The following is a 72,089-nucleotide window of genomic DNA, read 5'->3' on the forward strand; positions in this document are numbered from 1 at the left end:
TTAACTTCACTCTACTTGTTTTCTCATTTGGAAAATGGACATAGTAAGACCTACCTGACAAGGTCATTGGAGAATTAAATAATAATATAAAGGATTTAGCATAGTGCCTGGCCCTTGGTATGTAAAAAATAGTAGCTTTGTTTTTAGAATATTCCCTCCATCTTTTTCCTCAGCTATCTCTGGCATTTTTAACATTCCTAACTAATAATATGTTGTTTTCTAGACCTCCTCACCTTTATGGCTATCCTCTAAATTGCACAGTTTTCATTCTCCTGTACAATGTGCTACCTAGAACTTGACAACAAAACTTACCCCCAAAACAGAAAATCTACATTTGGGGTCTGACCAAAATTAAACCAAACCACTACCTCCCCTCTGACCTGTACTTTTCTTACTGCAGCCCCAAATTACTGCATTCGAGTTGTTTTGTTTTGTTTTGAAGTAATTCCACGCCTTTGTTGGTTCATGGCAAGCTTGTGGCCAACTATTTAGATAGTGAACAATCAGGCCTCTCCTGTCTTGTCCTTGTACAAATCGTGTTTTGAAGCTAAATGAAGATCTTTTCCTCTCGCTTGTGTAGGACTGTAGGACTGGATTCTTGGTTGCAAGTGACAGAAAGCTGGCTGGAACTAACTTAGGTAAGAGACGAATTGTCGGTATAACTGAAGAGCAAGGAAAGTGGAATGACTGGAATGCTGGCTCTCCCCTCTTCACGATGAGAATTGGCTTCATTTCTCACAGATTTCTTCTGGGACCCCGGTTGCTGGCAGCTCCTGGCTCATATGGTCCTAATTTGAGCCACAGAAGAAACGATTACCTTGTCCAATCCTCCTTTCCTCCAACAAAGGAAAGTATGATCTGAATCAAACATGTGCCAATCATTACAGAGCTGCCCCTGCCTGCAAGATAGGGTGAGAGGCTGTCGACTTAGACCAGTTACTGTGGCCTGGGAGGCCAGGGTTAAGATGACAGTTGCCAGCAAAACTCAGGGAATGGCAGGGGAGAAGTCCTTCCAAAGGAATAAGGAATATATTTTTAAAAAGAAATGGAGGTGACTTAGAATTAAGGGATTTAACCAGGTAGAGCCAAGACTAAATGAAGGCTTTTTTGGTGGGGGGGAATCAAACCATTTTATTGAGGGCTGTCGGGGGAGGGTCGAAGGGCTAGGAGGACTGTGAGATCAGATGTCTTTGCCCAGCTGGGATCTTTTCCAGCTTCACAACCACTGAAAAAGCTAAATGAAGGTTTTTAAATGACACAAAAGGATTATTTTTGTGAAAGCAAATAATTTATGTTTTCTCTCCCTATTTTGCTAAAGAAAGAACTAATCTTTTATTGTCTTTATTGCATGGACTTTTCTCCTTCCAGTTAAATTAGATAAAGCAAATTCAGATTGATACAAATGTTTATAAGAGAACTTGTATTTAAAAACTTCAAATTAAATGACAATGTTATTTAAAACTTCTCTTTAATGTTATTAAATAAAATGTAGCCTGCAGTTGCTGTTATTAATAATCACTTAGGTGCTCTTATGACAATAGGTTAGGTTATTTATTAAAGAAAATAGAACAAACTATAATTCAAACAGGACAAGATTAGATTTCAGAGATCCTATTTTCTACTCCCTTAACCAAAAGTTTAGTATTCCCGCCAGGCAAATGTTTTGAGAAAGAGAGATACAAATCTATCTTGCTATATATTACTCAATAAACAAAACACTTGTTATCAGATAATGCCTGGCAGCAAAGTGAAAATGAAATTAATTTTCTAAGTATTTCCTAACTTCCAAGGAGTAGATGAAGATGTAAAGTCATGTATTGTGTCCATTGATTATTTTAGTCATGTAAGTTACATTTAATTTGTAAAACTGGATTATTTCATTGACCTTTTATGTAAGTTTATAAAGCAGTCCTCTTAAATTAGCAGTAATTTGTTATTTCTTAAAGTAATAAAAGACGTCAATGCACTGCTTATGACTCGCTTATTATCACAGAAACTGTCCAAGTCACTCGGGAGAGGTGAAATGCTGACCTACATCTAATGACATACACAGACACTGAAATTTGAAAAACATCCTTTCTTTTCTCTCACACGTGGGTTTGTCTCTGGGCTCTGTCACCCTTTGCTTGCCAGGCATACCATTCTATAGGTTAAATTATCCTGTGGAAAAGCTATGGGTGATGGACATGATCAACTTCAAGTCAGTGCTGGGATGCAGGGCACCTGGATTGGAATTCTAACCCCACTTACCTGGCCCCTAAATTCTCTGAGGAAAAAATGTTAAAGATCACAATAAAAAGTCTTTCCAAATTCAGTGATTTCTCATCTGAGGTGAATATCAACCTTAGTAATTATAAATCTAAAGCATTTTTAACAACACATACTCAGCAAAAAAACATTTTGTATCTATTGCATTCAAAGAGAGAATGGTATAATCTGAACTTTGTACACAGCAAAGTAATTTGGAGACACTTTTACCTGATTTTACTAGTCTATAAAAGACATACCACCAAATTCTTGATAAGCAAATTAGCTTTTTAGAAGGTTATCAGTGCACAAAAATGTGGGGACAACTGAAATACCATGTTTTAAAATGTGAATGTTTTAATTATGTGAAACCCATACATTTTGGTTTTCTACATAATAAAGAGTACTCTAAGAATACACCTCAGCAACAAAAATTCTTACTGAGCTCTCTTTAAACATTCACATTCAGCTGGGATTTTTTACTGTTATTATTAGTCTTTACATTTGTCACATTTTTATATGCGACTATATTTCTATTATAGGCTCATGATTTTAGGTTTACCTCTTGTTTTTAGTGATTTGTCTTTATCAACAATCTCATTCAATCTTTTGTATCTATTGGCACAAAAGTAAATGAGTTTGAATCAATGGACCAGGATGATCTAAGTGTGAATGGTTATATCATTTTATCTTAGGGCTCTCTATTTAATGATAATACTTTCTCTGGCACTACCTGTGTATTTGTGTATGAGTAACCTGACTTGGCAAAAAAACCAAAACCTCAAACCCCAAACACAGTTAAATATGCTGTTCTCATTAGGACGCTATCGTTCTGTTAGTTACATACTATGCTGCCTATTTCACTGCAGTAGTTTTTAAGGTTCTATTTTATTCATTAAAAGCTAGCATTATCCCTTAAATTTGAATACAGAAATACTAATCATGAGGGCATATAGTTTGAATAATAAAAGTTGTTGAAGTGTTTCATGGTATAAATGATGTTGGATTAGGCTTTAGTCCAGTACCTTCCACTTGAAAGAATGGTCAACATTCACTGACTTCACTTCAGCTGCTCCTCACTCAAACCTCTGTTTGTGCTTCCCACTCCACTGAAATTGTTAGTTAAAGGTCACACATAACTTCTTTTCAGGCCCTGATCATTCTTTTCACTGGATCACTACAATAGCTTTCCAAGTTATTGTTCTCCCTGCCACACACTTACAGTCCTTTCTCTTCCCATCCCCACATTTCCCCCTTTTCTAAAATTCACATCATTCCCATGATTGAAACTTTTTCAGGATAAAAATCCAAATAATAACATGAGATTGGATTTACCAGTGATTTGCCATTTGCCAAAATCAGCACCCTCTTTTCATCCTGTTTGAAGGGTATGACATCCTGATCACTCACCCCATCTTGAATGGCTTGACATTGTACTACTCCCCTCCTACTTCTCCAGCTGGTCCTCTTGGTCTTCTCTGTCAGCCTCCCTTCTCTCTGGCATTTCTCTAGGTCCTGCGTTCATATCCCTTTTTTCTGTAGACCTCGACATTTGCTTAATTACTATGTCTGTAGGACAGGCTCCCAAATTCACAGCCAAACCGGCTCCAGATCTCCCTATTTCCAGGGGTCTTTGCATCATTTTTACATGGGTATTTCATCAACAGCTCAAACTATGCTCAAAGCAGGCTCATCTTCTTCCCTCCAAACTGGGTCCTTTCTATTTCTACCCATTATGATTCTAAAATTCTCAGTGTTGATTAGCTTAATATATCCAAATCATTTGACACCTTCTCATCTCCCTTGACACTCAAGATTACTTCTCACCTTTGTATACCTTTTTCTTCCCATCCATTCTGAATTTCTTAGTACTTATCTGCTGTAAGAGTCTCCTTCACTGTTTCTCTCTTCCAAACTTCCCATTTTCAATCCCACTGATGCCAATCTTTTAAAAACATGTTTGCTTATATCATATCCATTTAAATGGTTCCAGAATAAAGTCTAAGCTCTGATCCCTTCTTGATCTCATCCTAACCTACCTTTTCAATCTCATTTGCAACCATGCCTCTATGTTGGAGCCAGAGAGCCCACTCACAGTTCTCCGAACTGGTTCATTTCTGTGCCTTCTTTCACCTGTTTCGCTTGCATGGACTATCTGCTCTCAAAATCAGTTGTTTTCCCATGTCTGGAAAATGTGCTCTCAAAAATCTATCTTTTCCCAAAAGCCTTTCTCTCACTTACCTGCAACCATTTCCTCCTGCCACTAGGTTCCATGCAGCATTAAATCTATTCATCTATCAACAATTTAGTTATTTTGTGTAGTCATCTTATTTCCCGATAGACTGTAAGCATGATTTCAAGTGCATTCATTTCTTGCCTTCCTCCCTCCACCAGGGGGTCTAGTAAAGCGCTGTGCTTATAAATGTTCTGAATCAAAAGGAATTTTTTTAATGAAAGAGAAAGCCAAGATAGCAGAGTGAAATGTGGAAAATAGAGTTCATAGCTTCTAATTTCTACCCAATTTCATTCAAGAGCCCACATTTCAGGATCGCTACCTTTCCACTCAGGAAGGCTCTCTCTCTTGCTTTTCATTTGATAATTTATCAACTACCCACAATACTGCTCACAAAGTAAGTAGACGGTGGGGAAGAACGAAAGAAAAACAACTCAGGATCTTAATCTCAAAGATCTTAATTTTGGAGGGGTGTGTCAATACAGATTTCATTTGTGTCATTCAGTCTGAGTTGCAAGGCGTTAGCAGGCGAGGACTCAGGGTTTCTAACCACTAATGCGAAGACATTTTAAAAAGATGAGGCTAAATTAAAAGCTATGTAGGTCGTCCTAGGTCGCCAGGAAAAAAAAGTTTGTTATGGAGTAGTACCATTAAAATGACCGCAAAAACGAGACGTGGGGGGATTAAGGTAAAGTGCACTTGGAATATCAGTAATCCCTTCTACAACACTGGTACTTCACTAACAAGAGCTGAGTGTGATTGCACCAACACCTTTTTAAATAAAGACATTAAAGCCACATCCGTTAAAAAATATTCCTACTGCACCATATTGCACCGTACCAGCACTGGGGTCGGTTTTACGCGGTCACCAAGCTTCTGCAACCAACCCTACGTCGACCGGTCCTAGCCACTAGGAATTCGCTTCCATAAAGGAGCGCCGCAGCCTGCGGGGGCTGGAGCCTCACGCGGGGAGGGCGGTCACCTGGCGCAGGCTACAGAGTCCCCACAAAGCGGAGTGCTCTCAAAGAGGGAAGCTCGGGAGATGGCCCCCACAGGCCTCCCTTACGCCCCCTCCAGGCAGTGCACGTGTTGCGCCGCCCCAGGCCCAGAACAACGCTCCGCGCCGCGGGCGCCGGGAAGCCGGGCCCAGCTCCCAAGGCGCCGGGGCCAGCCGCGGGGTGCCACTGAAGGTACCCAAAGGGCGGAGGCTCAGTGCAAAGCGCGCTCCCGCCGAGCCACCTCCCTCAACCCCGCCCGCCTACATCTGCGCGGCTGGCCCTCTGACAGCGGGGAAGCCACGGACCGCCGTTCGACGGGAAACCGCCAGTGGGTCAGCACCTGCACCGCGGGGTCGCTCCGCCCCGCCCCCTTTAGCTCCTTCCACGCCATCCCCCTTTCTCTTCCGTCCCCTCCCTTCTCCCCGGGAAGTAGTTCGGCTCCGCCCCGCTCGCGCGGCCGCCGAGCCGGCTGTGACGCCACCAGGCCCCTCCCCCTTGCTATAAATATTGGCGTCGCCGGCGCCGCCTTCCCACACTCTCTGGGTCTTCGCTCGGCTGCAGTGTTTCCTTTTTTTCGCTTTCTCTGCTTCTTTTCAGTCTTTCTCGCTCTTCTGCTCTGCGGTGTGACGAGGCCGAATCCTCTCCCCACCCAGTCCTCGCCTTTCTTCTTATTTCCGCGCTGTTCTATTTCTCTCCTTCGGCTGCCGCCGCCACTGCTGCACAGCTGGTGTCGGTGCCGCGCTTTCCCCCCCACGTCGTCCCTGCAGCTTATGGCCCAGGCCGCCTTGGGTATTTCTGCTCAAGGTAACCACATCCCTCTTTAAAAATTCCGCCGAAAAAGAGAAGACGCTTTACCCGACTCTTTGGGCCGTTATCTCACGTGAGTACCGCCCCGAGGGGTGCGAGCGGGCCAGCGCGTGGGGAGGGCCTCGGGGGGCGGTCGGGTGTCTCCCAGTTGGGCCCCGCCGCCTGGCCGGCGTCCCCGCGGCGCCCCGCGGCCGGCCGCCTCGAACATGGCGGACAGCGGTGTGTGTTGCGGCTGTCGGTTCCTCGGCGGCGGTGGTGGTGGGCGTTTCGGGGCCCTCAGGCGCCCGCCGGAGGCTCTGCGGAGCCGGAGCCGCCGGGGTTGGGGCGAGGGGGCGTGTGCGTGTGGGGGCGCGCGTGGGGGTCTCGCGGCCGGCGGCCGCCGTCGCCTCCGGCGGCGTGCGGCCTCCACCCCTCTCCCGTGGTGCATTGCTGTTTCCGGGGAGGGGGCCGGGCTGCAGCCCTGAGGGGCCTTAGTCCCGCAGCCCAGGCCCTGAGCGGCGCCGCACATTCGCCTCCGGGAGCCCGGCGGGCGGGCGACGGACAGCAACGGCCGGGGCCGTTATGAATGGAGCAGGGCGGGCCCGGCGCAGGCCTGTGACAGCTGCGGGAGGAGACCGGGTTCTTAAGGGTGTGGGGAGTGTGCCCCCCACCCCCCCTCCACACACACACACGCACACACACTGGTGGAGGAAAGTTGACGCCGCTCGGGGCCAGCCGGAGGGGAAGCCCCGGTGTCAGGTAGCGAGCGAGAGGCCTTTAGCCCGTTCTGGAAGCCTCGGGGCTGCTGCTCCTCCCCCTGCGGCGCTCCTGATTGGGCCAGGTTGCTTTCACTCACCAGAGTCACCTCCTGGAGTCTGAAGATTAGTCACTATGGCTTCGTTTGCCCATCCGCGCCACGATTCCTGGGCACAGAGAGGGAGAACAGTAACTTGGGTGGCTTATCAAGTACTATTTTGACTGCCAACAAATAATGGTGGTGACGTGTTTTAACCCTTACCCAATATATATCCTGAGCGTATGTTTCGTAAACTAAACTGCTGGTTCAGAAACCTGAAACGGTCGGGGATACAGTTTACAGCCCCATAATGTTTTCAGCAGATTAAACTGCATTTTGTGGCATCTTGGATACATTAAGTTGTCTTGTCCCGTCGTGTTTCCACCCTTGAGCTTCTGGCTTGGGTGGGAACCAGAGGGCACTTAAGGCAGAGAATTGCTGTATGGTCAGGAAAGGCTGATGTGGACAAGCCTGGCAGAAAAACGGCTGATTGTCGGGCAAAACCCTAGTGATCCTTTAATTTCTTTCACAAATGTAGCAGTGCAGTTGCTGGTCATGAAGACACATGAGCCCTGAGGAGTTTACATTTTGTGGGAAAGATAATAAGCTTCTAATGATTTACAGGTGATACAGTGGGTGCACTAATCTCCCTTGCCACCCAGATTTAACTTAAAATTTTTCAAACGTACAGAGAAGGGGAAAGAACTGTATCCTCACCTAGATTCAATTAACATTTTGCATTATTTGCCATCTCATCATTCATTCATCAGTCCGTCTTAATTTTTCTATTAAACAGTGTTCAATACTGTTTTTAGTCTTTAAAAAAACTTTGGATAAAATTTACATAACAGTAAAATGCACAAATCTTAAGTATACTATTTGATGAGTTTTTTACAAAAATAACAGCTATGTAATTTAAATCTCTATCAAGATGTGGAACATTGCCATCACCTTAAAAGTTCTTTTAGCGGTTCAAACTTCATACCCCTCTCACTGCAGAGGCAACCATATTCTGATTTTTTATTTTAAACCATAGTTTTGCCTGTTCTAAAACTTCTATATAAATGGAATTATACTGGATGCATTGTTTTGTGTAAAAGGCTGTAACTCAGCATATTTTTGATGATGATCATATGAATGCTTTGCCTGATTTTTAAAAATAAACTTTTGGGATATTAGATTTATAGAAAAGTTTCAAAGATAGTACAGGAGGTACTGCATACTTCTCACCCAGCTTACCTGCTTATTAACATCTTACGTTACGTGGTACATTTGTCAAAATTAAGAAACTGACTTGGATACATTAGTGTTATCTAGACTCCAGACTATCTTTGGATTTCACCAGTTTTTAATGTCCTCTTTCTGTTCCAGGATCCAATCCAAAGTACCATGTTGCATTTACTTGTCATGTCTTCCCCAGACATCTCTGATCTGTGACAGTTTCTTAGGCTTTCTTTGTTTTTCACAGTCTAGAGAAATGTTGGCCAGATGTCCAGTAGAATGTCCCCCCATTTGGGTTTGTCTGATATTTTTCTCATGATTAGACTGCGGTTTGCAGTGCTTGGAAAGAATACCACAGAGCAACTTTAAAAGTCACTGGTACTAACAACTGCTGTAAACCTGAAGTTAATATAAAATAATATTGACTTTCAACTGTAATTGAAAAATTGAAAAGGGGCGGAAAAGGTGAAGGGGGGAGTAAGAAGTCCAAATTCCCAGGTATGAAACAAGTCATGTTGATGTAATATACAGCACAGGGAATATAGTCGATAGTATTGTTACAGCATGGTACAGTGTCAGATGGTAGCCGGATTTATCATGGTGATCACTTCTTTAGGTATATAGATGTTGAATAATTATGGTGTACCCCTGAAACTTATATAATATTGTGTGTTGGCTATATTTTTCATAAAAATCTTTTTTAAAAAGTCATTGGTAAAGGCAATGTGACTTGTTCAGAGAAATAATAACTTGAGGATACTAGGTTTTTGGGTAGTTACTGTCAAAGAGATAGAAGTTTCTTTGTATCTTACTGGCCTACTGAGTCAAGTTGAGTTCTCCCTCTGCTGTTCAGCCAAGATGAAGAGACAGTCTCTTTAAACAGTTGTTAAGGAACTTGAACGCAATGTTGTACATGATCCAACTGATTTACACACACACCATTCAAAATGAGAATAATTTATCTTCTTCTGTAACTCCATTTCTTCACGTTTTAACTCCATTTCTTCACGTTTTAATCTTAAAATGTGCCACTGAAATTTTGGGGCCTTCATTTCCTACTTGTATCTTTTAATTAGGTGGAAATGTTTGAGAGATGGGCTAAAGAACAATCTTAAATGTCTGAAGTTTAATGTCCTTAAGCTTCACATCACTGCTCTTGGGTTGCTTTAAGCAACAAAATAGCTGTGGATATATAGCAGGGGAAAGGTGAAAAGTGTCTTGCTCAAGATAATTATCCTATTCCTTAGGATAATTGAGAATAAACTTCTGTCTCTGTCTCCAGCATGAGTCTTAATTTATTTTTAAAATTATCTTGGTATGAGAAGAATCAGAACCTTTGTTTTGGGGAGTACATTATTTGGAGTCTACTGTAAGGTTATAATCACAGTTACATGCTGGTACGGGTTCTTGCCTCATCATCCATAAGTGTCATTGAGAGTGAGTAAATTCGTCTGGTAGATTGAAGGAGCATTTTACCTCCTGCATGTGTGACCTCCATCCTGGTTGAGATGAGATAGGCTTTAGATACACCTAGAATGCTCCTGAAATCTCTCAGATTCTTGTCCTTATAATTTCTAGTTTCATCATTTTTCTGGTTTCCTTCTTACCCTGTTTCCCCCAAAATAAGACCTAGCCAAACAGTCACCTCTAATGCGTCTTATATTAATAAGACTGGGTCTTAACATTAATTTTTGCTCCAAAAGATGCATTAGAGGTGATTGTTTGGCTAAGTCTTGTTTTCAGGGAAACACGGTATCACCCCTTTTCTATAATGGCAAATGCTGTTAGGTTATATTACTTTAAAATAGCAACCACTGAATTATGAATGGAAGTATGTATAGGTATAACAGTTTAGCTTAGGTTGTATGTCCAACCTATCAAACCATAATAAGTAATAACCATTGCTAAAACTTATTTAGCATTTTTTAGTGTGCCAAGCACTTTCACATTCATATGTTGTTTCTAGTGCAGTAGAGTAGCCGTAAGTCTAGAAAGGTTGAGTATGAGGAGGAGGTAAACCTTTAGAGGTCACTTGCCCAATGTATAAGGCAGTTCTCAAAAGTTATTTCACATATATAATGTATTAGCTAAGTCATAAAATCTTCTTATCTTTTTGGTATGTAGTGTGATTTTACACTTTAAGCAAGGAAGAACTTGGAATTTGGAGAGTAAGAAGTATTCTGGGTAGTTCCAGACTATAGATTATGTGAGAACATTATGCATATAAAGTCTTACCCATCAGGTGGGCAAGGGTACTGGAAATTTTAAAATTTTAGGCCACTTAGAAATTTGTGTTTTGGGGGACAAATAAAAGCAAAAATGAAACTAGACAAAGGCTGGATGGAAACTGAGTAGGTAGGTAAAGCAACTTGTAAGATGACCATGACATCAGGTTCTGTGAATTTTGTTACTGTAGCAGCTTGGAAATGCTTACTGTTTAAAAAGTACTTCTTGATAAACCCTTTGAAACCCAGTAAACATTTTGTGGATTTAATTAAACATTTTATTAAAACTTCATAAAATTTAAAAAGATGATTCCCACATTAATCTTAGATTCAATTTATCCTTCTTGAAGCACAACCTAACATTGTTTTTAACGTAGAACTGTATGCTACTACTTTTATTTCCTTTTTTAGGGCGTACTTTCTGACCAAGTATACAACTACCCAGAGGGCCTAGGAGAAGTGCTGTACAGAGAGCAGTTCGACTTCAACGCTGAGCCACCTTGGGAACCTAGCTGATGATAGGGGGGTTCCATCTCCTAACTTGTCCATGTAAGTATTTTCACATCTGTGTTGGGGGCCTTGTAAAATTGAAGTAGAGTTCTTGTTGCTCAGTCTTTTTCAAAACTTGAAATCATACTTACCTCTTAAAGTTCAGTGACCCTTAAAGCTCTTTAAAAGTTTTAAAATAGAGGAGTTACAGGTATGCTGATTCAGTTATATACATTGTTTACCAATGACTGGATTGATCAGTTAACATTTATTTTAAATACATAAGTATTAAATATATATTGTAGGCTAAGTTTTAGGAAATCGTATTAGTCTGAATTTTAACATAAGTTGTAGGGAGGTTTTTGTTTAGTTTTTCAATTTAAGGTGTGGGCAGTAGTTTATCATATTCAACCACTTCACTTGGTGGGTTCAATTATTTGGGCTTAATCAGGAAAAAAAATCAAAGACATTTTTGAATAAAACAAAAGATACTGCTCTCCATGCTACTCGCTGAAGCTAAGTCTCAGAGCATCCCATCTGAGAGGCGAATCTTCTTGTTTGTCTAATTATGAGTAACTTGCCAGACACAAAGTGGTTTCTAGAGTTTATGTTCTTTTTCATAAAATGACTTTATATAATGCCTAACTGGTAGTGGGAAATGGGTTGTTTTTAGAGTACTTAGTGAGAGATGAAATATGTATGTCTCCCAACACACTACCTTCCGAACAGATTTTCAAGGATCATTTTTTACTATATTTGATTTTCTATGTATGGATTTGACTTTTGCATTAAATCTCTGCAAAAGTAATTCCACAGTAAATTCTTTGAATTTGTGTTGTTAGGTTTGTGTGGTTCATTTTTTAAATTTATTTATAGATTTCTTGTTATTGAAATTTGGGTTTTGGTATTGAGGTTTGGATGTTTTTAAGTTGGTCAGAGACTTGGAGAGAGTAACAGTTGAAATTTTCAGGAAAGCTTAGGGTATCGATTTAGTGTTTCTTTAGTCTGATCTTGTTTAACAGATTTTATCAGAAGTGTTTGCTCTGTCAAATTAGGTAGCGTATGTTAAAGCAAACCGTTTCAACACATTTGATGTTACCCTGATATTACAATTTAAGACTCAGGTTTTTTCAAAGGCTAAAGAGAGAGGGCAAAAACAGTTTAAATAATATTAGGGTTTCTTGAAAGTTTCTGACTTAAAACCTATATTGGCTTTCTCCTAGCTATGTGAATTTGAGCAAATTGCTTATTTTTTAAAAATCACATTTGTAAAAGTTGAACTACAGCAGTTCCTTTAGTCCTAAACTGATAAAATGATTTATCTTTGAGTGTATTAACCACCCCTTGTTAATGTAATGTGGTCTTTGGAAAAGCAGCATTAGCATCACCCAGAACAAAAATACAGAATCTAGGCCCCACCCAAACCTGAATCAATCTGCATTTTAACTAAGAGGCATGTATGCATATTAAAGAGAAGTACTGTTGCCAGCATCTCAGTACCAAAGTCGGTTATCTTTTAAATTTTTTTTTTTTTATGATTTTATTGGAGAAGGGGAACAGGACTTTATTGGGGAACAGTTGTGTACTGCCAGGACTTTTTCCAAGTCAAGTTGTTGTCCTTTCAATCTTAGTTGTGGAGGGTGCCATTTAGCTCCAGGTCCAGTTGCCAATGTTAGTTGCCGGGTGCCCAGCCCACCATCCCTTGTGGGAGGAGAAGTCAAACCGGTAACCTTGTGGTTGAGAGCCCACTGGCCCATGTGAGAATCAAACCGACAGCCTTCGGCGTTAGGAGCACGGAGCTCCAACAGCCTGAGCCACTGGGCCGGCCCCATCTTTTAATTTTTGTTAGTCATCTGTTCTGCTTCCAACATATTTGATGTTTTCCCCTAAGTTGGCTGGAAATTTAAAGCTTTCCTGGAATGGGGTCTAGTTGACATTGTAGTCAAAAATAGATGGAAATTTCATGTTTTAAGGAAGACCATATTAAAAGATAGGCTTCTTTTCATTCAAGTCTCTTGCTTTAATGGAAATGTCACATTGCATTATTTAATATTTCTAGCGATGTTTCCTCTTAGACTTGAAAAACTCATATCAGAGCTGATTAATAAATGATTCTGCCAAATCAGGCGAAAGTAGTCTTTACTTAGAATATTTAATAGTATTGTAAAACTTGGGAAGTCTGTAGTTTCCTCCTCTTTGGCAGTGGGTGGGCACAGATAGAATGAATATGCAAAAGATTATTTATTCATGTTTTGTCAGCCAGAAGGACTGATTTTTTTTTTTTTTTTTTTTAATTTTTATTGGGGAACAGTGTCTTTTTCCAGGACCCATCAGCCCCAAGTCATGTCGTTGTTTTCAGTCTAGTTGTGAAGGGCACAGCTCACTGGCCCATGTGGGAATGAAACCAGTGACCTTGGTGTTACGAGCACTGCGCTCTAACCAACTGAGCCAACTGGCTGCCGCAGAGTGACTGATTCTTATTTATTATGCCCAAGTACAATATATATTTTGTTAAATGAAACTTTAGTACTTGATGCTGTGCTATAAAGCAACGGGTCCACATGTGCCTTATTCACATAATTCCAAAATCCAAAAAAATGAAGGAAAAAGTATTTTATAGCTTCCTTGATATGACCTAAACTGATTTGGGAACAAAAACTTGACCTGAATCTGAGCTGATTTTTTTTTTTTTAATCTTGATCCCATTTAGTGCTCATATTCCTAAACTTTGATGCAGAAATACTGTGATTACAGGGTGTTGTTGACTCATAGCCTGGAGAGTGATGCATAGTACATATGAAGTATATGTACTCTATACTACGGTTCTAAAATCTGAGCAATATTAAATCCAGAAAAATACCTAACTCCAAATGTCTCTTGACTAGAACAAGTAGAAATGGCAAGAGAAAATTCTACATTCAAGAAATGTCCTTAGATATCAATGGCAGTTATATTGGACATTGAAATCCTGAGATTAATTTTCTGTGGAACAACAATATTGTTTGGAAAACTTGAAGTCATTAATGGGACTTAACACACTGGCCTTCATGGAAAATACTTGGCACATAGCATTGCAGAGCGCATAACTATATGAACTGCTTAATACTCCAGTAGGATTTCTGTGCAAGTAGTCTAAGCTCTAGGACTTGGCTTCAGAGTTAGCTTTTTAAATCAGACCACCACCTAAATTTTGAGATAGTTTATTTCATTAACTATTTTGGAAACTGAAAGTTTCGTACATAATAAATTTTTTTCGTTCAAAACTTTTCCTCAGAATATGTGTATGATGTATGTAATATGTGACCACTATAAAAATATCTTGTCAAATACTTTAATGCCAATAATATCTCATTAACGAAGGACCTCTAATTGTGGAAAAGTTTTTTCCATGCCTTTTTAAAAATTCCTTAGGGCTCTATACTGGATTGATTTTGTCAGTGGGCTAGATTTTCAAGTTGTTTTAGTTATAGGTCTGATTGTAATTAATAAATTAGCCTAGTGGAAAATTTTAAAGACTAAATTCCAGAAAAGAATCTCTTTAAACCAACTGCTTCTATTAGCAGATCTGGTGATGAAGTCAGATTGAATTAATCATTAGCATATAACTTTTCATGTGGTGTGGTGTCAAAGTATAGAAAAGGGATTAAATTAATTGATTTGTTTAAATGGACTTCTAAAATTTGCTTGAAAATTTTAACTGGTTGTCATCAGTTGACTCTGTTGTTCATGTGGAAACTTCATAAGAGCATCAGCATTTTAAATATCCATGGTCTATCTCCTGGTGGTTAATATTTACATATGTTTTAATAGGACTTACTGGGCCTAAATGGTAGTGTTATTTTAACTAGGGAAACAATGTTCTTTATGAATTTACCGTTCCTCATGGTTTGCTGTTAATTGTTAGTAGGAAAGACAGGTTTTTAACTCCTGGAGAAAAGAAATTTTAGTTTTGGTGATTTAAGATTCTGTGATGTAAGCAAATTCAACAGTATATTCCTTAATGGTTGTTGGTGCTCTTTGAACAAAAAGCTGAACAAAACTATCATTGAAATAAATACACAGATTAGGGGCCAGTTTTTAAAGTATGGGTATCCCCTTGGCTTATATATGGTGGTAGTTGATAGTTCCTCATTGCTTAGAAGTAGCAAAAATGTATTCACATGTACAAGCACAATGTGAACAATAGCATGTTAATGGATAAAACGGTTTTGGGGGACATGGTATTCTTTCTTTGGGCAAATTTAGACTCTTATCTGGGAGGGCCAAAAAGATTGGACAGCAGGGTAGACCAATTTTTAAAGGGGATAAAATAGTTCTTGTGTTTATTATAGGAGACAGTTGAATCTAGAGAATTAATAGTGACTACCAATCTGTGTGTTCATTACACTCCATTTGCCTGGTCTTAGTTCAGAGTTTTTCAGTTTGTGGTTCCCTCCCCGCCAAAAAAGTAATTTTTGAGACACTTAATTCCAGTTAGGAGTAAATGACGTATTGTATAAAGTGTATCTTGTAAACCATAACATCTAGGTAAATGTTACTTGGCTGCTGCCATTCTAGGCTGACCATTGTTAAGGCTAAGGAGGCTGTTGCAAGTGAAGTACTTTCGTGTACTGATAAGGCCTGGGAAACATTTTTGTTTCTATCCCAGGGTCATACATACACACTTCAGCAATTTGTCACAAGCTAACTGGAGTAAAGATTTGGTAATTTTTTCTCAAATCCAGAGTTAGCCATCCTTTTCTTTAATCCAGTGAATAATGTGAAGAACACGGCATGAACAGAAAATACTGGACAGCACACTGAGTTGCAAGGATTAGGCCAATGAAGTTCAGCCTGCCCAGGCCAAACCAAGCCCACATGAGGTCTTCGATGCCTCTGACTGACTCGCAGCAGGAGTCAGTATAACAAACTATTGGAATGCTCTGATCTAAAATTTTTGCCTTTTCTTCATTATGTAAATACATTTCAAATCTCTCTTCAAGACTTCCTTGCTGTAGAGTTTTGTTACCTTTTGTTCCCTTAATATCTGGCTTTGTAGACTGGCATGGTGAATTGGTCTTTGTTGTCTTGAGCAAAGGTAATTGGGGTGGGGGGGTGGAATCTGTAACATGTGTGGCCCTGATCCTTGGTTTAAAAATTTGTTGTAAAAACAGGATCCTCTAGAACTACTCTGTTCAATACATACAGTAGCAACTAGCCAGATGGCTATTTAAATTTTAAAAATTAAACTAAATAAAATCTAAAATTCAGTTCCTCAGTTGCATGAGCCACATTTTGAGTTCTTGGGAGCGATATGTGGCTTATGGCTATTGTTTTGGACAGTGATAAAGAAAATTTCAGTCACCACAGAAAGTTCTGTTGAACAGCTCGCTCTAGGATAATTGTTTTTGTGAATGTGAGTAATATTGGCATAAAAATCTTAAAATACCTGTTAATAAGTATCATCAGAATTACACATTCTCTTTGTTCTTCGTAGATTTGTCTAATAAAACAAGTGTACCTTAACTGTAGGGACTTCCCGGTTTTATATTCTAATTGAATTCTTTAGTTGCCTAGCATGTTCTTAGGATACAATTCTATTAAGACTTTATGTGCTCATAAAAACTGAAATTAATATTAGGCTTATGTTGAATATATGACTAGTTTGGTTTGTCTTTTTTTTTTTTTTTTTTTTTAACTATTTCTTGGTTCTTACGGCAAGGATCCTCTGATGGCCAGTTTATAAAGAGCTTCTGAATAAGTATAGTATCTTCTTAGTTCATCATCTGGGTTCAACATGTTTGGCACGACCAAAAATAGGATTGGATATCCTAGTATGTTCAACATGGACACAAAACATGTTCAACAAAACTCCCCTAAATAAGCTGTCCTCAAAATGAGCAGTATTTACTACCTTATATTCATGAAGAGCACCTTAAAGGTGAAGAAGAAAAAGGAAAACAAGAAAAGACTTAAAAACCATTTTTCACTAACTTAGCAATTCTATTCTCAGGTATGCGGACCTAGACCCTGGTGCCTGGACCGATGCTACTTAAACTGCCAGTCAGCAGGATAGACTCTTGTACCAGAGTGTAAAGTAGCACACTGCCCTTTTTTACATAAATAATTGTAAGAAATTATATCATAAATACAGGAAAAAATGGGAAATAATTCCTAGGTCTAGTTTGGATAGATAAATGTGATATGTCTATACAGTGGAATACTAAACAACAATGGAAATTAATGGACTCCACTTACATCTGTCTGCGTGGAGGAATTAATGCTAATGTTGACCAAAAGTCAGTTATGGCAGAAAACAGTAGTGATTCTATTCATAGTTCAAAACCAGTAAAGCCAAGAATAGAACTTTTAAATGATAAGGGAATGATGATTAGAAAAGTATGAAAGAATATGGATAGAACTATTAAATAATAAGGGCACGGAAGAATAGAACTATTAAATAAGGGAATGATGATTAAAAAAGTATGAACATGCTTATTCTAGGGTAGATGCAACCACTGCCACCTGGGAAAATGTATGGGGGCTTCTAAGGTATTATTCAGTCTATTTCTTAACTTGGTATTTGCTGCAGTACTTGTATTGCACATGTGTTATGTATCATAAAAATAAGTTTTCCTCTTGGAGAGGTGACATCTACTCTAAGGTAATCAAAATAGTAATTAAGTGCATTTGTTTAAAGGGTTATTCGCTTTGCTGCACCAAGAAAATTAGAAATTAATATGGTGATATATTTCCTGTTCATGTTGTTTTACAATAGTCATTAATGTTACATCTTAATTATCAAAAGGGATTTTTCTCCTCCAGAAAAAAATTTAGTCTTCACATCAAATACTTATATTTTTATATTTACTGCCCAATCTGGTCAGTTCCACATGCAGAAGTATACTGCTATGAAAATCCCATAGTTCGTTTTCTCATTAAGGTGTATTTTAGAATTTATTGTGAGGTGTTTCATGGGGCAACTTTATACAGGCACTTCAAACTTAGCCTGTTGGGCTCATTACCTTTAGGGTCTTTTTTCCCTTTTATATTTATCCTGTTCATTCTTGTTCTCATCTGTCTTTTAAAATAATTCTTGAGCAGTCACTTTTAACATTCTTCCTCTAGGGTTTCTCAGGTTTTTTCCAACCTCATCACCTGAAAAATAAGTTTAGGGGTGTTTATTGCCACTAGTGACTTTCTTCTTACTGTCAATTGAAGCAAACCCCATCCTGATTATCCTCAATGTAGGTTATTACTATTATCCATCACTTATTTTGGGTCCAATATGGCAAGACTGGGACTTCTTACCTACCAGTTCCAGTATGTAGCTTCCTGAAACGACTTTTTTTTAGTGGTTTAAACCTGGCGTCACATCTGTAGTGCGAAAGTCATCTTTTAAAAGCCTCTCTTAATACTCTTTTGCCCAGTTATTTCTAAAGGTATTCTGTATGGTAAGTAACATTTTTCTGTTGGAGGTAGAGTGCAGAGGTGACTTGGATAGCATTGTGTCTATTTTTAAAACAGATGAGTGCTAAGTCATCAAATGCTGGTGTAAAACAAAAAGGTAGACATGCCCTTAGGCTTCTTCAGAGCAATAGTATAAATTTCCAAATATCTCAAGTTCTCCTTTTTAATAAGTAAAAGTCCTTTTAGAAAAGTGGTTGGTGTATTAAGGTTGGGTTTCCTGCTTAGATGTCTCTGAAACAGTACTCTCAACCTTTCAGCTCTCCCTGTTCTACTTCCAGGGAGGTCTTCACTTCAGAAATCCAAGACTCATATTCATCCAGCCTGGTGTCAAGTGGGCTGTTGCTGCCAGAATTATCTTGTGATTATTTGAGAGATGTGTCAGTTTCTTCTGAAGTACAATCAACTATAGAAGCCTTTGTAGCAGGTGTGTAACAAGGCAAGTGCCCAGCTGCTGCGGCCATTACTCTTGGAGCTACCTTCTCGATGAACATGAGGACTCAGCGGCCTCATGAAAGGCTCCGGGGAGAGCAATGTGCAGTTCTTTGGAGCCTTATATATCTTTGGCAGCTCTTCATAAAAAATGTATTATCAAAAATACCAGTATGGAGGTATATATTAGGAATGTTCAATATTTTTTTCTTCCTAGTTATAGTGTCCAAGAGGAAATTACTTACAAAAGTAGTATTATGATTATAGCAGTTGTACTAGTGTAAAATACGCTGAGCTTTCTTTCACCATATATTGATAAGGTGTTGGGATGTGAAAATAGCTGAAAGGCTCTTGTGAGTGGAGAGTGCTTCCTACTTCCTTTTTTTTTTTTTTTTTTTTTTTTTCAAATTATTGGGGAACAGTGTTTTTCCAGGACCCATCAGCTCCAAGTCAAGTCGTCTTCAATCTAGTTGTGGAGGGTGTAGCTCACTGGCCCACGTCGGAATTGAACCGGTGACCTTGGTATAATGAACACTGTTCTCTAACCACTGAGCAAGCCGGCCGCCCACTGGCAGCTCAGCTCCAAGTTCAAGCCACTATTTCTCACTGACCCATGTGGGAATTGAACTGGCGACCCCGGTGTTACGAGCACTGCATTCCAACCACCTAGGCAACCAGCTGCCCTCCTACTTCCTATTTTATCTTTTCATAAAAAAAACTTCAGAACTGCTATAAAAAATTTGCTTTTAAGTTTTAAAGCAATTTGGAGAGAATGTAACATTTACATAAGGTAGAGTTTCTGCAATTTAAAGTAAATAATTCAATGTCCACCAGCACCAGACTAGGGTATGTAATGGTCCATAATGTGTTGGAGCCAGTAAGTCAGTCCTGGTTCTGACTTAGCCATAAAAAGTGGTGCGGTGTCTTGATAATTTTACCCAGGATGGGAGCATTGGGCAGCTTGGCATTACCACCTGGGTCTGAGTCTGCGTTCGTGATGGAGAGGTTGCTGGAAATTCCTTGTGGTTAAAATTGAGATGGCTTAACTTGGCAGATCTGGCATACAGTATAAACTCTGCTCACCCCCAACATGTGCACACTTCATTCTGGCTTTCTAGAACTTGTGCTACAGGTTTTAACATATCATTGCCAAGTAACTTTAAATGCCTCTTGAAAATATTTTAGCAAAATATTTCTTTAGTGCTTTTAAGTAAGGCAGACATGTAGAACATAAATCTTCCTTTGTGTGACAGTGGAGCTTTAAGTATTTCAGCTAAGAAATACTTAAAGCATGTTAAGAAAATTGTAAGCAAATAGTCCTGGAGGTATGATTCTGACTGCTGCTTGGGACTTCTTGGCGGGGGGGGGGGGGGGGTGAGATACAACATTGGGGATAGGAAAGGCTCAGTAAAGATCAGCCCACCCTTAGCCACCTACTTAATACTTAAGCCTTTTCAATTATTGGAAATACTTGGTTTCCAAGTGATATTTCATTTGAACAAAAGGGATTGTTGTCTCAGTATATTAGAAAACCTCTCTCCTGAGGGTCTTTCTGTTTTGCAGATTGTTCTGAGGAATTAGTTTTTTCTGGGCATAGCTTTTAGTATTTAACAGTATCTGACAGTGAGCTTTGTATTTACATATGGGTCACTTATGTATCAAGGTTTTGGGCTCCCTTTAAGAATGGAAGATGAACGATGTTTTTCAACAGACTTCAATGGAGTTTATTGCTGTTACCAGTATCCCTAATTTTAAAGAGGTGTGAAGTCTTTGTCTGTTTCTGAGCATCTGCTCTAGGCTAGGAATTATAGGAATGTCAAAACCTTCAGGGAACATCTAAGAAGATAAGTTGAGATAGAACTCACTTATTTTTACATTCACCATCTGTTAAGTATAGGCTTTATTAGTATTGGTTTTAATCAGCTTATTGCAGTGCTCAGTATAAGGAAGTCAAGTAATACTATATTACTATGTCTGTTTTAGTGATTTAAATGTCAGTCCCTTAAACCTTTTTGCTCTTTTTCCATTAGAGTCCTTTTGTGAATCAGCTAGGGATGGGTAAACTAAACCTATGGTTACTTCCGAATTTAGAGTTCCATTTCAATGATGATAATATAGTCACTCCACAAGCACTGTATCTTTTAGAGCAGGGAATGCTTTCTAATATTTTTATTCATGTTGGTAGTACCATTATTTGTCAACTGTTTTAGCTTGGCCTTCAGTTAATGCTTAAAATTATTTCACTTCTACAAAAGTCAGATTAGACAGAAAGCAGATTAACAGTTAGCTGAGGTGGAGTTGGGGGTTTAGGGCAGAAGGGACGTGGGGGAACTTTATGGTGGTGGTGGTTACCCAGGTGTACACATTTGTCAAAATTGGATGCACATTATTGCATAGAAACTGTTGATAAGGTTGATTAAAAAAGGAAAAATAATTATTTTTCTTTAAAGTTTATTGGGGTGACAATTGGGAAAAAGAATTTCAATTTTGGGATTTACCTGAGAATTAGTCAAAAGATACGGAAGGAACAAGGTTAAACTAGAAAATAGTCATATGAGAAAAGGTTAAAAGGCTATGAATGAGTAGGTATGATAGGGTATTGTTATACCATATTTGAATAAACTTAGTTTACTAACAACTATGGGAATTTATGTCTGAGAAATGGTTAATAGATAATAGGAAAATTATAAAGCTCTATCAAAGAAACTGATAGTTGGGTTTCCAGAGAAGGAATCCTGTGTTTTCTAGGGATGGGATGCTGGGGACACAGGTGTTTCCTTTTATCTGAAACATTTCATCAGCATCTCTAAAGGCTAGCCTAATTAGTTCTGTGCCTCAGTGTATTCAACTGAAAAATGGGGCTACTACTTAACAGTGGTTTTTAAGGGTTAAGAGAATTAATATCATATAGATGATGTACTTAGAACACTGCTTGGCACACTGCTATAAAAAATATTGTCTGTGGATTTAAGCTCATTTAGCAGGCAGTGAGAGTTGAACCCTATAGATTATGTAGATTGAAAATAGTTAACGGGAAAGTCTTTATCCCTGTGACCATACTATAGAAAAAGCTCTCTGAAGAATGGGCATTCAGCAGGTATGATTGGATGGAATAGGCGTGGTGTTTTTCTAAGTATTGAGGAATCGGATGTTAGAGGACAATTACCCTTTCGTAAGCGCTGTAGCTATAGGAAATTGAGATTGATCTTGTCCTGACTTTAAAAGCTAGACTTCTTGAATTTAGCAGCAGTCAGTGGTCCATAATTGATAACCCAAGGTCCCCAAGTAAGTACTACATATATAGTAGAATATACTTAGGACTCTCACGAACTAAGAGACTAGATTAAAGATCTTGATTAAATTATTTTTTATCATCAATAGGGTAAATAAGTGAAAGCTGTTTTGCCAGAAAGTTGTGATGCAACTTAACAAAGTTCCTACCATACTCTTTTTACAATTAAATATTTGTGTTGCTTAAAATAAAGATGTATTCTCAAGCCTAAAATATCTACTTTCTAGACATAGATTTACACCAGTCCTGCTGTATACAAACTTTAGGGAATGTCCAGGCTACCATTTGATTACTACATAAGTATTAGGTCACATGAAGTAAGCTTAAGTTAACTCCTTTGGTAAAATAAAAATATCTTCAACTTTTCAGTTTCTGCCATTTCATGAAGGAGATTGATGAGCTGAACTGAATGTAATCGGCTTTTTGGGCAAGAAGTTAGTGTTTTAAAAAATGAAACTAAGTGTTTGTATTTCATGAAACTTAACTAGTATTATTATGACTTATTGATGAGCTCGATGCAACCAAAAAACTGACACTTTGGGAAACATTGAAATGGTGTATACTTTTAAGATGCAGGATATTACCCAGGGTGAACACTAGTATAGAACGGGGTTTGGGGGATGAAAAAGAAGAGTCAAAGACAGGAAAGGCTGCAAGTTTTAAAATAGGTTGCCAAGAGCTGGTCTGTATCCCTTGTTAATGTGGCAAGCAGAACTCAATGAGTAAGTATCCTGTCTGGGGGACTTGCTTTGTTTATGGACTTGATCTTAAAAGAAATTCTTGCCTAAAGGAACGTAAGGACCAGTGAATTCAGCAAAAAAGATAAGGCTTTATCTCTGTGTGTGATGCTCCAAAGGAAAATGGGAGATGGGGGGGGGGGCAGGGAAGGGTTGATTGGAAAGGGGTTGGATTTAGTCTGATTCCTTTTAAAAAGCAGTTCTTAGTAAATAGTTTAGGATGTACAGCTTATATACCTAGTTTCAAATTACCTTGGCATTTTTATGTTCATAGCAATTGGTAACTTAATTTTAATTCTATTCTGAGCCAACACTTAAACCTTTTTTTTTATTCATTTGCTATATAATTTTTAACCACAACTTTTCGAGAAACTTAAGATAGTTAACTTTAGAAAAATTGACCTGGGATCACACAGCTGTTAAATAACACAACCAGGTTCTGACTTTTAGTTCAGTTAATGTTTTCATCAAACCAACCCATCTCATAAGAGACATACACGGCTAACTTGACCTGCTGTGTTTCCCTGAAAATAAGACCTAGCCGGACAATCAGCTCTAAAGGTGTCTTTTGGAGCAAAAATTAATGTAAGACCCGGTATTACATTTCATTTTATTAGACACGGTCTTAAGACTGGGTCTTACATTAATTTTTGCTCCAAAAGGCACATTAGAGCTGATTGTCCAGCTAGGTCTTGTTTTTGGGGAAACACAGTAGATAGGCAGTCTGTAACAAAGCTACGTACAGATTGTCCCCTAAAGTTACCCTCCACCCCCACCTATTTCTATTAACTTTCATTTCTTGAATTTTATTTAGAAGACATACACCTGCAGATACCTGGTAGTGTGCTGTTATATAGCTGGCAGTGTATTGAAATTTAGTATTTCAATTTTGGGACTGCAGATACTCAATTCACTAGCTTTCTTAAAACTGGTAAAATTGTATGTGTTATGGAAGTGAGTAAATTTGTACGTTACAGAAGAACCACAAAACAAGATGAATACTAGGTCTGCAACTCTATGTAAGTAAGGTGACCATATTGACTTGCAATAAATTGTGCACATATGTAGCTTATCCTCTCAGAATTATATATTGAGCTTTTAAAAAATGTGTAAAATACACATTCACTTTAAAGTAGACACTAAAGGATATTAATGATCGAGTGTTTCTGAAACTGGTGAGTGGTCACACCCATTCACTAAATTAGGCACTTAGCACACTTTCATTGACAGCTCACCTTAAATTTAACTAGTGAAATAATACAGATTTTGAAATAACTTCTATTTTGGCAGTTTGTTGCATATTCTAAGGACCCAGACATAAGGCTTGGTGGCCCTTCTCTTGTTTTTCCTGGTTTATGACTTTCGGCTTTGTGGAATACGGCTGAGATGAAAGGATTTATTGACGATGCAAACTACTTCATTGGCCTGTTGGATGAAGGAACAAACCTTGGAAATGTTATTGATAACTATGTTTATGAACATACCCTGGTAAGTGCACCGTCTCACATTTCTCAGGTATTTGAAATCCAAAACATCAGTTCCAAAATGTTAATCTGATAAAAGTACCTTGTCAGATGTTACCTTTTCCAGGTTATCTTGCTTTCTAGGTTATCTTAACTCGACACTCTCCACCTCCCTTTAAATTTACACTGACTGCTTACACTCTACTGCCCCAAGTGTCACCTTCTATAGAATCATATTCACTGCTATTTAAGATCATTATTTTCATTTTGTACTTATTGAATTATTTTTGTTTATCACCTTACTGATAGAATTTGTTTCTTTTTTGGAGCTTATTTCCTATATTCCCCAAATTGGTTGGATTGTTTTCATGTTACTCTGGTATTCAGGGATAGGATACCAAAAAGACTTCTCTCCTCTTGACCTTTACAGATTTGCTCATTTATCTACCACACCCCAGTAAATTTCCTTTATTCCTGTCTTCCTCTGCCATGAAAATTCTTGGGGGAAAGAAATCTGCCACTTGTCATACTGTCGAATCAGTGTTATGGTCAAACCATTCTTCAGTTAATTTTCTCGTGTCACTGGGAACCTCCTGGAAGTATGCTGACCTTTCTCTTAGTTACTTAACTTCCACAACATTCTTGGGTCAACTATGACCTTTGAAATACTCTTTTCATCCATTCTTGTCGTATAGTCTAAATTATCACACCTTCGGTAGCATTTATTGAGGATTAGGCCTCAACTCTGTTCTCTCCTAGCAATCTTGACCTAACTCTGGCCCGAGGGGAATTACAACTGAATGTCTTGGTGGTTTTTTTGTTTTTTAAATCCCAGTTCTCTTGCTGGAACCTGTAATTGCCTCATTTTTACATTAAAGTAAAAATAAAATTTCTGTCTCCAGAACATTAGGAATAGCATGTCTTGTAAGGATAAGGTAATTTCAGTATAACTCCCATATCTGCCACACATAACCTATAATTTCCAGTCATATCTATGGGGGATGACAAAAAAATGTATACATGTGACTTGTGTTCATCTTTTGTTAACGGTGGATATTGAGTATTACAATTTTAATGCAGTTTTTTCCTTTCTTAAAATGTGTATACATTTTTTTGGCACCCTCCATATTTCCTGGCCAGTATGTTCCAGTAATGTACATTTTCAAATAATGTGTTCAAAGAGTAGGAAGCAGTAGAATTGTCTTCATGGCTTTTTAAACGGTATTTGAATGTTGTATATTCTAAATAAGATTATTTTGTCTTCCGATCAACATTGAGTAATTGACATATTACAGTCATCTCTCTACCCCTAGAGTAGCCACAACTTTAAAATCATTACAGATCTCTCCCAAATCGCTACTTTAATTTTCTTTTGAGGGAAGAGTATTTTTACTAAGGTTTATCTAATATTTAGTACCTTGTGTATTTTAAATTTTATTTTGTCATTCTCTATGCACAACTTTGTCTCCTTAAAAATAGGTTCCCAGTATAGTTCCTCCCTTGTTTTACCATCTTGTCATTAGGTACAGCTTATAATGGAGATATGTAGCTTGTTTTGTTTAGCATTCCTGATAACTCACTGTGTTAGGAGATTAGATCCTGAACTGCTGATGTAGGCCTATTTTAAACAGTAGCAGAGAGCATGGATAGAAACAGGTGATCTCCTTCCCTCTATTCCCAAAAAGTAAAATGGAAGCAATTCTAAAATAGAAAGTCACTATAATATTTTCAAATCAAAGTAGAGATTATTTATATGCCAGCATAGCACAGCAAAAAGTCAAGTTTAAAATAAACAGATGTGTTTAGATTTTCCTTTGTCATCTGCTCAATCTAGCTTAATAACTCTTCACATACCTTAAATGTAGTAGTGTATATAAATGTATGTTTTGGCTCATTTGTGGAGGTAAAAGGGAATTCTTTCCTACTTATTTGGTACTCTATTTTCAATAGTTCTGATTGTTTTCTTTTTTTTTATAACCATAATAAGACAGGGAAAAATGCATTTTTTGTGGGAGATCTTGGAAAGATTGTGAAGAAACACAGTCAATGGCAGAACGTAGTGGCTCAAATAAAGCCATTCTACACGGTAAAATGCAACTCCACTCCAGCTGTACTTGAGATTTTGGCAGCTCTTGGAACTGGATTTGCTTGTTCCAGTAAAGTAAGTAATTTCTGTGTTTTTTTAAAACTATTTTGTCCCTCAACTGCAACATTTTAAAATTCAGTTTAACTTTGGTTACCCACAGCAATAGGAAAATTGCAAGGAACTTTTTTTGGATGAGTTTTTTTGTGTGCGTGTATTTTTTTTTAACTCTTATTTAAATTGGCAGCCTAATGGAAATTTATAAACTTTTAAAGTGTACCAAAGAAAGGAAAGTTTCAGTGATATGAAACTTTGAAAAGTTTTCTTTATCTTTAATCAAAAACCATTCTTAGGCTACAGCTAGCTAGACCAAGTTACTTCTGATGACAAGCAAAATAATCTAAACTATGAAATTTCTCTAATGGTAATATACCATTTTAAAGATTGTTAACACAGTGGTGTGGTAAGTCTATGCTTACTACAGAATGTGAACTGTGACATTATGTAACCCTAATTGAACCTCATATAATTTGAATTTTAACCAAAAAATAAAAAGAATAAGATAGTCATTGAATGAAAAGTAACCGTAATTTTGACTGTTAGATGACACTGTTTAAAATCTATTTTTTTACAGACTGAAATGGCTTTAGTGCAAGAATTGGGTGTATCTCCAGAAAACATCATTTATATAAGTCCTTGTAAGCAAGTGTCTCAGATAAAGTATGCAGCAAAAGTTGGAGTGAACATGATGACATGTGATAGTGAAGTAGAACTGAAGAAAATTGCACGTAATCATCCAAATGCCAAGTAAGTGTAAAACTAAGTAACTGAGGAAATTGTTACTTGCTTAGGCTTTGGGTTTGTCTTTAGCCTGGGGAAAGGAGGCATTTATGTAGAACAATGATGTGTATTATTATTTTATTTCAAAGTTTCTATGTGGCTGCCTACTTCTGACTCTTCATGTGGAGTTGAGATAGGATAAGGGCAGTTTGGGGTATGAATTTATAATATTTAATTCAAGGAAGAGGATGTGGTTGGTAATAATCAAATTAGGGCCACAGCTGTATTTTCATAACCACATTAACCCTGCTAGTTACTTGTCATGTTGGGAATAGGATGTATTTGGTCAGCTTTTCTTCCTGGTTAACTTAGTGATTTGAGGCATTTCTTAAAGGCCCACACTGCTCTTTGAGCAGGAAGTATAAATTTTTTTTAACTTATTGCTGTATGCATCCCAAGATTTTTTTAATAAAATGTTTTGTTTTGAAAAGAAAACTTTTTAAAGGCAAAATTAATGTCATGAACTGGTATGTCAAGAGGACTTCAGAATATACTAAAAGTGTACTGTATTAGCATGACATTGCTTGCTTTGAATGAGTTATTGTATATGTTCTATATTCCTGAAAATGTATGTCACATCCATATTTTCTTTGTATATCTACAATTTTCTTAGTGACTTTAATAGTATTCTTAGAACGGTGTTTCTGATAGAATTGACTACCCTGAAATTTTTTTTCTTTTTTTTTTTTTTTTTTTTTTGGATAAAGGGCTCTTGGGGAAATTATAGGGAAATACAAGGTGTGATCAATAAATACTGTGAATGTTTAAATTTTAAGAAATGTATTACAGGGGTGGCCAGGTGGCTCAGGTGGTTGGAGCGCTGTGCTCCTAACACTGAGGTCGCTGGTTCGATTCCCACATGGTCCAGTGAGCTGCGCCCTCTACAGCTACATGGAGAACAATGGCTTGACTTGGAGTTTGCAGGGGTGGGGGGGATAAATAAAATAATAAAAAAATCTATTACTGTAAAAAGACACATTGCCATTAATCCCCCTCAAAATACTCCCCCTTGCTTCGAACACACTATCGCATCATTCTTGCCACTTTCTGAAGCAGTTCTGAAGTCCTCTTTCCTGAGTGTCTTTAGTTGCGCTGTCATGGTTGCCTCGATGTCCTCAATCAATTCAAAACGTTTGCCTTTCGTGGTCATTTTGACTTTGGGGAAGAGCCAGAAGTCGCATAGTGCCAGATTTGGTGAATAAAGTGGGTGAGGGTACACCGTAATGTTTTTATTTGACAGAAACTGCCATACCAGAAGCCATGTGTGACACGGAGCATTTTGTTGTGATTAGAATAATAGTGAATGCTGCTGCCGAGTGCCATCCAACAGTAAGGCAGGGATCTTCAATACAGGAAGTGGTTCATCGAACCTTAGTAACAGTGTGTGACAAGTTTCAACTTGTTCGCTGCAGTCAGTCGGGTGTGAGCTACGGTTGAGAGAAGGTGTGTTTGAAAGTGTGCTGTAACTCATCATCATGACAACGCTCAGAATCACACATAGCTTCTTGTATACAGCAATTTCTCTCAAAAACATTACAGTCTTTTACTGGAATAATTTTTTTTATTTGAACATTCATTGTATTGTTTGATCACACCTCATACTTGTCTCAAAAAAAATCTTCCTCTTTGATCTTCTGAAGATAAGCCCTGATTTGGAGTGTTTGCTGTGTTAAATTGTAAACTGAATGGTACATTCTTGGTAGAGTTGATTGTAACCATAGGTACAATAATTTTGCTTTTATCAGACTTGCCCCCTCTGATCATCAATCATTCATTTAGGACTTCCTTGGGAAAACTGTTTTACAAATAGCATTTGTATATTTACAGTTTTTAGTGGTTTGTAATTACTTAATGATCTCCGGACAATCTTGATCGTTTTGTCTAGATTGTCATGGTTTGGAAGGAAATACCAAATAGGTTATTATCGGTAGTCTAAAAGGCTGCTGTTTAAACATAAAATAACTCAGAGGTGCCCAGTTTTTTTTGTTAAATGTCTGATTAATAGGCATATATAGAATAAGTGAGTGAAGGTTAGCTAGCTAGAACAATTTGGGAAATTTCAAACATGTAAAGCCCTGATACTTTTTATTGAAAGACAATGATGGCATTGCTATTCAATTTAGTCTTTCTAGGTGGATTTATAGACTGATGGACTTCATTTGAAAGTAATGTCGTCTTTCATTACAGAGCTCTACCGACTCTTGCTGCTACAACAGTCTTAACTTCCTGCATTTTTCCATATTCCCATCCTTGTAAGCTTCATGCTTTAGGCCCTAATTGCTAGTTTCTTCTCTATACAGGATTGTTTTTCATTAGGTTCACTTGATTCATCCGTCGCTGGATTTGGGAGCATTGGCAACATAATCAACACACTTCCTACAACCTTCAGGCTTCACATGTGCTGATGATGATGTAAACCAACTGTGCCCCAATCATCTTCCCCTTCTCTTAGGGTCTTACTACATATTGCAACAGAAGATAATATTGGAGGCGAAGAGGGTAACATGAAGTTTGGCACTACCCTGAAGAACTGTAGGCATGTTTTGGAATGTGCAAAGGAACTTGATGTCCAAATTATTGGGGTTAAGTGAGTATTTGTCTTAAACTTCATTTTATGGTGATAATCTATATCTTTTTAATCAAAAAGATTAAAAAGATTTAAGATACTGATTTAAGATTTCATTTGTATGAACTCTAATAAATTCAACTTTCAGTTTAATATATATGTATATTTTTTTTTCTTTATTTAGGAAGAACTAATGTGCTTTGTCCTTCATACTATTTTATACCTGTACCTCCCCTTTCCCCATTAAAGAGATAAAATAGTAAATAAAAGTTTCTGTTAAGTTAGTCATTTAAATCACCTTTTAAATTTTACTAGAATTCTAATGAATACCATAATGGCATTCAACTTGTAAGTTGTAGGTATCATGTTTTTTCTTTTTCCCATCCTTAAGACTTTTATCATCTCTTAATGACGGGGGGTAGGGGGGCACTTGAATAAATCAGCACTTTGTTTTACCCTCTCAATTTCATATGTGAGGAAACAGACCCAGAAAGATTTAATGATATGATCATCTCAGAAAGCCCCAAATTTTCTGAGTTGCCAGTCTATTGCTAGTCTCACTATAGTACAAGATTTTGCTTTTTAAAAAATTGTTCATAAGATTAATAAAGAATCATCACTATTAAATCACCACTTTGTGATTTAATATATATTTGAGAGTTTTCATATTTCAACTACATTCTATTTTTTAAGTTAACAGGAAAATTCACTTTCAGGGTGTGTACTATGAATTTTAACGGACTTATTGTGTAACCACTGCCACAATCAGGCACAGAATCATATTTGAATTAAATTTAAATATTCTATTCTGAATCTTTATCACTTAAGTAATGTTAACAAGTATCAGTAATAGCTGAATTAATGTTCATTTATTTCGCAATAAACATTTTTATATTGTGTCAGATAAAATCATACATTGAAATTAAAGGTTTTGTAATCCAGTTTTTTTTTCTGCCCTTCCCCCCATTCAAGTCTTTGTTTCTAGTCTAGTTGTGTAGGACACAGCTCCCTGGCCCATGCTGGTATTATGAGCCTTGTGCTCCCCCCAGCTGAGGCAGTCAGTCGGTCGGTCGGCCACTCACGGTGGCACATGGTAGCTCGTGGCAGCACTCAGCAGCCCACAGCAGCTCACGCCAACCTCCAGCTGCTCATGGTAGCGCAGCTCACTGGCTCATGTGGGAATCAAACCGGCAACCTTGGAGTTAGGAGCACGGCGCTCCAACCACCTGAGCCACCAGGCTGGCCAGATACCCAGTTTTCTTGGTGGTGCTTGTTACTTTACCATATATACACAAAAGTATGCCTCACCCCAATCTGATAGCTATGAATCATGACTGATAGCTCATTGTTAAAAAATTGGTTATAAAATTACAGTATTATCCAAACACTGGCTTTTCTAAAAAGCCCAGGTATTATTACTTGATAATTAGAGGCTAGTACTTCTCATACTAAATACCTGGTATTAAGTTGAATACTTACTGTGTCAATATGGTGAATGAGAATTAAAAGGAATTATAAAAAGGACCTCTAAAACTTGCTGCTGCTTTAAATTTATTACTCTCTTTCTTTCAGATTTCATATTTCAAGTGCTTGCAAAGAATCTCAAGTATATGTACATGCTCTGTCTGATGCTCGATGTGTGTTTGACATGGCTGTAAGTTTTTCCTTAAATTATTTTTAAAGCCAGGATGTTGTTTAAGACTACCTCTGAAGTATTCTCATTATAGTAAGACACATTATTTTTTATAATGTAAGCAGAGTTGCATACTGTCACATTTTTTAAGTGGGTGAAGGGATGAAAGAGTAATTTACTTATCTATAAGATAGTACAAACAACGTCAGAAAGCTAATATACATAACATTGAATTAATCTGCTTCTGTTAGAAACCAAAAACTTGGCTGTACTAAAGGTCAGAACATATTTACCTCCTTGGGAGGGTTTTTTCCAAATGGCTCTGTATCCATTACAATTTGGAAAAGCATTTAAAAGTGTTTTTGTTTGTTTTTTTCTCCATCTCTAGGAAGAATTTGGCTTCACAATGAACGTGTTAGACATTGGTGGAGGTTTCACAGGATCTGAGTTTCAATTGGAAGAGGTAAAATTTGCTCACTGGGTAGACATACTGGAATAATCTCTCTTCTTTGCTACTTAAGTGGTAGATGCTTTAACTAGAGTTCTTACAGTGGCAGGGGCTAAAAGCCTGTAAGATTTGTTTAAAATTTTATTCTGAAAAAATGAATAGGCAGTGAGTAGCTAACTTTGAAAATCCATTCAGTTTAAAAATATTTTGTACTCTATAGCATAATTTTATCACAAAGTTTCTGTTCAGTTGTGCTTATACTTATATGGGGTGGTACTTCATGGCACAAATTAATTCATAACTTGGAAATCTTTACACCATGTTATTAGCCAGATGTACTTCACTCCTTACCTTCTTGCCCTGTCCTCCTTCCCACATTCTGTAATATCTAGAAACTGATGTGAAATTTTGCGCCTTTGTTGCTAGTGATAGAGACAGAAACATGACTTTAAATATTTAATCACCAGTAGGTATTTGCCTTTGGAGTTGTGATTTTTTTTTTAACTAATGCCATTTTGATAGTTACAAAGTAAATTCTGATGACTTGCAAGTCTGCTTAATTGCTTTAAGATAACTGCTAAATAGTAAACTTATTCTCTTTCATTTAAATTATCTGTGATTTAATTTAACCCAATATTGAAACCATACTGTGGGATTTAAAATCCATAGGTTAATCACATTATCAGCCCTTTGTTGGATGTCTACTTTCCTGAAGGATCTGGCATTAAGATAATTTCAGAACCTGGAAGTTATTACGTGTCTTCTGCATTTACACTTGCAGTTAATATCATTGCAAAGAAAGTTGTTGAAAATGATAAATTTTCATCTGGAGGTAAGTTTATAGTTTTGTTTCTGTAAATAGATAATTCCAGTTAGTTTGAAGATGAATTATCAGATTCTAAAGTGTAAATAATACTGTAGGACATTTTATGAATTACAAAGTTATAGGTGGTCTACAGGAAACTAGGGAGCTTTTCCAAATGCCCAAGCCAAGGTCCCACTCCATAAGACTTCCTGAATCCAGCTCTCTTGGTGCTGATGTTTAGGTAATGCATATTTTAGATACACTTCCCCCAGGTGATTGATTTTCGTTTGTTTCTCATTTCTGTTAAGAAAGAATGTTTTATTGTGATCTCTCTGTCATGTTCCTCTTAGTCAGACGAGTCACAGGGAGAATCCGCCCCATACTTTCTTACATAACAAGGGCCACAGAATCCTTTTAATCTGTCTTTAGTCAAACCAAAAAAAAGCACTAGACGGTGTACAAGTTAAAACTTTTTTTAAAATGTAGGAAGTACTATTCTACATTAAGGAGACATATTATTTCCTGTATTTTTTCTCTTAAATGAGCAAGAGTAAGTGTTTTTTTTACTCTTCAGGTTTTTAATTTCTTAAACATACCTGTATATCAAAAGATGTGAATGCAGTATACCGTGGAGTGCATTCTGTTTTCCTGCAGAAAAACCATTTTAACTAGACTGTTTTAGGTTTAAGACATCACAGTAGAATATCTGAAACACTTTGTTTCTTGTTTATTGCTAGTAGTATACTGTGAATATACAGTTTATCCATTCTTTTGCTGATGAATCGTTCACAGTTTGGGGCTGTTATGAATAAAACTATTGATATTTTCTTAATACAAGTCTTGTGGACACTTCATTTCTTTTGGTGAAGTGACTAAGAATAGAATTGCTAGATCGTAGAACAGATGTTTTCAAAGGGGTTGTTAACCATTTTACCCTCCCACTGGCAGTGTGTATGTGCAGGTTCTGGTGGTTCCCCACCTTCATTGATTTCATGTTGTCCATCTTTTATTCATTCAATAGGTGGTGGGAGTGGTGGTTGTTCATTGTAGTTTTAATTTGCATTTATTTGGTGACTAATAAAGAGCACTTTTTTCATGTGTTCATTGGTTATCTTCCTTTGAAGTGTGTTGAGCTTTTTAGGCTAACAGTTTTATTTAAGGTATGTCAGTGTAATCAACTTTTTTAAGTTAAATATTTTGAGATGTGAAAGCTATATTAGTCCAATAAATATTCAATGTATTTGATATGCTTTACATAATAACTGTATTGTACATTTTACTATAAAGTACCCTTCATTTTTCCCACTTATTTCAGTAGAAAAAACCGGAAGTGATGAACCAGTCTTTGTGTATTATATGAATGATGGTGTTTATGGTTCTTTTGCAAGTAAACTGTCTGAGGACTTAAATGCCATTCCAGAGGTTCACAAGGTAAATTATTTGATATTACAAATAGTATCAAAATTGCTCTTTTGGCAGTTTATAAACAGCTGTTATTTTTAAGGTGCACCCCAATTTTTGGAGAAATATTTTAGGATGGGGAATATTGCCCTTTTTTGAGGATTTGCATTCCTCTGGCTTTAGTCTGAACCCTTTAGTCTGTTGCCTTAGATGGAGTTAAAAAGGAGCACCACTGCCTCTGGCTCTAGAGCTGCCTTCCCCGGGCACATTGGATCTGAGACAGTGAAAAATGCTCTTATCCACCCTCAAATTCAGTACCTGCGTGAGTTAACAACTTAATCTTTGAAAGGCTTTCCTTTCTTACAGAAATACAAGGAAGATGAGCCTCTGTTTACAAGCAGCCTTTGGGGTCCATCCTGTGATGAGCTTGATCAAATTGTGGAAAACTGTCTTCTTCCTGAGCTGAATGTGGGAGATTGGCTTATCTTTGATAACATGGGAGCAGATTCTTTCCATGAACCATCTGCTTTTAATGATTTTCAGAGGCCAGCTATTTACTACATGATGTCATTCAATGATTGGTAAGGTATTGTTCTTATTTTAAAGCAGATTGGATATTTCAAGTGACAGAATGTTGGCTAATTATAATTTTGTAATGACTGCATAACTTACTAGTGATAAATGTTCATCTTTTAAGGGTTTTCATAGTCTATTTGTTACGTGGTCGTGTGGTCTTGTGCTTAAATTGGAATTATGCTTATTTTTTTCTTTTTGTGTAGGTATGAGTTGCAAGATGCTGGATTTACTTCAGACACAATGATGAAGAACTTCTTCTTTGTGCCTTCTTGCATTCAGCTGAGCCAAGGAGAAAGCTTTTCCACTGAAGCTTAAGCAGGCATTAACGCTTCTTTAGATCTGAAGTTGCAGGTTAAGCTTGTCTGGTCTACATTCCAGTGTGGAAAAAATTCGAACAATCTTATTCTGTCAATTCTCTGAAACAAACTATTAGTAATAGCTGTTTGGGACCAGACAAAATCAGCTTTCATCTATAATTCATTGGGGGTAATTGGGAGATTTAGATAATGTATCCAGATTTAAACTTAATAGGTTGTCCCGCCCCTTAAGCGTTTAAAATAAAATATGCAACAAAATGGATGACTTAGTGGAGATGGAAGCCCATTAATTGGGTTCCCCATTAAATCGTTTACATACAAGTACACAGTTTTTATACTAAGGATTCATGTTTGAAAGTCTTGTAAAATTAATGTCTTTCACCCAGATATATCAAATGTCAGTGGAAGACCAGTGTGACTTCATTAGATACGTTTAGTGTATTTAGAATGTGTAAATTTGTGCTTTGAACTGTAGTTTAATAAATGTAAAATTGCATCATAGTATTTGTTGTATTTGACCTAATGTAACCCTTGTATGATTGCAATAAAATTTTGTGTAGATTTTACTGTTTTTTCAGGCTAAAACTGGGAAAGGGGCTAGCTAGCAAAGGTAGTTTTGAAATAGATGTGTATATGGACTGTTTTGAAAGTTATTTTCCTTTATAGTCCATTTAAGTTTAGTTGGCTCAGTACATTTTTCAGTTATTTAATTAGTAATTTAAATAAAATGTTTGGTAAATCATTGTGATGTTCCGATGCATCATGGAGAGTTGATGTGCAGTAAGCATGATGTTTAACAATTTTAACACCAAAAATGTTAATCCTGCATAAACCAATTGTAATGATAGGTGTTTCTGTATAGATAAGAATGCATAGAGTACCTTAGTAAATCTTTGAATCACAAATCTTTCGGCTGAAATGGAAGATTTTGTTAAATACTTTGAAAAAGCCTGGAGGGAGGGAAATAAACTTGCAGAAAACTGTAGCGCATTAAAACTTACAGAAGGGCTACATCTATATCCAGAAACCTGATGCTCTTTTGCACAGAATATTTAAATTCAGAGTTGTAAGGGAGGGGTGGGGGTGAAACACACCTATTTTCAATTATACAATTGCAATGATTTCAAACTTTAGGGGTTTGTTTTGTTATGTAGCTGCTTGCTTAGTTACTTATTATTTCCCATTTGTTGAGCTTAGTAACTACTTTTTAATTCTTTTCATACTGAAATTTTATGGTGATTGGGGGAAAAGGGAATTAGCGGCACTAACCTGACAGTTGTTGCCAGGAATTTGCATTGTTCACTGCTAGTGTATTAGTAATCCTAGATCTCAGAATCACAATAGTAATAAAATAAATAACAGGGGTCATTTTTTTCCTAACTTACTCTGTGTTCAGATGTTGAATTTCTGTCTCCCAAGAGGAAATGTGACTTCACTTTGGTGCCAATGGACAGAAAATTCTACCTGTGCTACATAGGGAAAGTTTGGAATGCACTTAATAGCTGGTTTTTACACCTTGATTTCAAGGTGGGAAGAAATTGATCATGAATCTCAATAAATTTCAATCTCTTAAACCAGTAGGTGCTTAATATTTTTTGATTTGATTAATGCCATTGGAATTTTATGGGATCTACTGATAAAAAAATTTATAGGACCCCAATCCATTGTCATCTTATACCTTGGACTTTCCCAAGGTATATAATAGGGGTTTTATGCAAAATTCGAAGCTACCATGTAATTTTTTAACTGTAATGTGGAAGGATTGTTCCCAGCCTTCTTTACATGTTGTGCTTTGTGGTCCAGAAATGCCAGATCTTTTAAAAGATGGTACAATTTTGAGTCCTTGGCTTGACTATACAATTTTGAGCTTCATGGCATGTCAGTTTTGCCATATTCAAGGAGAGCTGTTCTGTGTATAACAGCTCAGAATGATGAAATCACATGTGAATGATATGGTAACTTTAAGAAATGTCTGTATTGTATTTGAAGACTGTTTGCCATAAATCTGATGTTTGAACTTACGTATTTCAAATTGGTATGCTAAAAAAAAGTACTGAATTAATGTAACAATCTTTTTAATTTACAATATTGTAATCTCGGTTCAGAATTTAACTGAAAATATAAAACCCAAATGATTTCTATATAGTAAATTGAACTGTAAAGGTAACTTGTGTGATTCTGAATACACAGATAAAATGTTTTTATTCCTCATGTTTTATTTTGATGGCTTCTATTGTGAAAAAATTGAAATTGTATGTATCAGCTTTGTGTATATTAGCTTGCAAGCATTCTTGCAGAATACTATAGCTTTATTACAGAGCAAATTGAATCTGGTAAAATAATGCTGGGCATTACATACGGAACAAGGAAGGTTCTGAATATGTGAGCTCTAAAGTGTTTCTAGGGCCACATTTTCTGGACACATTAATTCACCAGCCTCTCAACAACTTGAGATTAAATGAAACTTGGATTAAATGAAATGATCTATGTAAATTAAGCTAGATATTCCAGGTAAATATGGGCACTGATCCCATTCAGTACAAATATTGGGTTGAAAAAGCCACACTGCAAATCTCTTCTGTCATTTGTTTAGGGGAGTTACTCTATTTTCTCATGGTAGTGTTAGCAACTTGACCAACAGCATAATGAAGAATGCTTGTTTAAGTGGCTTCAAATTTGAAATAAAAAAAAGTCTTCCATATATATATATATATATATATATATACACACACACACACACACACACACACACACACACACACAAAGTTGTGAATCCTACAAAAACATTTCTAATTCCTTTCTTACCCATCCTGAAGGCAGAATAGAAATACGGTATAAAGTATTCTCAAGTGCAGGCTTTCATAATGCGAATAAACCTGGCCTAGGAGTAAGAAACAGAAAAACAAGTTTGGTCTTTACTGACATTTGCTGGAGGCTGATCTCTATTAAAGTAATAAGCCACCATCTTTAAGGTGGCTGTATTTTGATAGCAAAAGTTACACCTATGATTTCTGAAGACTTTTCCCTGCTGAGACAAAATCAAATTTGAATCATGGAGGGTATGGGCTGGACAATTTTCTAGTTCTTTGTGTTGCTAATTTTGGGCAGGGAGAATATAGAAATAGGAAAGTGCTTTATGTTTTATGTTTGGGCAAGTTCAAGCTAACCTGAAAAGGAGCATTTCCTACTCAAGTGTAAAAAGGAATTGTTTTTCATTTGCTTCCTACAGATTGTGGGTGCTGCATGTATCTCAGTCATAGTACGTCTTCCCGGAAGGGAGTATAGATAGGGGAACAAAAACCCACTCCAGGTTAAAGGCACTCTGACCTGATGTTACACAGTTGGATTTGGGTTTTATCAGAAACAAACTAAGCTAAAACTCCTTCGATCTACCCAACATACTCATTTTGTGCGTTGTCTTGGCCTTCAGCTTCAAAAGCAATTCCATTCAAATCCTGATTGTACCATAATAATGCTGTGCCTGTCAACACCCTCTGCAGTGGATCTGTTAAGGGAAATTGGAAGTTAATCTGCAATTGACAGGTAAAGTGATTACGCATTGGCAATACAAAAAAGGGTTGCATTAAAGTGCAAAAGGTGATCTTGCAGTAAGCTGGTAGGATCTTAACTCTGTTAAATGTAGTCCCAAGTAATAGTTACAGCTTTTCCTAAAGGTGCCAGACTCCAGTGTGTGCCTGTACCTACAGCTTTGTCACCACTCAGTTTTTTAGAAGCAGTATGCAGAGAAGGGGATACTTGGCTAAAGTTGAGGAATTTTAATTCTCTGTTTCATTGATTTCCTCCATCTTTTATATTTGGTTTCTCTAATTCTTGGAGATTTTCTCAGCTCCATATTCCAAGTATATTTTTTCACTTCAACTTTTAGTTTCTAAGCTAAGGGTGTAATATCTCTTAGATACTAGTATTTTGAAAGTTTCCCCCTCCACCCCTCCCCAATTCTAGACAGCCTGTTTTCTCCAAGATTACTTTTGTTTTTCTAATTGGTCTGTACCGTGTTTCCCCGAAAATAAGACCAGGTCTTACACAGTATTTCCCCAAAAATAACACCTGGTCTTTATTAATTTTGTTCCAAAAGACACGTTAGGGCTTATTTTCAGGGAATGTCTTATTTTTTCATGTACAACAATTTACAGTTATTTGACTACAGTCACGTCTTCTGGAACATCGTCATAATGTACTAAGTGCGTCCATCTATCTGGCTGATGATCTTAACGGGCTTATTTTTGAGGAAACATGGTATCTTTCAGTATTAGAGGTATCCCACAGGTGACTGGTAACCCTTGTGTCTAAATTGGGGACTGAAGAGATAATAGATAAAAGCTGTCAGTGCAGTTTGTCAGCTGAAACAATGTGGTTGCCCTGGTGGATTCGGAGAGCCTCGCATCACTTTGAAGTCTGCCTATTTCATGTCTCCTGCCTGAAGAGTGATGGGCCACGTGCCAGTGTCCTAGAAGTCAGTGGGGTAAGAAGGTGTCCATTCCAGAGGCCCATTTACCCTCTATAGAGAACAAATAGCGAGTCTCACTGAATGAGAGGCCTCTTGGCCAGCTGTGCAGTGTAGCAAAAAGGATCTGGGATTTGAATCAGACTTTCAGGAGATCCTAATTTGCCAAAGGCCAGGACTGCGGCCAGTTCCTGCACCTTTTAGAATGTGAGCTCTCCGTTTTCCCCACTGCTTGTGATTCTGTTTCCTCCAACTTCTAAGTAATTTACTAATCCATTTTCCAGCTTCCATTTTTTCATCTCTCCTGATCTCTATTGTGAGTTTTCGCCCTTGTAAATTTCCTTTTGATTCAGGAAGAAAAGAGACGTGTTTCCAATCCACCATTGTTACTGTACCTCGTATATGCCACATGCATAATCACTGGTGTCAAATTAAGATCCCTTTTGGATTTGGGGAGACCAAACTGTCTCCATCTGCCTCATGGAACCTAATTTGGGAGGAATTTTAAAGATATTCTGGTATCCAAAATATAAAGTTTTTACACAAGGTTACAGGAATAGGATATAACAGCGTTTGAACATTTGACCTGAATTGTGTGGGTTGTTGGTACACATATACCAACAATCAGTTACCATAGTGACATACAAGAATAGAGTTTTAATTTCTGCATCTATCTAAAAGGTTCTTTTTAAACTTAATGAGTGCGATGGTTATAAGTTGTAACTTACGCAATACTTGGTCACGTATACCTGAGCTTTCGTTGCTACAAAGCAGTCTTAATGCACTTACGGGACTTTCTGTATGTCTTAGTAACGTCCCTTAGCATTACTTACTTGTTTATGACTTAAGCCTACCGTTTTAAGATACTCCTTACTATTCAGTTCTCAGCAAAACTAAAGGAAGCGAGAGCATTTTCAAAGTTTGGTTTCCTCCTTTTCTATTATCCTGAAAGAATGTAAACAATACAAAGAGCTTGCTGGCAGAGTGGTTCCCAAAAGAAAGGCATCATTTATAAATATTTCTTAAGAATGGGTTTGGCTTATATACCTTCATGTTGCTCCCATAAGAACTAGGTTTAGAGTATTTTAGATGGAAAGGTCAGGGAAAGGTATAAGAATGTAGAGCTTCCCACGTGGCATGATGCTACTGCCCCCTCTGAAGTAGTTTCGCTATAACAAGATCTGCTTTCCTGAACATCATTGCACTAAGTGAAGTACAATGAGCTCATGGGGAAAATGGGGTTCAGAGCAAAACACTGTCATTACGTTACAAATCGCTGTAACCAAACGTCAGAAGTTTTACACGTTAAGTGAGAAATGCATAAATACTACAATCACTAGCATTTTACCTTGAAAAAGGCCCACAGTTGGTGGAAGTGGAGGCTGCAGCTTGTGAGTTCCTGTGAGTGGAAGGAGGGTTACCTGAAATTGGATGGAAAGTTGTAACCAGTTGTGGGATGGTGTAGTTCCTACTACTTGGTGAACTGAGGTAGCTGGTAAGTAAGTAAGGAACGTGCATTTTGTATATTCCTGAACAGCTTGATTCAACTAGGTGCAGCTTTGTGTTTTCATTAGTGTTCTATAAGACAAAAATATATTGGGAGCCATGAAGTTTGTTAACATTATTGATCCCTAGTAAACCAATCACCTTGGAACAAAGTGGTTTCAAAACAGAGCTGATTTATTTCACACTGTTGGCAGTAGGGTTGAAGAGTGTATCGATAAAGGATTACTCTCAAGCCTTCACTATCAGCAACCTCACCCACTCTTTTTTTTTTTTTTTTTTTTTAAGATTTTATTGAGGAAGGGGAACAGGACTTTATTGGGGAACAGTGTGCACTTTCAGGACTTTTCTCTAAGTCAAGTTGTTGTCCTTTCAATCTTAGTTGTGGAGGGTTCTGTTCAGCTTCAAGTTGTTGTTCTTTCAGTCTTAGTTGTGGAGGGCGCAGCTCAGCTCCAGGTCCAGTTGCCATTGCTAGTTGCAGGGGGCACAGCCCACCATCCCTTGCTGGAGTCGAACCGGCAACCTTGTGGTTGAGAGGACATGCTCCAACCAACTGAGCCATCTGGGAGCTCAGCGGCAGCTCAGCTCAGCTCAAGGTGCCGTGTTCAATCTTAGTTGCAGGGGGCACAGCCCACCATCCCTTGCGGGACTCGAGGAATTGAACTGGCAACCTTGTGGTTGAGAGCTCACTGGCCCATGTGGGAATCGAACCGGCAGCCTTCGGAGTTAGGAGCATGGAGCTCTAACCACCTGAGCCACCGGGCCGGCCCTACCCACTCCTGAATGACAGCAGTTTGATGGAAATAGAGCAAGAAAAGCAAAAACAGAGGACATAGACATTGGAACTAAAAGCTATTTTAGTCAAGGACCAATATCTCAACAGCCTCATCACACACAGAAATAAGGAGCTGTAAGTATCCTAGAGATTTTCTCATCTAATTTCTTTGTTTTATATTTGAAGCAATGGAGACCCTGATAGGTTAAGGAATGTGCCCCAAATTTTACAGTTAGAATATGTTCAGAACAGGGACCAATGACTTGATAAACCTCAGTCACCATCTGATTGGGTTTCCTGAACACAGGAGACAACTGCATGCAGAAGGCTGAATGGACGTGCTCCTGGGAGATGGGAGGCAAGAGTGGGCAGAGGGAGAAGCTGGTCCACAGCACATTTCCAAATGAGGCCTTAGCTGATCCCTACAGGGAGTTCTGGAGCTCTGGCTGGCCCTTCAGAGTTGAAGCAAATTGAAAAGGGGAGCTGGGATTTGTATCCCAGTATCAGCCAGTCTGGCCACAGGCTGCACTTTGTAAGGAGGCTTAACCTTGGGCAAGCCGTTCCCTGTGGCTGAGGGCAATTATCAGTGATGGACAAAATTGTGAGCCAATTCCCAGTGAAGAATGTAGCCATAACTTCAGCAGCTGATATTCCTGGTAGCCGGGGAATAGCTCCATCAGCCCTGCAGAGAACCTGGGTGTAACACCACTGTATCCAGTCATTAAAAAGAAAAAGGCTATATCGTGTTTAATGTCTGTTTACGAAGGTCAGAACCACAGTTTCTGTTAAGACATGCGTATTAGTTTGCTAGGGCTGATTAACATTACCACAGTGGGGGGCTTAAACAACAGAAATTTATTCTCTCTCAGTTCTAGAGGCTTGAAGTCCATGATCAAGGTGTTTTTCCCCTTCTTCCACCTCTCCCACCTCCCACTCCAGTTCAAGCCATTGTTTCTCAATCTTGTTGTGTAGGACACAGCTCTCTGGCCCATGCTGGTATAATGAGCCTTGTAGGCTCCCCCCAGCTGAGGCAGTCGGTTGCTGGTCATCGGTCGGCCACTCACAGCAGCTCATGGCAGCTCTTGTTGGCTGCCAGCCGCTCACGCTGGCTGCCAGCCACTCATGTTGGCCACTGGCCATTCATGGCAGCCCACAGCAGCACTCAGCAGCCCATGGCAGCTCTCACCAACCTCTGGCTGCTCACGACAGCCCAGCTCCAGGGAGAGCTGTTGTTCACAATCTTAGTAGAGGGCGCAGCTCACTGACCCATGTGGGAATCGAACTGATGACCTCGGCATTAGGAGCATGGCGTTCCAACCACCTGAGCCACCAGGCTGGCCCTGATCAATTTTATTTTTTTTTAATTTAAACATTCACTGTATTTTGTGATCATACCTTGTATCTTTACAGATAAATGTTTTCAGATTTTCTGGGTAGATACCCAGAAGAAGGATTTCTGGGTTGGATGGTAATTCTATTATTAATTTTTTAAGGAACCTCCATACTGTTTTCCATAGTGGCTGCACCAATTTACATTCCCACCAGCAGTGCATAAGGGATCCTTTTTCTCTACAGCTTCTCCAACGTTTGATATTACATGTACTGTTGATGATAGTCATTCTAACAGGTGCGAGAGAGTATTTCATTGTGGCTTTGATTTGCATTTCCCTAATACCGTGTTTCCCAAAAATAAGACCTAGCTGGACAATCAGCTCTACTGAGTCTTTTGGAGCAAAAATTTATATAAGACCCTGTCTGGCTAGGTCTTATTTTCAGGGAAACAGTGTAGCTAGTGAAGTTGAGCATGTTTTCATGTATCTGTTGGCCGTTTGTATGTCTTCTTGGGAGAAGTGTCTGTTCAGGTCCTCATTTTTAAATTGGATTGCTTAGGTTTTTTGTTGTTGTTGAATTGTATGAGTTCTTTATATATTTTGAATATTAGCCCCTTACTGGTGATGTTGTTTGCAAATACCTTCTCCCATTCAGTTGGTTGCCTCTTTGTTTTGTTGATGGTTTCTTTTGCTGTGCAGAAGCTTTCTAGTTTGATACAGTCCCATTCATTTATTTTTCCTTTTACTTCCCTTGCTTTTGAGGTCAAATTCATAAAATCCTCTCTGAACCCAAGGTCCATAAGTTTAGTACCTATGCTTTCTTCTATCTTCCATTTTCCTACAAAGTTATGGATTCTTTGTTTTTTCCTTATTATAAAATTCTTTTTAATTATAAAAATTCCAATAATACAGAAAAGTATAAAGAAGACAGTATTTTTTTCTTAAACCACCTGGAAGTTCTCCAACAAAGACAATCACTTTTAATATCCTGTGGCACTGCCCTCTAGACACCTGTTTTCATGCCCACATTCCAGCCCCCTTTTCTCCTCCAGGGAAAAGTCTGACTTCATCATTAACACTGAATGTCCAGCATTTCACTTCTGCCACTTCCAATCATTTTAAACCTTTGTTCTCGAATAGTGCTTTGAACAGCCTTCAGGTACTGCAAGGGCACTGCGACTCTGGAGAAGAAAATAAGGGAGAAAACCTGAAGTCAGTGCACCCCTCAGGTACTCCGCAGAGTGATTTGAGAGCCTGGAAATAGTAGATACAATTTGTACCTTCCAAAGGGATATGGCATTTTGCAACCCTCCAGATGGTTCTCTAGCAGAGAGTGAACCCCAGCACTTAAATCTCCATGGCCCCACCCCGAGGATAACTGATGGTATGAGATTCTTCAAAAACAACCCTGAGTAGCCCCTTTTTATTCTCAACGTTTTAAACTCTCTCTTCCCATAACTCAGCCCCCAGACCAGCAACTCAAAAGGCAGTCACCCATTTCTTTGTACTTCACTCACCTCTCCCAACTTCAGCCTGCTGACCACTCACACTGCAACAAGAGTATATGCAGCACCAAAGCCACCCAACACCCTGGTTATGTGGGTGGGGGTGTGGGGTAAGAGGGTCTAGACCATGCCTGGTTCTAGAGCTTTGCCATTTGACACACACCCACCTCCTAGCTCTTACCTGGACTATTTCAAAGGTTTCTAACTGGTCTCTCTGCCACCAGGATCTCCCCTCTGGACACCATGCTTATGACTGCAAAGTGAGCTTCTGAAACTCGTCTGATTAAATCACTAATCTACTTTAAAATCTGTGCTTTCTAGGCATTGGTTGGCTTTCAAACAGAAGGCACTGTCTTGCTACTCATCCCCTTGGATTCCTCAGCACCTCTCAGCTTGACTCCACAGAGAAGTCTGCAGGAGAGTTCAACTTTATCACCATCCATTCATTTGATTGTTCACTTATTCTTCAAAAGGTATTTTTTGATATTTAGAAGCCAGGCACTATTCTAGCACTGGGATAGCAGTAAACAAAATAGCCCCAATTCCCTGCCAACATGTACCCTCCATTTCAGGGGACCAACTCAAGCCTTCGACTGATTTCTAAATTCCATCTGAGAGACAGGCCAGCCCCATTTGGACTTTAAACCTGGCATAGTAAGTGGTCTGCCCCTTTAGGTTCCCCATCTCCCTCATCCAGGATGCTAGGTTGGGCAGGAGTCAACAGCCGTGTACTGTCCACACAACACCAATCACATACCAACCACTGCAGATTGTTCTATGCCACACAGTCCCCCAGCTCCCTCTGCTGCTGAGGCCCTTTTCCAGCCTGTGACACTGAAACAGAGCCCCTCTTTTCCCTACTCTGGCCTCCACTGATGCCTGAATCAGCTCATGAAGCAGGAGTAAAGCCTAGTGATCAAGGACATGGACTCAGGCATCCTAACTCCATTCCTACCACTTACTAGCCATGTGACCTTGGACGAGTTATTAACCTCTCTGAGCCTCAAGTACCTCTTCCATAAAAGGTGTGTGTTATCTATCGCTGTGTGACAAATGGCCCCAAAACTTGACCTGCATTTCCTCACCTATAAAAATAGGATTGTAGGAATTCAGAGTTTTTATATTGAAAGTGCTTAGAACAGTGTCCAGCATATAGTAAAGGTTCAATCTGTGTTAGCCATTTGTATCTCTTGGGTTCCTACTCACTGAATCTTAGCTTGATGCATCCGGGGCTCTGAACCCTCTTGCTCCTGATGACTCTTGAATAAGATGTTTTGGGAGATAATGGAGACTCTGTATGGAATTATTGATGACTCTACCTTCTTCCAAAAATTCTTTGAAATGTTTTTCATATAAGATAGAAATTAGATAAGAAAAATGTCAGTGAAGTGGGGGGTAAACCTTGAAAATGAAATAAAACGGGGATGAGGTTAGTACAAAAGTGATCGTCATAAGGTCCTGCTAAAGGTTGCCCCATTTTGGCTCTGAGGTTCCCAGCAGCCAGGGTTAGAGGGAAATACGTTTAATTCAAAAAATTAAAAAATGTTACCATAATTCTAAGCATTCGTAAGACACGAGTGAGGCTTTGTTTCTGTAGTGCAGAGCACAGCTCCAGAAACAATGAAGCTCAAAATGTTTTCTCTGACAAGGGCCCCAGGCGATCGCTGGCCTCCCTGTTGGTGCGAATAGCTCAGACATTTCCGCGGCCGGCTGCCACTCAAAAAGAGCTCAGGGATTGGGCGGCAGTGGCAGATTTTCCCACTAGATGGCGCTCATGGATTACCTTTACTCAGTGCCTCGAAAGTTGCCGCAAATTGTTCTCAGTGTATTTAACTGATTTCACGTAGTATTAAATTCGTATATTCTATCATGTTTCTCAACGTCCCAAGTGCACGCGCTTCTCTGTCCTTTGCATGGCTGCAGTGGGTTTTGAGGTGGGGAGGAGCCAGGACGAAGGGGATTCCTACCACACCGCCACCACTCGCCCTCCCCCCAGCAACAGCCTTTGCCACAGCAAATCCCAAAGCGCAGGTTTCCAGAGCTCTGATCCCAGTGTGAACCCGTGTTCCTGGGTGTGAGACAATGAAACCAAAGGTGTTAGACAATGGAACCAAAAGCTAGAACACCTGGATGCTCAAGGGATGTGTTTTTCTCCAGGTGGATTTTAAACTCCTTCAAGTTGGATTATCAGGCCCACCAAAGCCATACCTATGGCCACACAAAGCCAAGGTTACTTAGCTTGATGCATCCAAAGAGCCCACACACCAGGTAAGCCTTCAGGGCCTGACAATCTGAGAGGGCTGGGATGGGCTTTTTCTTTTTTTTTCCTTTAAATTTTATTGGGGAATATTGGGGAAGAGTGTGTTTCTCCAGGGCCCATCAGCTCCAAGTTGTTGTTCTTCAATCTAAGTTGTGGAGGGCGCAGCTCAGCTCCAAGTCCAGTCACTGTTTTCAATCTTAGTTATAGGGGGCGCAGCCCACCCTCCCATTGGGAATTGAACCAGCAACTTGTTGTTGAGAACTTGCGCTCTAATCAACTGAGCTATCCGGCAGCCCCTAGGATGGGCTTTTTGAAGGGTCACATGGTTGAGGCAGCTTGCAAAGCTGGGAAGGGTTAGTACTCATTGGTTGGGAGAAAAGGGACATTTGCTGATTGGTTCAGGCTCAAAGAAGGGACATTTTTATCTGTGGGGAAATCTCCCGGTGTGGCTGTGCCTTTGCTAGATCCATGGGTCTGTCTTTGTGATTTAAAAATTAACATCTTGAAGGCAGTCAGTCAACTCGTTTCTCAGTCTGCCATCTTTCAGTAGCTCCTGAGAACATGCGCTGCATCTTTTTCATAGTTCCCGAGCCTGGCACTTAACAGATACTCTTTGTTGGGTGGATGAATGAACTCATGAACACCCGCTCTTTTCTATGCTTCTGGTTCTCCTCGTGGGCTTGTCCCAAGGCGGGTGAGCACAACACACATTATCCTAGAGGCAAGCAAACAGTGTAGAGTACTCATCATTTGTTCACCCACACATTCATCAAACCCATATTTATGAAGCACCTACTTCATGCCAAGTGCTGGTCCAGCATGGCTGGGCACACCATGATGGGCAAACCAGACACAACAGTGTCCTGAGGGATAGATGGATTCAACAAATACACGTAAGACCATGAAAGTGTCACAGCTGTGAAGGAGGAGCACGTGGTGCTGACGAGCTTTCGCTTGATCAGGAAGATTTCCTGGCAAAATGATAGTTGCACTGAGATGTGAATGAAGAGCGGGAGTCAACTAGGTGAAGAGCGGCAGGGAGACTGTTCCATGCAAGGGGGACAGCACGGGCAAAGACCACGGGATGGAGATTCAAGGGTTTGAGAAAGAAGGCCAGTGCCCCCGGAGAGTCATAACACAAACATGAGGCAGGACTAGGCCAAACCAGGCAGGGCTCTCTGCAGGCCTTTTCATGGATTCTATTTCAATCCTAAGAGAGATGGGAGAGGCGTTACTGCTTGTATAGTTAGGGGTGGGGTGTGTTTTAGAGCTGTCAAACAATTTTGCAGGTCCTGCACTGCAGAAGCCTAGGTGAGGCCATAAACCTGGACAGCTGCTCTTGGTGTCCCCTGGGGTATGTGTGTGTGACATAATTGACTTTGTGTTTCAAAGGGATTCATTAGGCTTCATTATGAAGAAAAGACCTGAGTAGGGCGGGGGTTGGAAGTGGAGGCTGGTTAGGCTATTGCACTGGGACCAGATGGTGGTGGTGGAGGTGGAGAGCAGGAAGGGTTGGAGGGCTGTTTCAGAGGAACATGGGCAAGACTTGAGATGAGTTGGATAAGAAAATGGGCAAGACTTGAGATGAGTTGGATAAGAAAATGGGCAAGACTTGAGATGAGTTGGATAAAGATGGAGGAGAAGGAGGTGGAAGCTGCCTCTGCATTTCTAGCTTGTGTAAATGGATAGAAGATGGGTTCGATCACTGACATGGGTCACCGTAGAAGAGTACCAGGTTTGAGGGGAGGTTTATGAGTATGATCTTGGACATGTTGCACTTGAGGTGAATTTGGGATGAGAATCAAGTGGGGACATCAAAAGAGGCTGGATATTCTGTCTAGAGCTTGAAAAGATATGGTTCTGTGCGTATGGTAACAGCGCAACTAATGACTGCTAGTTGAATGAATGCCTTCGTTCCCATACTCTTCAACAGTGGTGCCCTTTGGGTCACAGTAGTGGGGGTATTTGGGGGGAGTTTTGGGGGGGTATTTGGGGGGAGCTCTCTTTCAGAGTCCTCAGGTGGGGTCCACAGGGACAAGCATAGTCTTGGAAGTGAATCCAGGAAAAGGAAAGTGCAACCACAGAAGTGCTGACGTCTACTCATTTGAAAGTGGCAGCTGGGAGTAGGGAAGGAGGTGTGATCACATCCAAAAGTCTAACCCAACCAAATCCGACCCTTTGACACCCTTTGCCCTACATTCATTCATATCTAATGAGCCAGCACTTCAGTTACCTGGAGTTACCGTGCACCCCAAGTATGTAAGAGACTGAGAAATGGGAAAGCACATCTCATAGCAGAGATTCAGTCACATCCTCAGCCCCTTGGGTGTGCCAAGAGGGTAGGGCTGGTCCGCAGTCTCTTGGAATTTAAAATTCAAAATGCTCTGGAAACCCAGTTTTTTGTTTAGTTTGATGAAAACCCATTTGGCCTCAAAACCTGACTGAACTAACATGAAGCTGTTTATAGTGTTTATGTATTCTACTTGGTGTGACTAGTCCTAGTGGTACATTTTGTGGCAGGAATGTGGTGTGTTTGATTACAGGGTGTTGCCCAGACCCCAGTGGAGGGGGGTTACCTTATATAACTCCAGGTAACTGAGGTGCCCGCTAATTAGATGTGAATGAATGTGGGGCAAGGGGTGTGAAGGGGTAGGATTTGGTTGAGTTAGACTTTTGGATGTGTACTCTGAATAATTCGGAATTCCAAACACATCTGGCCTTCAGATTCTAGCTAAGAGGACTAGTTGTCCATTTTACCATCAACTTCCTATATATGGGGTCAGGGGATCATAAAAGAAAATTTTAGCATGCTAAAAATTATGATATTGACAGTGTGTAAAGAGTGATCCCTTGTCGGTAGAAACAAATGGTTTTGAGCACCTGGAACACTGCCAGCAGTGTTCTAGACACTGAGGATGGAGCAAGAAGAAAAATAAGGCTTCCGCGTTCAGAGCTGACAATATTGTATTTTTATTCTGTAAAGAATGCATACACACAGATTTGCAGATATTAAGCACTGAACGGGCAGACAAAAATTCTGAGTGTTTATAGATACGGGCATTATGAGTGATTTTTTTTTCTTCTACACATTTGCAAATTTTCCTGCAATGTTCAGAGCTCATTTTTGAAATAGTTTAAAGAGAGAGAGAATGACGATCTTTTAATTAACTAGTAATTTCTGCGGACCAAAACCCGAGCCGCTCTCGGCTTTCGCAGCCGGGTCCCCGCTGTAGCTGTGGGTGGAGTCTCTGTGCAGGGTTGAGGCTGGATCAGCAGAGGGCGCTGCGCCCGTGGGGCTGGGGCGGGGCGGGGCAGGGCCGCGGCCGCGGTGGCGCTTTTCTTCCCAGCAACGTCCGCCCACGCCACGGGAGGGGCGGCCTCGCGGCTTTCCCCGCCGGGCCTCGGATCGCCCTGTTCCCCGCCAGCGGATCGCGGAGTAGGGGCGGCAGCCGCGCTGCTGCGGCCTCGCCCCGTGGGCCGGGCTGACCCGGGCGCGGCGGGCGGGGCCCAGCCTCTCGCAGACCCGCCCGAGCTGCGCGGGAGGGGGAAGGGGGCCATTTCCCTCCCTTCCCCCCCTCACTGGCGCCGCCTTGCCCTACTACCCCCACCTTTCTGCGGGGTTGGCTGGGCAGCGGCTGACTCGTACTTTGAGCCGGATGGGGAGACGTGACCGCCGAGTCGCGGGCTGCGCCGGGAACAGGCGCGGGTGGTGTGGTCGCATTTCTGGGCACCTGGCGGCCGCGGTGGATGGGGGGCTAGCAGCGGCCGCCTCCTCCCCGGTGCTCGGGGCCCTGGCCCTTGGCCTCCGCGTGTGGGCGCGCGCGCCGAGACCGTTCGTCCTGCTCCTCTGCCCTGCCTCGCCCGGGGCCGCCCTGCAGCGGGAGCGCCTGGTCCTGGCGGACGGCCAGATTGCCCGGCCTGTCTGCAGTGGGTGGTCCGGCCTCCCCCAAGACGGGGGTAGGAATTTACACAGTCCCATCCACAGCTGAATCCCAGTGGTACCTCTGTCCACCCTCAGTTTCCTAATCTGTAAAATGGTTAAATGAACCTCCCAGTAGGCCACTGGGCTTCCACACCAGGAAGCTTGTGATGCTGCTAGGAGAGGTGCTGGGGGAAATCCCAAGGGAGAGCAGAATCCCTAAATCCAAGAAACAGCCATTTCCTGGCGCCTCTTCTGCATTTCCCAAGACCTTCGACAATCTCTTGCTTGCCCTCATTTTGCCCAGGAAAGACCTTCAATGAACACTGGTTACCCATCATAACTTCCTTTTCTGCGACGGGGATTCTGAGAAGAGAGCACACGCATATCATTGACACACTTTCCCTTTGGGTTTAATGCCCAAACCGTAGGATTAAGGGCTTTTTCTAGGGCTATGACTGCAAAGTATTAGATAAACTCAAAATCGCAGGATTTTAGAGTCAAAAGGCCCTAATTTTAACTGCTGCTCTTTCAGATTCCAATCCCAGCTCTACCACTGGGGCTACTTCACCAAGTTATTGAATGCCTCTCAGCCTCAGTTTTCTCAGCTGTCAAATGGGAACAAGACTGCATGATGGTGACAGGGTCAGGTTCTCAGTATGAGTCTCCCAACTTTCGCAGAATCTCATGAGTCCGTTAGGCAACACTATCATTTGTCAGGAAATCTTTCCTATAGTTCTAGATTCTCCTCAGGCTCAAGGCCATCATATTTCTGCTTTTCAGTCTTGGGAGAAGACAGCTCATCACCCCCTTGTTAATCCATGTCATTCCCCTTGCAGCAGGGAGCCCACTGCCAAGTTCCTCAGCCTGACCTTCCTTATACATGGTCTCAGATATGGCTTTAGAATCCTCTCCAAAACCTGTAGATTGGGGGAGTGGGGGTGGATAGATGCTGGAGAGTTGTGAGGGACAGACTTGGAGATTTTCCCTCAATTTGTGAAAGGAGTTAATTAGCAAAACAGAAGAAAGAATGCTCACTGAAAACTATCCCCATGCTGAGGTGCTATATCTCAAGACATTCACAAGAACCTTTGGGGCAGGACTCGTCACCTCCATTTTGCCAGTAAGAAAGCAGAGGACCTGTTGCTCAGGTCCCCAGTCTGTCCTTAGCTGGGTCCTCCTCCCCTTCTGAGAGCCAGTGTTGTGGGAGATGGTCCCACTTCCATCTAGGCCCCCTTCCAGGTACGCAGAGTTGATGGGAAATGGCTGCAGTTCCTACTGACGCTTGGTTTTCCTGCAGTGAGGTTCGTGGTGTTATCACTGGCTTGAAAGGCCAGTTGGCTCTTGGGAAACCAACAGAAGCGTCACCCTCCCTTCCTGTTGGAAACTTTGGCCTCAGCTGCAGAATGGATGTCTGGGAAACACATTTCTAGTCCAGCCTCAGGGAGTCCAACTGCTCCTGGAGATCTGCCAAGGCCGCTCTCAGGGAAGTCTGAAGGCCAAAAGGCCCCAGCTCTGAGTGTGGGCCTGACCCTGACATTCTCGATGGTGACCATCTGCATTAGGGGATCTCATCCCTGGGTGCCCATTGAAAGAATGCTGATGCCTGGGCTCCACCACAAACCAATGAAATCAAATTTCCAGGAGGGGGCCCATGCATCAAAATTTTAGTTTTCCAAAGTACCCCCAGGTAATTCCAATGTGCTGTAGGGGTTGATAAACACTGAGGGAGATCAATACAAACAGTGACCAAAGGACAAAATAGGAAAATATTTGAAATCTGAACAAAAAAGGATTTGTATTAGACACCAACTAATATAAGCCATGCAAGGCAGGGAGGCTTCTGCAGCTATGACTGAGCAGGGCTGTGGAATTCTTGGAAGGACTCATCTGTCTGGGAACTGGCATGACTTGGTGCCCAAGGGCAGAGGGCAGAACCCCATGGCTCCAGGTCCCACTGGGCCACTGTGTCTATTTCTGAGTGGCCAGGCCACTGATGCTCCTGTGAACCTTAGTTCTTCCAGTCTAACTAGATTGCTTGCCATTCCCAGAACTCACCCTGCTCTTTCTTGCCTCTTAGGTTTGGTTCCAGGCATTTGTTTCTGCCTGCAATGTCCTTTCCCATCTGTTCAAATCATTCTTCTTCAAGGTCCCTGCCCTGATGCCAGCTCCACCAGGAAGCCTCCACAAGGGCTGTGTGCCCCTGCTTCCCCCTACCCCCTTCCCATTTTGTCACTGCTCAAGGTATGCCCAGGGTTGTTTCCCTGGCCAGGCTGGAGATAACAGGAAGCGTGAGGACTCATCAAACCCTTCTGTGCCTCTTCCTCCTCCACCTGTCACTGGGGGTGGGGGGCACCTTTCATAGAGGAACCTCACACGTTTCTTGAATGCAATAGAATTTGCCACCGGCCCAGGACAGAGTTGACAGTCACACAGAGAAATCCTTTCTGCTCATGTCCCATCCTCACAGTTCTCTGGCCTCTCTGTTCCATTTCCTGAGTACCAAGGGACCTTGTGGTTACCCAGCAATGATAGGAAAGAACTGGGGCCTGGCTTTGACCCAGCACCTGGTGTCTACAGTTTCTTCTGGAGAGGAGCAGGGTAGAAAAAGTGAGGGCGGGAATGAAAGCATCTAGGCCCTGGATGTTGCTGCGGCTTCTTCCCACAGACCCTAAGTCTTAAAGGGAGGGGGAAAACCCCGCGACTTCGGGTGCCACCGAGGCCACTGCTGATGCCGCCTACTCCCCAGAGCAGTATGTGCGCGACCCCGGGAAGGGTAGCTTCTCCCCACTAGCCACCCCCGGCTTGGGCCGCGCTGCACAGCAAGATTGCAGAACAGGAGTAGTAGGCCCCGGTGGCTGGGGGTGGGGAACTTGTTCCCTCCTTTTGTCGCCCGCCGCCCGCCCGCGCGCTTCAGGTGACCCCGACAGCTGCCAGCCGTTCCCGCCCCACCCCCGGACGTGCCGGCCTCAGCGCCCCCGCAGCGCCCCAGTCGCCTTCTTGGGGTTTTCCAGCTCCGCGCGCCTCAGCGACCTGGGCCGCCAACTGCCCAGCCTCCCCCCGCCCGGCCCCGCCCCGCACAGCACGGCTTTCTGATGAGTCAGCGGGAGCCGGGAGCCCCCAGCTGCTCCGGGTTTCTGCCCCGGTGACGCAGCGTGACTCACGGGCGCCCGGGCAGCGGCAGCCGCAGAACCGGGAGCGCGCTAGGGCAGCCTCCCGCCGCGGCCCGGCACCCCCCAGGTCCTGCTGGGCGCCCCGCACCCCGCGCCCGGCTCCTCCGGCACCCTCCTCCCTCCCGTCCCTCCACACCCTGGGCCCGATTCCAAGCTGACGTCAGACGCTGGCCGCCGGGCCACCCTCTTGAGTCAACAGTTTCCGAAGTGGAGCATGCTGCCAGGGGCGGGGAGAAAGCACGGCCTCCGGGGAGGCGCTGTGGGTGGTGGGCGGCTCCGGCCTGGCAGCGGCGCGAGGGCGGGAGGGCGGAGGTGGGTGGGGACGAGCGGAGCTTTTACGAGAAGTCACGGGGGGGGGGCCCAAGGGGGGTGTCGAGGGAAAAGGGTGAAAACCACCCTGCTGAGCAGCCTGGCAGAGAGGAAACCTGCCGCCCCGGAGCCACGTGCTGAAGCCGGCAGTGGGCTGGACCGCCCCAGAGTGGCTTGGGAGGGGTGGAGGAGGGGGAGGCCCTTGCTGGGAAAGGACCCTCGGCCAAGTGACTGGGGGAGGAAAAGAACCGCTGGTGGACACACTCGGCCCCAGGGCACCAGGGAACATTTGTGTCTGGATAATTCGGCCCAGTTTCCTCTAATGGGAGCAGCTCTGGCCAAGCCTGACAGCTGGCCTTGCCTGCTTAGGGTTGAACCTGAAGAAATGCACTGGTTTAACCTAACTCTGGAAACTGCCCCCAACCTCACACCCTTCAAAGAGGATGTATGTTCAAGGGTAAAGGGGTTTGAGAGCCTCAGGAAACCAAGGGTAGGTGGCGGTACAGTGAAGGGGGCAGGGTGGTAGGAAGAAGGAAGGAAGCATGAAAAGAGGAAAGAATTTTGAAAACATGCGAAGGACATAACGAGTTTTTGGAAAGGTGAGCTTCCTACTACCTGAGAATTTAGGTTAAAGTTCCCTGATGAAAAAAAAAAAATGGATTAGCTGTAGGAAGGAATGAGGTGTTATGGAGTCTGGGCCCTTCCTCTGGGTAACAAGGCTAGAGCATCTCCGGGAGATGTAGGCTGCCACTGAGTAGGTGTTCAGTAACCACTTGGAGAGGCTGCATCCTGTGGTTCTAGGATGCTCAAGGAGGGCAAAAGACCCTTTAAAAAGCACCCACCTGAAGTGGCCTAAGTGGAGCCTGAAAGCTTCTTTAACTCTGCCAGGTTTCTCTGCCCACATCAGAAGAGAAGAAAGGGAGAGAGAAGCCAGGAGGACAGAAGAGCAGCAGACCTCCACAGGCTCTTGGTTTTCTCCCCTCCCACTCCACCCCACCTCCATCATCCCGTGACCCGTGGATGAGCAAGACACAACTGTCATTGGTGGGCATCCAGCTGGAATTCATTCTCAGTCTCTTTCCGGGATTTGAATGCTGTTCTTTCCAAAGCCACTGCTCAACGAATGATGCCAGCCCAGGGAGGGGGTGTCTGTGTCTCATCTTGCAGGCAGAAGTAGCACAACAGCTGGGTGAACAAAACCCGTCCGGATCTGTCCAGAGCTGCTTGTCAGCACAGCCTCCACAGGGACCATGTGAGCTGCTTCTTGCCCCATATGACCCTCATTCAAACTCATGCAGAGCAGTAGCTCTTGGGCCCCTATCTCCTTGGGCAGCCTTTCCCCAAGTGTGCGGGTGGGCGGCTTATTTCTGCCAATCTAATCCAGCTCAAAATAGCACTGAACCAGATTTCTGAGAAACCCTGTGCTTCAGGCCTCTGTAGAAGAGTGAAAAAAATGACAGCTCTTGGGAAACAAAGGGGTCTAATTTGCTGAGATGGGACAAGATGCAGAGCCCTGTGACATCAGAGGGCAGAAATAGTGGCCAGGGATTGGTATGAAAAGTGTTAGTGGTGGCAGGTCCAGGGCCCTATGTGGTTGCCCTTCAGGGAAGTTGGTGGGCTGGACCAGTGGGGATTATCCTGGGAGCTAAGGCCAGGTGAAGAGGGGGCTGTGGCCGGATACTGAAGCCACAAACACCGCAACCCTCAACTTCCACATTTGTTTTTCAGGCTGAGAACTCGGTTGGTGGGGGTTGCCTTCTGCACTGTTTCAAATTCTGATTTCTCATATTTCTGGCGTGGGCCTGGATCAGGTGCCACCTTTTCTGTGAAGCTGCTTTCTCCCATCCCATCGTCTGAGTGCCCTTAGGCCCCAGGCACCTCCACGTAATCCTTACCATACTTTGGCCTGAGAAATTTTGCTGTATTCAACTTCCCTCTCCACCCAGAGGCCCCTGGGAGGCCCAGAATTTTATCTTTGCAGCTCCTTCTCAGTGGAACTCCTGGGGCGGAGCATTAGCTGTCAGCTCTTCCCTTCTCTGCCCCATGTGTGGCCTGAGCAGGCTTCCTTTGTGTCTGTCAGGGCTTCCTGTTTGCTGTGTGTGCCTCCATGACAGCTTCATCTTGGGTTTTGACCCAGCCTGCTCTTTGCCTGACAGTTCGGCCCAGGCTTTGGGACCCTGACGGACTCCCAGCAGCCATTTGGCAGGAAGAAACTTTGTTCCCTCCCTTAGCGATTGGAACTAGGGGGGAGGGGGGGTCGATGGAATATGTAGGTGTACCTCACTAAAGCTAGCCTGTTGTGTAAATCCACACTAACACGTCAGGTGTAAATGTACTTTCATACAATCAACAAATCAGGGGCTTCACAAAACTTTTTCAAAGCATACCATTGAATATAAGATTCCTCTCATGCATTTAGAGGACACAGTTTCCTTGCAACTTTTTGGGAACAGATGTATTGAAGGTGGGATACAAGATTAAGAGATGAATTAGCAGGTATCTTAGACTATTTTCAGGGGTCATGTAACAAATTTCTGTACTATTGCAGATGCCAAAAAAAGTGGAGATGAATGTGAGCTGGACCAGGTACATTTGCCACAAACGGTTTGGCATACGTAACTCCCCAAAACATCTGGTGTCCCTTGGTAGCATTTATCACTCTGCTGAGAAGATAACCTTCTCAAACTGTCCGTGACCACATTATGGAGCAGAATGAGGGACTGCATCTTACGATATTTTGGATGCACCTCTGCTCTGCCATGGCTGAGTTCTGCTACCTTGGGCCACCTGCTTACCTGTCTGTGCCTTGGTTTCTTTACCTGTAAAATAGACATCATTGTACTTACCTCTTAGGGCTCTTGTGAGGACCAGAGGAAGTAACAACTGGTGGGCACTCAGTAAAGGGTAGTGTAACATGCTTTAGACTTTCTACCTATAGGGATAATAACTTCCTACACCTATATAATCTTCTCCTTCTGGGGTTCTTTAAACACAGGTTCTGTCCAGGGTCAAGAAGGTCAACCTGAGAGAGCAAGTCATTCTTTCAGATTCCACTGGAGAAAAGACCAATTTCTAGGAGAAGTAAGGAATTCGATGGCAGCACAATCTGCCAACCAGTTGTGGCTTTAGGGCCTGAGAGAAATCTGATAAGGAATCAACCTGAGGCCTAATCAGTGACAAAGATGACCTTTGCCCAGATCCTAGGCATGTATGAGCCCTTGATTGAGGCTTTAATCCAAGAGGTGTTAAAAGAGCCTAATAAATAATTATCCCATTGAATCAAATCCAAGAGTTTGAAGAAAAATGCAAAGTTTATGTTTTGTGTGCCCTTTACCATGTGAGATGGGACCCAGAAGGAAGACACTAAACCAGACCCTGCTCTAATGGGTGATGGGACCCAGAGCCCCATGCGGGGCCCTGGCCTCTTGCTCCTGCGATCGGGAGCAGGAAATGTTCCCAGGAAGGACAAGATTAACCGGCTGCATTGGACACCCTTCTGAGAGGGAGCACCAACTTGCCTTTGCACTGCAGCTGTTTCTGACCCAGCTGACACCAATTCAGGGAACATATGGTATGTTAGTATCCTAAGACTACGTAACCACGAACCCCAAACTGGTATCTTAAAACAATGGAAACTTATTCCTCAGAGTTCTGGAGTCTAGAGATCTGAAATCAAGGTGTCGGCAGGGCCACGCTCCCTCTGAGACTGGGTAGAATCCTTCCTTGTCTCTTCCTAGCTTACTAGCCTCAGGTAGCTGGCAATCCTCATCGTCCCTCGGCTTGTAGCTACCTTGCTCCAATCTCTGCCTCTGTTGGCACATGGTATTCTCTCTATGTCTCTGTGTATTCAGATGGCATTCTCCTCTTAAGTCATAGTAGAGAAGAACCCACCCTAAGTACCTCTTCTTAACTTGATTACACCTGCAAAGACCCTGTTTCCAAATAAGGTCATAGTCACAGGTACTAGGGGTTAGGACCTCACACTCTCTCTTTTAGGGAAAACAATTTAACCCATAACGTGATAAAAGTGATACCTTTGATAAACAGGCTGCAGCACAGGTGAGGGGGTAGTCAAGAGAGAGGTGTGCCACTGTATGCTGGGGAGGGGGCAAAATGAGGCGGCAAGTAGGTAGGCCATCAGGAGCCTCAAAAACGTTCATATCCTTTAATCCAGTGATCCACTTCTAGGAAGTCATCCAAAATGCTGATAAAACGACGCACAGAGAAATTCATCTCAATATTGTTTGTAATAATTAATTATTGGGAACAACCTTAATGTCCAACAGTTAGGGATGGTTATTAAAATAAGGCAGATCCCCATGAGGGGGATATCATATAGCCTTTAGAAAAGATATTTCCAGAAAAATAAAATTAGTAACATGAGGAAAAGTGAAATAAAATGATATATTCAGTATGTTGTCAACTTTATAAAAAATATACAAAGAAGTAAAAAAAGCGAATATAATGTTAATGTCTCCATCCCTTTTATGGAGGGGTTACGAGTGATTTTTTTTTTTCATTATGGCATTATGTAAGTTCTCTGCATTAGCTTTATAATCGAAAAGAAAAAACACCAATGATGTTTAAAATATATAAATAGTTTCCTGGAGTATAAATTCCAGGAAAGTTCAGGAGAGCAGCAGCTGCTGGGTGTCCATCTTATAAACCACAGCCATAACCCCTGCAGAGTTTCTCAACATGTAGTTAGTTGGGTGGCTACTTGCATCAGAATTACCCATGATGTTTATTTAAAAATGCAGAATTCTAGGCCCCACTCCAGACCCACTAAGTCATGTTCTCTGGGCCCAGGGCCCAGGAATTTGCATTCTCACAGGCTCTGCACATTTGAGACAGAATTTCCCCTGCCTCTGGACAGCCCACTCCTCAGTAACCCAGTGTAGTTTGTCACATCGGTCAGCTATGCCCTCTCAGCCTACACTGTGCTTTGAAGAGTAAAACCAAATAAAAAATTATTTTTATAAAATCCATTCTTGATTTTACTACCTAAGACGTGAAGCTGCAAAACACAATATTCAAAAGAATAGAACATTCGTAATTTTGTTCTGTTTTGGAATTCAGTGGCAGCAGATTGTATTTCCTCATTTATGCTAGGCTAATAATTAAAATGAGTTAACATTCCCAGATTCTGCCCTAGTTTAGAATTAAGAAAGTTACAGGAGGACATCAGCCCACAATGAAAGGTTTGCCCATTAACAAGGGGCTGGCTATTCCATGTACAGGTAGTTGAGAAACGTAATTATAGATGTGATTTCTTTTAACTCCCAACCTTTTAACTCCCAACCTTGAGGTTACCTTTATTGCCTGGATTAGGGGAGCGATATCGAAGGACAGAGGATGGTAGGAAGTTCTCCACCTTAAGGTGTGTCCTGGCTCGGGGCAGGGGTTGGCCGAGAGGCCCTTCCAGCCCTGTGGTGCTGCGACTTGTCAAGACCAAGGGGATTCGTAGTTTGCTCGGAGAGGGCCCAACAGCTGTGCAATTAGCCAGCTCATCAGTAGGTGAAATTCAATTCTGCAAAGGAGGCAAAAATTCAAGGTATTAGTCCACACTTGTTGCTTCCGGAGTTGGTCATAGGCTCTTAGATGAGCCATCCTGAGAATGAAATACCTGTCTACGTGTGGGAGCAATTAGAAAAAAGTACCAAGAAGAACAGCAACTGTGAAATTGTGAATCTCACCTCCTGGAAGGGGTCATATTCCCTTTCTACAACTTCATACATAATGGCTTCAGGATGTTTCGGGGAAGGGGGAGAGGAGGGCAAAAAGGTAGGCTCCAGAGGGGTGAAGTGCTGGGCACCTAAATAACACCTTCCATTTGTGCTTCGTCATCATCCCCAGCCCTCTGGCAGGAGTAGGAGCTTGTGCGGTTGGAAAGGAGACCGGGATGGGCAGAGCTGTGTCCTGCTCAGCAGCACAGAAAGGTCCTGAGCAGTCAGCAGCTGAGAGCCTGGCTTTGAAGGGCACAGGGCCAGAGGTTAGGCCAGCTGCCCCTCCCAGATGCCCCTCTTTCGGGCAGCACAGGGAGGAAGCAGAGGAAGGCAGCCCAAAGGGTTTTTTCTCATCAAGAAGAAAAAAATGTAAAAGGAAGCCCTGTATCTTTCACACAACATGTAATTAACTCTCAGCAGAAGATGCCACAGATTTATAATGGGAGCCGACAGCGGGGGAGGAAGGCTCTGACAGCATGAGATTTTTTTCCTGGGCTTTTAAGAAAAAAAAAATAATTTTTAAAGGAACATGAACAGTTGCAATTATAATCGTGGACCTTCAGTGAAAGTATCCCCCCAGCAACAAGCCAAATCATGCTGTATCCAACCCCGACCCAGGCAGGGTGAACAGGAAGGCTTTTTTGCCTCAGAGCTCTCTTTTGGCCCTGATGGCCAGCCATTTCTCGTCCCCGGTGTCTCAGGGTGGGCCTGTCAGCAGCCCCTGCTCTGTCAGCTTGTCGCAGCATGCCAGCAGGCCCCAGAGCCCGCCCTCTCCCTGAGAGCCGTCCTTAGAGTTACCTTGGTCTCCAGCCAAAGGCTCTCTGGGTCACACTTCTGGCAAAGCCCAGGCCTTCTCCTGAGTGCCCCGCCCTCATGAGTGAGGGTGGCTGCACCCTGCGAGGAAGGGAGGTGCAGCTGGAAAGGTGGGGAGCCCCTGGGCAGGTGGCTGCAGGTGGGCAGTGCCTGGACTTCCGCCAGGACAAATGGGGCCAACCCTCTCCCAGGCACAAAGGGCTCAGTGTAAGGGGCACGCCCAGCCCCGTGTGCAATCTGGAAGGCTTGTGTTTCTTCACACAAAGGAGGCCCATTCCCAGACCTACCTAGGTGTGGCCTGTAGGCTGAATCCTGCTGGGCAGGGCCCCATGGACTCCTGGTGACCCATCTGGGTGACTTCAGTCTTTACTATGATCTGGTCTGAACATGAAGATGGAGAGAGGCCTGGGCAGGCAGCTTAGCTTCACAGCTGCCCCTTCTTCCTCTGGGAAACAGCCTTCCTAGGTCCACCACATTCCATCTATCTATCATCTGTCTATAATCTATCTATCTATCTATCTATCTATCTATCTATCTATCATCTATCATCTCTTTCTCTCTCATACACATACACACACTCACATGCACACATTCACATACTTAGACTAGTCAGCTATGCTGTGCAGGCCCTTACCCCACCCCAAACCCTTGCCACAGAGAAATGAGACTAGGCCCCGAAGAAATCAGGCTAGGAGGTGTGTAACAAGAACCGCCATACTGACCACAGGCATAATTACCATTTTCTTCAGAATTCACTCTCTCCCTGCCACTAAGTGCCTCCTGCTATGGATAACCCTGCTATGCAAAAAAATAAGAAAAAAAAGAAAAAGGCCTTTGGGTATGCAAAATAGTATGGAAGACATCCTGAAAGGGTCCATGCTATTGTATCTTTCAGCAGAGCTTGAGGTACACCTGGGGTGGCCATGCCATGGAAAGGGATGGGTCAGATAGTTACTGAAACCCTCAGTGGGACTTGTGGGCTTTGTGTTTTAAAGTGAAAGAGTTGGAGTAGGATTTCTACGGTCTCTTCAGCAATCAGTAATCGGTTCAGCCACAAGGCCACGTCACCGTCCACCAGAACCTGCTGCCCACACAGGTCCTGAGACCCAGTTGCATTAGGTGGCCTCTGCAGATGTCTGCAGGGGGAGTGGCACGCATGTTCCATACCCGACCGCAGCTGAAATCCATGGTGATGGATAAGAGTGCAATCTTTGAATGTAGGAACTTTCTCTGTCCTGTAAGCCCCATGCTGTGAACTATGAAGAAGATACTTATTGAACATTTATTTCTTGAGTACCATCTATGTGCCAGTAAATAAAACAGACAAAATTCCCTGGTCTCAGGAGCTTACATCGGACACACAAGCATAGGAGCTTCCCCTCTGAATTCATGTCCTAGAGCTGCTGTAACAAAGTACCACAAACTGGGTGGCTTAAACAACAGAAATGTATTTTCTCCCCGTTCCAGGAGACTAGAAATCTGAGGTCAAGGTGATGGCAAGGTTTGTTCCTTCTGGGGGCTGTGAGGGAGAATCTGTTCCATGTTTCTCTCCTTGCTTCTGGTGGTTTGCTGGCAATCTTTGGCCTTCCTTGGCTTGTAGAAGCATCACCCCATCTCAGCCTTCATCTTCACATGATGTTCTCCCTGTGTGTCTGTCTCTGTGCAAATTTCCCCTTTTTATAAGGACACCAGTCATATTAAATTAGAGCCCACCCTAATGACCTCATTAACTTGTTTATCTCTGAAAAGACTCCATCCACCAAAAAGATCACATTCGGAGGTACGCAGGGTTAGGATTCCAACATATTTTTTCCCCCCTGGAGGTTGTGGGATGGTGGTGGTAGACACAATTCAGTCTATAGCACCATTTTTAGTTAAGTATAGGAAGGTATGGAGGAGAGGGCCTAATGTCTCCTGCTTCCTCAAGGTCTCATGTGAATGCATCTGATTGGTGAAGCCTAGTCATGTGTCTGTTCTCCACTGCAAGGAAGTCTGGAAAATCAAGTTTCTGGCTTCTATCTTGGCGAGGCAAGGACCTCTACTGTGGGGTTTTCCCCAAACGCAGGAAGAGCACCTTCAAAGGATTCATGCAAAGGTGGCCACAAAACACAACAGATATCTATTATGCAGGTGACTTCAGGTTTTCTCCAAGGGGACCCAGAGCAGAAAATGAGAACCATGGCATCCATTTCTTATGTATCCTCTCTAGTGCCTAATATTGTGTGCTGCCAATTGTCAGTGACCAAATGTTAGTGACCACAGAGGACACCTAGCAAATCTAGATAATAGCCAAGATGTAACATTTAGTAAGTACTCATATCTGCGATGTGCCAGGCATCTTTCTAGACTCTTTACATGCATTGTCTCATTTAATCCTCACAACAGCTTTATGAGATAGGGATGATTATTAGCCCCCTTTCGCAAGTGAGAAAACTGAGGCACAGAGAAGTTAAGGAACTTAACCTAGTAGGTGGGAGAGCGAGGATTTGAATCCAACAATTTCAGTCTGAGACTAGAGAGCTTAACCACTGCGTTTCCTAAAAAACAGACAAAGATGCTGGAAGACGGAAGAAAAACCTCTCCAGCCAGGGCTCAGGGACAGTAGGTGAGTGCCATTAAGCTGTCGCACTGCTGGCAGAACTACCCTGAGGAGGCACGTACATTATCTCACATTCTGAGCCCAGGTGGGTGTGATGTTGGCCTGAGGCACCCTGACAAAGTCCTTGGGAATCCTGGGAGGGAGGCGTGGGAAGAGGTGGGAGGGAGGAGGGAGGAGAGATCCTGCAGCTGGAGCAGCAAGGCCGGCCCAGGAGGCTCTGCCTGGCATGGCTAAGGAAAGCCTACGTCAGAGGACTGGTTTCTGGCTTCCGGACTGAGAGGCTGTTTTTTCTGAGAGGGGAAGGAGGGCCCCAAACTGGTCCCTTGCCAGGGTGCTGCCTGGAGAGGGCCAGGATGTTCCCAAGGGTTCTTCCGCAGTGACCTAGAGCAATAGCTGGACCTCAAGGGGCCAGGTGGTTTCCAGGGTAGACCATCCAAGCTGAGGTGTATTTGGAATGTGGCTCAGGTACCTGCTACGTGCCCAGCGGCAGAGACCCTGGACCTGTGTGCCTGCCCTGGAGGAGTCCTGGCCTGGAGGAGGCCTGGCTGCTTCCTACTCCTGTAACCTTGGAAGCTGAAACTTTGTTATTTCAATTGCCCTGGGGGGAAAAGGTGGGAAAAGGAGCAAAAGGAGGCAAAAATAGAGGGGATACCATTCCCATAGCCCCAAACATACCCAGCTGGAGATTTCCCTGTGTCCCTGGCCCCTAGGACTGGGCTTCAAGCTTCCCACACTCCAAGTCCAGAGCACAATGTTAAGAGTATGAATATACCAGGGGTGTTTGTCACTTACCAGTGAGCCCCCCTCCCCGGAAAGCTGGGACCTGCCCAGCCCTTTCCAAAGGGAAACAAGGTGCAAGGTGCCTGGGCTTTTCTTAGAAAGAAAGTAAGAGAAAGGTAAAAGTCTTTTCCTTTAATAGCATTGATAATAAGATAAGAATAGGGTGGTTTCTTATAAGAAATCGGGCAATTAAGTTTGTGAACTTTCCACTGTGCACTTACAGGGTGGAAAGTTTGCGAACTTAATTGTCCAACTTACTAGTAGGACATTTCAAAACACGTGGGTAACAAAAAAGAGTGAAGGAAAAGAAATTATCACTGTAGGGTTTTATAACAATAGGTAGGTGACTATGAAATACAGAGTTAATAAAAAGTTCAGTTTAAGAAATGTTTGCAAACATCAGTAGTGTTCCAGAGGTTTGAAACCAGATTAATATTTGCAGTAACATGAAAAACACGAATCCCTTACCTGTGCCCTAATGTCCGAGTGTCTCCCCACAGATAAGAAGCAGAGGACATTCTTAGAATTTGAAGAATGAGGTGGGGCCAGGGTTGCCAGATAAAATGCAAGATAGCCTGTTAAATTTGAATTCCAGATAAATATTTTGTTAGTACAAGTTTGTTCCAAATATTGCATAGGTCCTACCTATACTAAAAAATTATTCATTGTTTATCTGAAATTCAAATTTAACTGGCTATCATGTATTTTTATTTGCTCACTCTGGCAACCTTATATCCATCCCAGTAGGGGAAGTCAGAGAACCAAATTCTGGAAAAGAGGCTGGCAGGCCTATGTCAAGTGACAGGGACTCCAGGGAGACCAGGCCTCAGGCTCCGGAGCTGCTCATGGTGGGGCCCTGAGAAAAGGCTCTGGGAGCTCTGTCTCCCTGGAGGGAGCAAGAGGGGCTCCACAGCTGCAGAAGGAAGCCTTGCAAGCAATCTGGAAGCAATTCAGGTTTCTCTGGGCAGGTGCCAGCACAGGAGAAGCCAGTCTCAGAGTGGCAACATCTACAAGTGTACCAGGTTTCCAGACCACTGGCCTATCTCCCAGGGGTTAGAGGGGTCACCCTGACCTCCAGGGTATAGTAATACTGTGCCATGCCTCAACCGATCCTGTAAACTCCCCAGCCTGAGTTGACCTCCTCTTCAGGCCTGGCTGTGTCAGCCCTGCCTGTGTCAGCCCTGTCTCACACTGAATTCCCCCACATTCTCTGGGGCTGAGGTCATTGATTCTCCCCTGGGCCTTTCCTGCAAGGCAGATGTGCCAATCCAGGGGCATTAGCTGGTCAACTATTTGTGTACTGCCCAAAGGTAACCTGGGAAGTGGAAGGTAAGCAGGCACCTGCTCCTGAGGAGCCCTGGGGAAATCACGGAGGGGGGTGGTGGTGAGAGTCCAACAGTGTCTCCCCACGAGAAGAGTGGAGCCTGCCTGCTTGAGGGCTCCTGCTGAGCTGCAGACCCAGTATCATCGAAGGCCCCCTGCTGTGCTAGCTCTGATTGGGACAGGCCTTCCTCCCAGGGGGATGTGGGAGCTGCTCTGTGTCCTTTCCCAGTAAACAGGAAGGGAGAGGGATGTAGAAAAAGACAGGCCTGCCCTGGGAAGTTTCAACCTGAATGTTGGATCAGAGCCTTTGGAGTGCTAAGAAATGAAGGACAGCCTATGAGCAGAACATCTTGTTTACAATCTTGCGAGGTTCTTTTAGTCCCATTTTTACAGAAGATGAAACTGAGGCCCAGAGAGATTATGGAACTTCCCTCAGATTACACAGTGAGTAGTGGAGTCAGAAATCCCATCCAGACCATTCTGACTCTAAAACGTGGGCCCATTCTATTCCTCTTTGCTGCCCAGGAAAATTCTGGTCTAGCTCAGGAGGAAATATCTACTGTCAACTCTGTTATTCTATTATTGTCAGGTTCCTGCCTCCCCAGGTTCCTACCTCCAGCACTTGGCTTGTGTGACTGTGAAATTTCCACCAGAAAAATGACGCTGAAAGGAAACAGCTGTACTTCTGTCTGCACGTCAGGAACTCGTCTCCTGGGCTCTCAAATCTCCCTCACAGAGCTGAGTGAGCACAGCGGGGCGAGGCGGTGGTGGTCTCAGTATGTTGGGCATTGTCCCCAGTCCCTGCTCTTACATGTCCCATTTGGTAATTACTGACAAACTGAAAATCAACCTTATAATACTGGCCTGTGTGGTTGGTTAAGTTTGGTAAAGCTGTGGTATATAGGCCCCCATAATGTCACCTCCCCACCTCCCAAGGGCTGCTAGGTGTTGTCCCTGCCCCCTTAGCCCTCCTCAGATCTCTCCCACAGAGAGGGTCAAGTCTTCCTTATCTTCCCCTTTTGGCCCTGGGTATTTCTCATGCTGACACTCCAGTCACCTTGGGTCACTATTCCTCCCCCTCAACACCTCACAGCAGTAAGATGACAAGAAACTTTCAGTTTAGTGTGGTGGGGAGAGATTGGGCGCTGGAATTGGGAAAGGCATGAGGAGGGAGAGCTGGGAGGGAAGAAAGAGCATTTGCTTTCTTCTAATTGTGAACTTCTGTCAGGCAGGGTCTCAGCTCCCACTCTCCACATAAGAACGCAGGATATGGTGAGGCCAAAAAGGGACACCCACGGAGCCATAGGTAGGGGAGTCACACCACTATATTCTCTCTGGCAGCTGGGTTGGAGACATAGGGAACAGGAGCCACACAATCTGCAATCCGCCATCCACTTCTCTGCCAACCAACCAACCCCTTGCTAACTGCAATCCGCCCTTGCGAGCTCAGCCACGGTGGTTATATCAGTGGCTAGTGGCTAACTGGTTACAGCTGACGGCCAACTAGTCACAGCTGATGGCCATCCACTACCCGAGCCAGCACCTTTCCATGTGAGGCCGAGAGCCTGGAAACTGCTCTCCTGGCTCAGTCCCTACAACTTCACTTGTGTATTCACTTATTTGCTCATCTATGTATGTGGGCTAGATGGGGAAACATCGAGATGGAGACCTGATGTGATGATACCAGCCAGAGTTCCACACAGCCCAGCTCTGTGCTCAAATCTATTCACAGAGGCACAGTCCCCCAACCAAAAACCATTAAAAAGGAATCCCAAGCTCTACTTGCACTTCCTGTGCCGAGGAGGGACTCTAGCATTTCTCAGAAGCACCTTTCTTCTGTCACATCTTGCAGCAACTCCAAGTTTCCAGAAACATCCAGCCAACACAGTGTCTTCTCTTGATTGGAGTGTGGATTTCAAAGCCAGACTGCCTTGGTTCAAATCCTGGCTCTGAAATGATCAGAGGTGGCACATTACTGAATCCCTCTCTGCCTCAGATCCCTTCCCTCTAATGTGGGGATAAGAGCATCTACTGCCTGGAGTTGTGAAGATTTGTAACGTTAACAGTCATAAAAGAGTTAAAATGGCACCTGGCACATGGTAGGCACTATGGAAGTGTTAGTAGCTCTCATTATTATTGCTATGGTATTATGATTATTCTCTCTCCCCTTCCCTTTCCTCCAGTCCAATCTTTTTTAATGTATTGCCCTTCCAAAGCCTTGGCAGGCTAGCTGAGCATGCTTAGAGGGTGGTGTGGGCGGGTTGGAAGACTGCAGACTAATGAACCTGTGCCTGAGGTTTGAGGAGGTGTGGAGACCCCTACAGATGATTCTCTGATGTGAAGGAACAAGTTGGCCTCCACTGTGCTGGAATGGAGGAAAGACTGCATGCCTGTAGCATGGGGAGTGTCTCCCGGTAGTGAGAGCGTCTGCTTCAGGTCCAAACAGTTTGGTTTAGAAGAAAACCAGTCAGTCAGATCACTACCTAGTGTGTCCAGATGGAGGTTGTAATCTGGACACTCATGCAACAGGATCTAGTGGGTTGACTGCTGGCTCCCCAAAAGATATGTCCATGTCTTAGCCCCACAAACCTGTGAATGTGACCTTATTTTGGAAAAGGGTCTTTGCAGATGTAATTCAGTTAAGAATCTTGAGATGAGATCATCCTGGATGACCCAGGTGTGTCCTAAATCAACCACAAGTGTCCTTATAAGAGCAGCAGATGAGAATTGACAGATACAGAGGAGAAGAGCACGTGAGGGCAGGCAAAGATGGGCAGCTGAAAACCAGAGAAAGTCTAGAGCCACCAGAAGCTGGAAGAGGCATGGAAGAGAGACTCTGGAGCTAGTGCAGCCCTGCTGACACCACAGCTTTGGATTTCTGGCTCCCAGAAATGTGAGTGAACACATTTCTGTTGTTTTAAGTGACACCGTTTGTGGTAATTTGTTACGACAGCTACAGGAGAGTAATACAAGGACCAACTGCAACACCCACCCCTCCTAAAAGGAAAAGATAAGGGGGCTACAGTCTGAAGTGGCGAAGACAGAGAGAAGTGAAGCCCAAGGGATCAGTGAAGTACTTTCACCAGCTTGCTCTATATGATGACGCAGGCTGCACACTGCACAGTGGGCTGTCATTGGCAGCATGGGTGTAGATTTGAAGATTTATTGCTCTGCTTTTTTCCTGCAGGGGTCAGTAAGGTGTCTTGAGGGACGGGTGCCTTTTCCTAAAATATACAAAACATCCCTTTGGCCTTGTTAGTTTTGGGATTAGAAACATATAGACTGTGTTGTTCAACAGAATTTTCTGCAAGGATGGTGTGGGGACAGAGTCCCAGAGAGCAGTTTCCAGGTTCTCGGCCTCACGTGGAAAGGTGCTGGCTCGGCTAGTAGATGGCCATCAGCTGTAACCAGTTAGCCATTGGCCACTGATATAACTGCCGTGGCTACGCTAGCAGGCGCGGATTGCAGCTAGCAAGTGGGGGTTGGTTGGCAGAGAAGCGGACGGCGGGTTGCGCATCGTGTGGAGCCTGTTTCCTGTGTCTCCAACACAGCCGCCAGCGAGACTACAGTGGTATGAACCCCCCATCCATGGCTCCATTGGTGTTCCTTTTTGGCCTTGCCATATTCTGCGTTCTTATGCGGGAAGTGGGACCAGAGACCCCACATGACGAATGGAAATGTTGTGTCTGCACCATCCAATACAGTGGCCACAAGTCACATGTGGCCCTTGAGCACTTAGAATGTGGCTTGAGCAACTGACTAGCTGAATTTTTAAATTTATTTAATTTTCATTAATGTAAGTTTAAATAGCCACATGTGGCTGGCGGCTGCCATATTGGGACACACAGCGCTAGGACAATAAAATAGAAGCTCAGAACTGCTTGATACAGAATTTAGTGACCAAAAGCATGGCAACTATTCATCTACTATTGTTCAGAGGCCCCTGTGACTGCATGTCTTGTTGAGTGGGGGTAAGAGGTCAAACTAGGACCAAGGTTGTAGAGGTGGTGGCACTCAGCAAGGAGTGCCGGAGAGCATGAGAAATGCCCAAGTGGATCCAAGCAAAGGTCCACCAGCGGAAGGCGGAAGAGAGAGGGGCTTGCCTGAGTATGTAAGAGGTTACTCTCCAATTTGCTGGATTTCCTCCCTTAGTAACCCTTTATGAATGTCAGTCATGAAGTTAGCTAAGTTCTTTTGAACTTATTTATGTTTTCATCTCTCAATTTGAAATAATTTGAAATAATAAACATTTATATGGAGGTAATTATAGAGATGGGCAGGAGTGCCATCTGGGGACTATCAATCCTTGAAAGGGGGGCTTTTTGGGAGAAAGGTCTGTTTAAGCTCCCAGTCAACTCTGCTGTAACCGGACCTCCAGGTGAATTGGGTACAGCAAAGCTTAAGAAGCACTGATCTACAACAAGTCCCATTGCCTGGCATTAATTTAAGGGACTTAGTTAACAGAGCTGAACTGACCTTGCTGTTTCAGAATTTTGTTGGCTTCACGGCCCTGGAGAAACTTCCTATGAAATACAAATCTGCCAAAATGGTTTTCAAACACTATTATCCCAAATGGAATCCCCTTTCACGCAGTGGATGTTATTAAAACTGAGGGTTAAATGTGTTCCACATCCCAGTGGTAATGCTGGGACTCAGCTCCCGACAGGTGAACGCAGGATATGGTAAGGCCGAAAAGGGACAACAATGGAGGCACATATAGGGGGTTCATATCACTATATTATATTCTCCATGGCCGCTGGTCAAGACACGGGAAGCAAACATCCGCCAATACCCCAAAGGGGTCTTCCGGTACCATAGTCTCGATGGCGGCTGGTTGAGTCACAGGAAGTAGGATCCACAAGGTCCACATCATCCGCATGTGGTAACCTAGCTACGGCAGTTATGTTTATACAAAACAATAGTGGTTAATGGGCCACTGGTTACAGCTGATGGCCTACTAATAACTGAGCCAGCACCTTTCCAAGTGAAGCCAAGAGCCTGGAAACTGCTCTCCTGGCCTTTTCCCAACACAGTCTTTGGGTGGGTGACACTTTGGGGGTGGGGTGGAATCGAGAACCTCCTTTCAGGGCCTTCTGTGAAGCTTGGCTCTGCATCCATGCCCACTTTTCCTGCCACACCTGAGAAGACATGCCGTGCCCCATGGAGAATGGCTGTATCATCTCTACCCTCACCGCTGGGTTCCCCACACCAAAGCCTGGTAAGGAGGTGGTCCCTTTCAGGATTTTCTAAAAGGAGCCAGCAGCTCGTGGCCAATATCAAAAAAAGCAGACAAACTTACTCTCAAAAAACTTAAAGAAACATAGCATTACACAATTAGAAAGTGGTATTAGCGAGCCTGCAACATCCATACAGCAAGAGATGGGCTGTTTAAAATGATAATTTTCTGAAGAGATTATTAACTGAATAAAAAATAGAATGCAAAATAGAATTTTAATGTCTTCTCTCTCTTTTTTGTTTAATAGAAGTATATCTCTATGCATAGAACAAAACAATGCCTGGATAGATACGTTCCCAGAACGATCGTGTCTATGCTCTTTAGCCACCAAGAAGACATGGAGTTGGGTTTACAGGCTTATTGCAGGGAGGAGTGGTGCACCCCATGGACAACGCAGGGCATCACAGTCAGAGGATGCTAGCTAGAAAGGAATTCATACCAGGTTTGGCTTGTGGTTGGTGCTTTGGGGGATGGTTCAAGAAAGCGGGGCTTTGTTCTGGATTGGAATCTGTCAGGAAGTAAGGGCAATTTTAGATTGGAAATCTTAATTCTTACCAGGATGAATGGAATGAGGCCATGATTCGTAAAAATAAAAACAGAAACAATGGTCACTCATTAGCCAAGATAGAGGGATGTTTGGTTATTTTTGTGGTTTGGACAATGCTTTTGTTTCTGTCTCGTTCAGGCGTGATTACAGAATGGTTTTGTTTTTGTTTTGAACTTCACTGTCACAGTGGCCTTGGCTGATGTTGGCGTCTGTGGAACTGGTTATGCGCAACAGGAGAAGACCAGGCCCCAGGTGTGAGTGCCAGGCCAGCTCTTGGTCGTCAGGAGCTGCTTTGCTATTTCTCAATACGGTGCGGGGGGAGGGGCACCTCTGGGTGTTGGGATTAAGGGTGATTTTCACTTTTCTCCTTCAGATTCTAGAAAAAAAATTTTCTTGTACAACAATCATACATTATATTTATCTTTAGACAAGTAGCTATTTCCTTTCTGGAAAAAAAAATCACCTATAGAAGAAAATTCTAAACTGGATAAATCTTATGCCGGTGTGTTTGGTGGGAGGGGCAGACAGCCGAGCATGTTGAGTGCCCAGGAACAAGAGTTGCAAATGGCTGAGCAGCTCCATGTCCTGCAGAGCAACTTCACGCAAACATTCTCCCAGGAGGCAGTCTGGGTGTACCAGCGATAGAGTTTACATTGGATGGACGTTAGTGTTGCTCATGACCTCATTCCAGGGTCCAGGCGGTGAGAAACATGGCTGGCTTGTCAGCACTGGATGCAGGCCACCTGGCACCTTGGACACCTGCTTGGTGGGGCTCCCAGGCAAGAGGCTGT

General features: G+C 42.4%; 1 protein-coding gene across 4 annotated transcripts; it reads left to right on the forward strand.

Moving 5' to 3' along the window:
* The first annotated feature begins 6,217 nt into the window (after window positions 1-6,217).
* AZIN1 (antizyme inhibitor 1) lies at window positions 6,218-37,245 on the forward strand. Of its 4 annotated transcripts, XM_019711783.2 has the most exons (13): window positions 6,218-6,358; window positions 10,918-11,055; window positions 18,723-18,868; window positions 24,193-24,390; window positions 26,353-26,526; window positions 27,083-27,255; window positions 29,741-29,875; window positions 31,427-31,508; window positions 31,876-31,950; window positions 32,605-32,767; window positions 34,056-34,171; window positions 34,508-34,722; window positions 34,921-37,245. In XM_019711783.2, the coding sequence occupies exons 4-13, from the start codon at window positions 24,289-24,291 to the stop codon at window positions 35,030-35,032; spliced, it is 1,347 nt and encodes a 448-aa protein (XP_019567342.1). In that variant the 5' UTR covers window positions 6,218-6,358; window positions 10,918-11,055; window positions 18,723-18,868; window positions 24,193-24,288; the 3' UTR covers window positions 35,033-37,245. The 4 variants fall into 4 exon arrangements, with proteins under 4 accessions (XP_019567342.1, XP_074172345.1, XP_019567340.1 ...); XM_074316244.1 differs by lacking the exon at window positions 18,723-18,868 and having other exon boundaries at window positions 29,589-29,875; XM_019711781.2 differs by lacking the exon at window positions 18,723-18,868.
* Window positions 37,246-72,089: the final 34,844 nt, after the last annotated feature.

This window comes from Rhinolophus sinicus, linkage group LG12 (assembly GCF_036562045.2).
Source record: "Rhinolophus sinicus isolate RSC01 linkage group LG12, ASM3656204v1, whole genome shotgun sequence".
NCBI lineage: Eukaryota > Metazoa > Chordata > Mammalia > Chiroptera > Rhinolophidae > Rhinolophus > Rhinolophus sinicus.

Bases quoted from the DNA above. Each gene is read 5' to 3' on its own strand.
- AZIN1 (XM_019711783.2), top strand. From the start codon at position 24,289: ATGAAAGGATTTATTGACGATGCAAACTACTTCATTGGCCTGTTGGAT. The intron at 27,256-29,740 runs GTAAGTGTAAAA...CCCTTCTCTTAG, and splicing joins CGTAATCATCCAAATGCCAA to GGTCTTACTACATATTGCAA. The intron at 34,172-34,507 runs GTAAATTATTTG...CCTTTCTTACAG, and splicing joins CCATTCCAGAGGTTCACAAG to AAATACAAGGAAGATGAGCC.